This window comes from Struthio camelus, chromosome Z (genome assembly GCF_040807025.1).
Source record: "Struthio camelus isolate bStrCam1 chromosome Z, bStrCam1.hap1, whole genome shotgun sequence".
Classification (NCBI taxonomy): domain Eukaryota; kingdom Metazoa; phylum Chordata; class Aves; order Struthioniformes; family Struthionidae; genus Struthio; species Struthio camelus.
In genome coordinates this window covers 47,318,671-47,388,467 of record NC_090982.1, presented here as the reverse complement: position 1 = coordinate 47,388,467, position 69,797 = coordinate 47,318,671, and positions in this window count along the sequence as shown.

The window sequence follows — 69,797 nt, the reverse complement described above, 5'->3', positions numbered from 1 at the left end:
CTCGACCACCCGGGGGCCCGTACTCCCACCATCGGGCCCCGGAAAATCCTCTAGGGTTAGGGTTAGGGTTAGGGTTAGGCTGGAGAAATAGGGACAGCCTGGAGGCGCCATTGCAGGGGCTCTGCAAAGGGGCTGCCAAGGCAAGGGCGGCCCTGCCAACACACCTGCCCTCGCACCACTTTCTCGTCTCGACCACCCGGGGGCGCTTACTCCCACCATCGGGCCCCGGAAATCCTCTAGGGTTAGGGTTAGGCTTAGGGTTAGGCTGGAGAAATAGGGACAGCCTGGAGGCGCCATTGCAGGGGCTCTGGAAAGGGGCTGCCAAGGCAAGGGCGGCCCTGCCAACACACCTGCCCTCGCACCACTTTCTCGTCTCGACCACCCGGGGGCGCTTACTCCCACCATCGGGCCCCGGAAAATCCTCTAGGGTTAGGGTTAGGGTTAGGGTTAGGGTTAGGCTGGAGAAATCGGGACAGCCTGGAGGCGCCATTGCAGGGGCTCTGCAAAGGGGCTGCCAAGGCAAGGGCGGCCCTGCCAACACACCTGCCCTCGCACCACTTTCTCGTCTCGACCACCCGGGGGAACTTACTCCCACCATCGGGCCCCAGAAAATCCTCTAGGGTTAGGGTTAGGCTTAGGGTTAGGCTGGAGAAATAGGGACAGCCTGGAGGCGCCATTGCAGGGGCTCTGCAAAGGGGCTGCCAAGGCAAGGGTGGCCCTGCCAACACACCTGCCCTCGCACCACTTTCTCGTCTCGACCACCCGGGGGCGCTTACTCCCACCATCGGGCCCCAGAAAATCCTCTAGGGTTAGGGTTAGGGTTAGGGTTAGGCTTGAGAAATCGGGACAGCCTGGAGGCACCATTGCAGGGGCTCTGCAAAGGGGCTGCCAAGGCAAGGGCGGCCCTGCCAACACACCTGCCCTCGCACCACTTTCTCGTCTCGACCACCCGGGGGAACTTACTCCCACCATCGGGCCCCGGAAAATCCTCTAGGGTTAGGGTTAGGGTTAGGGTTAGGCTGGAGAAATCGGGACAGCCTGGAGGCGCCATTGCAGGGGCTCTGCAAAGGGGCTGCCAAGGCAAGGGCGGCCCTGCCAACACACCTGCCCTCGCACCACTTTCTCGTCTCAACCACCCGGGGGCCCTTACTCCCACCATCGGGCCCCGGAAAATCCTCTAGGGTTAGGGTTAGGGTTAGGGTTAGGCTGGAGAAATCGGGACAGCCTGGAGGCGCCATTGCAGGGGCTCTGCAAAGGGGCTGCCAAGGCAAGGGCGGCCCTGCCAACACACCTGCCCTCGCACCACTTTCTCGTCTCGACCACCTGGGGGCACTTACTCCCACCATCGGGCCCCAGAAATCCTCTAGGGTTAGGGTTAGGGTTAGGGTTAGGCTGGAGAAATCGGGACAGCCTGGAGGCGCCATTGCAGGGGCTCTGCAAAGGGGCTGCCAAGGCAAGGGCGGCCCTGCCAACACACCTGCCCTCGCACCACTTTCTCGTCTCGACCACCCGGGGGCGCTTACTCCCACCATCGGGCCCCGGAAATCCTCTAGGGTTAGGGTTAGGGTTAGGGTTAGGCTGGAGAAATTGGGACAGCCTGGAGGCGCCATTGCAGGGGCTCTGGAAAGGGGCTGCCAAGGCAAGGGCGGCCCTGCCAACACACCTGCCCTCGCACCACTTTCTCGTCTCGACCACCCGGGGGCGCTTACTCCCACCATCGGGCCCCGGAAAATCCTCTAGGGTTAGGGTTAGGGTTAGGGTTAGGGTTAGGCTGGAGAAATCGGGACAGCCTGGAGGCGCCATTGCAGGGGCTCTGCAAAGGGGCTGCCAAGGCAAGGGCGGCCCTGCCAACACACCTGCCCTCGCACCACTTTCTCGTCTCGACCACCCGGGGGCGCTTACTCCCACCATCGGGCCCCAGAAAATCCTCTAGGGTTAGGGTTAGGCTTAGGGTTAGGCTGGAGAAATCGGGACAGCCTGGAGGCGCCATTGCAGGGGCTCTGCAAAGGGGCTGCCAAGGCAAGGGCGGCCCTGCCAACACACCTGCCCTCGCACCACTTTCTCGTCTCGACCACCCGGGGGCGCTTACTCCCACCATCGGGCCCCGGAAAACCTCTAGGGTTAGGGTTAGGGTTAGGGTTAGGCTGGAGAAATCGGGACAGCCTGGAGGCGCCATTGCAGGGGCTCTGCAAAGGGGCTGCCAAGGCAAGGGCGGCCCTGCCAACACACCTGCCCTCGCACCACTTCCTCGTCTCGACCACCCGGGGGCACTTACTCCCACCATCGGGTCCCGGAAAACCTCTAGGGTTAGGGTTAGGGTTAGGGTTAGGGTTAGGCTTGAGAAATAGGGACAGCCTGGAGGCGCCATTGCAGGGGCTCTGCAAAGGGGCTGCCAAGGCAAGGGCGGCCCTGCCAACACACCTGCCCTCGCACCACTTTCTCGTCTCGACCACCCAGGGGCACTTACTCCCACCATCGGGCCCCGGAAAATCCTCTAGGGTTAGGGTTAGGCTTAGGGTTAGGCTTGAGAAATCGGGACAGCCTGGAGGCGCCATTGCAGGGGCTCTGCAAAGGGGCTGCCAAGGCAAGGGCGGCCCTGCCAACACACCTGCCCTCGCACCACTTTCTCGTCTCGACCACCCAGGGGCGCTTACTCCCACCATCGGGCCCCGGAAATCCTCTAGGGTTAGGGTTAGGGTTAGGGTTAGGCTGGAGAAATCGGGACAGCCTGGAGGCGCCATTGCAGGGGCTCTGGAAAGGGGCTGCCAAGGCAAGGGCGGCCCTGCCAACACACCTGCCCTCGCACCACTTTCTCGTCTCGACCACCCGGGGGCGCTTACTCCCACCATCGCGCCCCGGAAAATCCTCTAGGGTTAGGGTTAGGCTTAGGGTTAGGCTGGAGAAATCGGGACAGCCTGGAGGCGCCATTGCAGGGGCTCTGCAAAGGGGCTGCCAAGGCAAGGGCGGCCCTGCCAACACACCTGCCCTCGCACCACTTTCTCGTCTCGACCACCCGGGGGCACTTACTCCCACCATCGGGTCCCGGAAAATCCTCTAGGGTTAGGGTTAGGGTTAGGGTTAGGGTTAGGCTGGAGAAATCGGGACAGCCTGGAGGCGCCATTGCAGGGGCTCTGCAAAGGGGCTGCCAAGGCAAGGGCGGCCCTGCCAACACACCTGCCCTCGCACCACTTCCTCGTCTCGACCACCCGGGGGCACTTACTCCCACCATCGGGTCCCGGAAAACCTCTAGGGTTAGGGTTAGGGTTAGGGTTAGGCTGGAGAAATCGGGACAGCCTGGAGGCGCCATTGCAGGGGCTCTGCAAAGGGGCTGCCAAGGCAAGGGCGGCCCTGCCAACACACCTGCCCTCGCACCACTTTCTCGTCTCGACCACCCGGGGGCGCTTACTCCCACCATCGGGCCCCGGAAAATCCTCTAGGGTTAGGGTTAGGGTTAGGGTTAGGCTGGAGAAATCGGGACAGCCTGGAGGCGCCATTGCAGGGGCTCTGCAAAGGGGCTGCCAAGGCAAGGGCGGCCCTGCCAACACACCTGCCCTCGCACCACTTTCTCGTCTCGACCACCCGGGGGCGCTTACTCCCACCATCGGGCCCCGGAAAACCTCTAGGGTTAGGGTTAGGGTTAGGGTTAGGGTTAGGCTTGAGAAATAGGGACAGCCTGGAGGCGCCATTGCAGGGGCTCTGCAAAGGGGCTGCCAAGGCAAGGGTGGCCCTGCCAACACACCTGCCCTCGCACCACTTTCTCGTCTCGACCACCCGGGGGCGCTTACTCCCACCATCGGGCCCCAGAAAATCCTCTAGGGTTAGGGTTAGGGTTAGGCTTGAGAAATTGGGACAGCCTGGAGGCGCCATTGCAGGGGCTCTGCAAAGGGGCTGCCAAGGCAAGGGCGGCCCTGCCAACACACCTGCCCTCGCACCACTTTCTCGTCTCGACCACCCAGGGGCGCTTACTCCCACCATCGGGCCCCGGAAAATCCTCTAGGGTTAGGGTTAGGCTTAGGGTTAGGCTGGAGAAATAGGGACAGCCTGGAGGCGCCATTGCAGGGGCTCTGCAAAGGGGCTGCCAAGGCAAGGGCGGCCCTGCCAACACACCTGCCCTCGCACCACTTTCTCGTCTCGACCACCCGGGGGCGCTTACTCCCACCATCGGGCCCCAGAAAATCCTCTAGGGTTAGGGTTAGGCTTAGGGTTAGGCTGGATAAATCGGGACAGCCTGGAGGCACCATTGCAGGGGCTCTGCAAAGGGGCTGCCAAGGCAAGGGTGGCCCTGCCAACACACCTGCCCTCGCACCACTTTCTCGTCTCGACCACCCGGGGGCACTTACTCCCACCATCGGGTCCCGGAAAACCTCTAGGGTTAGGGTTAGGGTTAGGGTTAGGCTGGAGAAATAGGGACAGCCTGGAGGCGCCATTGCAGGGGCTCTGCAAAGGGGCTGCCAAGGCAAGGGCGGCCCTGCCAACACACCTGCCCTCGCACCACTTTCTCGTCTCGACCACCCGGGGGCACTTACTCCCATCATTGGGCCCTGGAAATCCTCTAGGGTTAGGGTTAGGGTTAGGGTTAGGCTTGAGAAATAGGGACAGCCTGGAGGCGCCATTGCAGGGGCTCTGCAAAGGGGCTGCCAAGGCAAGGGCGGCCCTGCCAACACACCTGCCCTCGCACCACTTTCTCGTCTCGACCACCCAGGGGCACTTACTCCCACCATCGGGCCCCGGAAAATCCTCTAGGGTTAGGGTTAGGGTTAGGGTTAGGCTTGAGAAATCGGGACAGCCTGGAGGCGCCATTGCAGGGGCTCTGCAAAGGGGCTGCCAAGGCAAGGGCGGCCCTGCCAACACACCTGCCCTCGCACCACTTTCTCGTCTCGACCACCCAGGGGCACTTACTCCCACCATCGGGCCCCGGAAAATCCTCTAGGGTTAGGGTTAGGGTTAGGGTTAGGCTGGAGAAATAGGGACAGCCTGGAGGCGCCATTGCAGGGGCTCTGCAAAGGGGCTGCCAAGGCAAGGGCGGCCCTGCCAACACACCTGCCCTCGCACCACTTTCTCGTCTCGACCACCCGGGGGCACTTACTCCCACCTTCGGGTCCCAGAAAATCCTCTAGGGTTAGGGTTAGGGTTAGGGTTAGGCTGGAGAAATCGGGACAGCCTGGAGGCACCATTGCAGGGGCTCTGCAAAGGGGCTGCCAAGGCAAGGGCGGCCCTGCCAACACACCTGCCCTCGCACCACTTTCTCGTCTCGACCACCCGGGGGCGCTTACTCCCACCATCGCGCCCCGGAAAATCCTCTAGGGTTAGGGTTAGGGTTAGGGTTAGGCTGGAGAAATAGGGACAGCCTGGAGGCACCATTGCAGGGGCTCTGCAAAGGGGCTGCCAAGGCAAGGGCGGCCCTGCCAACACACCTGCCCTCGCACCACTTTCTCGTCTCGACCACCCAGGGGCGCTTACTCCCACCATCGGGCCCCGGAAATCCTCTAGGGTTAGGGTTAGGGTTAGGGTTAGGCTGGAGAAATCGGGACAGCCTGGAGGCGCCATTGCAGGGGCTCTGGAAAGGGGCTGCCAAGGCAAGGGCGGCCCTGCCAACACACCTGCCCTCGCACCACTTTCTCGTCTCGACCACCCGGGGGCGCTTACTCCCACCATCGGGCCCCGGAAAATCCTCTAGGGTTAGGGTTAGGGTTAGGGTTAGGCTGGAGAAATCGGGACAGCCTGGAGGCGCCATTGCAGGGGCTCTGCAAAGGGGCTGCCAAGGCAAGGGCGGCCCTGCCAACACACCTGCCCTCGCACCACTTTCTCGTCTCGACCACCCGGGGGCACTTACTCCCACCATCGGGTCCCGGAAAATCCTCTAGGGTTAGGGTTAGGGTTAGGGTTAGGGTTAGGCTGGAGAAATCGGGACAGCCTGGAGGCGCCATTGCAGGGGCTCTGCAAAGGGGCTGCCAAGGCAAGGGCGGCCCTGCCAACACACCTGCCCTCGCACCACTTCCTCGTCTCGACCACCCGGGGGCACTTACTCCCACCATCGGGCCCCAGAAAATCCTCTAGGGTTAGGGTTAGGCTTAGGGTTAGGCTGGAGAAATCGGGACAGCCTGGAGGCGCCATTGCAGGGGCTCTGCAAAGGGGCTGCCAAGGCAAGGGCGGCCCTGCCAACACACCTGCCCTCGCACCACTTTCTCGTCTCGACCACCCGGGGGCGCTTACTCCCACCATCGGGCCCCGGAAAACCTCTAGGGTTAGGGTTAGGGTTAGGGTTAGGCTGGAGAAATCGGGACAGCCTGGAGGCGCCATTGCAGGGGCTCTGCAAAGGGGCTGCCAAGGCAAGGGCGGCCCTGCCAACACACCTGCCCTCGCACCACTTCCTCGTCTCGAACACCCGGGGGCACTTACTCCCACCATCGGGTCCCGGAAAACCTCTAGGGTTAGGGTTAGGGTTAGGGTTAGGGTTAGGCTTGAGAAATAGGGACAGCCTGGAGGCGCCATTGCAGGGGCTCTGCAAAGGGGCTGCCAAGGCAAGGGCGGCCCTGCCAACACACCTGCCCTCGCACCACTTTCTCGTCTCGACCACCCAGGGGCACTTACTCCCACCATCGGGCCCCAGAAAATCCTCTAGGGTTAGGGTTAGGCTTAGGGTTAGGCTTGAGAAATCGGGACAGCCTGGAGGCGCCATTGCAGGGGCTCTGCAAAGGGGCTGCCAAGGCAAGGGCGGCCCTGCCAACACACCTGCCCTCGCACCACTTTCTCGTCTCGACCACCCAGGGGCACTTACTCCCACCATCGGGCCCCGGAAAATCCTCTAGGGTTAGGGTTAGGGTTAGGGTTAGGCTGGAGAAATCGGGACAGCCTGGAGGCGCCATTGCAGGGGCTCTGCAAAGGGGCTGCCAAGGCAAGGGCGGCCCTGCCAACACACCTGCCCTCGCACCACTTTCTCGTCTCGACCACCCGGGGGCACTTACTCCCACCTTCGGGTCCCAGAAAATCCTCTAGGGTTAGGGTTAGGGTTAGGGTTAGGCTGGAGAAATCGGGACAGCCTGGAGGCACCATTGCAGGGGCTCTGCAAAGGGGCTGCCAAGGCAAGGGCGGCCCTGCCAACACACCTGCCCTCGCACCACTTTCTCGTCTCGACCACCCGGGGGCGCTTACTCCCACCATCGCGCCCCGGAAAATCCTCTAGGGTTAGGGTTAGGGTTAGGGTTAGGCTGGAGAAATAGGGACAGCCTGGAGGCACCATTGCAGGGGCTCTGCAAAGGGGCTGCCAAGGCAAGGGCGGCCCTGCCAACACACCTGCCCTCGCACCACTTTCTCGTCTCGACCACCCAGGGGCGCTTACTCCCACCATCGGGCCCCGGAAATCCTCTAGGGTTAGGGTTAGGGTTAGGGTTAGGCTGGAGAAATCGGGACAGCCTGGAGGCGCCATTGCAGGGGCTCTGCAAAGGGGCTGCCAAGGCAAGGGCGGCCCTGCCAACACACCTGCCCTCGCACCACTTTCTCGTCTCGACCACCCGGGGGCGCTTACTCCCACCATCGGGCCCCGGAAAATCCTCTAGGGTTAGGGTTAGGCTTAGGGTTAGGCTGGAGAAATCGGGACAGCCTGGAGGCGCCATTGCAGGGGCTCTGCAAAGGGGCTGCCAAGGCAAGGGTGGCCCTGCCAACACACCTGCCCTCGCACCACTTTCTCGTCTCGACCACCCGGGGGCACTTACTCCCACCATCGGGTCCCGGAAAATCCTCTAGGGTTAGGGTTAGGGTTAGGGTTAGGGTTAGGCTGGAGAAATCGGGACAGCCTGGAGGCGCCATTGCAGGGGCTCTGCAAAGGGGCTGCCAAGGCAAGGGCGGCCCTGCCAACACACCTGCCCTCGCACCACTTCCTCGTCTCGACCACCCGGGGGCACTTACTCCCACCATCGGGTCCCGGAAAACCTCTAGGGTTAGGGTTAGGGTTAGGGTTAGGCTGGAGAAATCGGGACAGCCTGGAGGCGCCATTGCAGGGGCTCTGCAAAGGGGCTGCCAAGGCAAGGGCGGCCCTGCCAACACACCTGCCCTCGCACCACTTTCTCGTCTCGACCACCCGGGGGCCCTTACTCCCACCATCGGGCCCCGGAAAATCCTCTAGGGTTAGGGTTAGGGTTAGGGTTAGGGTGGAGAAATCGGGACAGCCTGGAGGCGCCATTGCAGGGGCTCTGCAAAGGGGCTGCCAAGGCAAGGGCGGCCCTGCCAACACACCTGCCCTCGCACCACTTTCTCGTCTCGACCACCCGGGGGCGCTTACTCCCACCATTGGGTCCCGGAAAACCTCTAGGGTTAGGGTTAGGGTTAGGGTTAGGGTTAGGCTTGAGAAATAGGGACAGCCTGGAGGCGCCATTGCAGGGGCTCTGCAAAGGGGCTGCCAAGGCAAGGGTGGCCCTGCCAACACACCTGCCCTCGCACCACTTTCTCGTCTCGACCACCCGGGGGCGCTTACTCCCACCATCGGGCCCCAGAAAATCCTCTAGGGTTAGGGTTAGGGTTAGGCTTGAGAAATTGGGACAGCCTGGAGGCGCCATTGCAGGGGCTCTGCAAAGGGGCTGCCAAGGCAAGGGCGGCCCTGCCAACACACCTGCCCTCGCACCACTTTCTCGTCTCGACCACCCAGGGGCGCTTACTCCCACCATCGGGTCCCGGAAAATCCTCTAGGGTTAGGGTTAGGCTTAGGGTTAGGCTGGAGAAATAGGGACAGCCTGGAGGCGCCATTGCAGGGGCTCTGCAAAGGGGCTGCCAAGGCAAGGGCGGCCCTGCCAACACACCTGCCCTCGCACCACTTTCTCGTCTCGACCACCCGGGGGCGCTTACTCCCACCATCGGGCCCCAGAAAATCCTCTAGGGTTAGGGTTAGGCTTAGGGTTAGGCTGGATAAATCGGGACAGCCTGGAGGCACCATTGCAGGGGCTCTGCAAAGGGGCTGCCAAGGCAAGGGCGGCCCTGCCAACACACCTGCCCTCGCACCACTTTCTCGTCTCGACCACCCGGGGGAACTTACACCCACCATCGGGCCCCGGAAAATCCTCTAGGGTTAGGGTTAGGGTTAGGGTTAGGCTGGAGAAATCGGGACAGCCTGGAGGCGCCATTGCAGGGGCTCTGCAAAGGGGCTGCCAAGGCAAGGGCGGCCCTGCCAACACACCTGCCCTCGCACCACTTTCTCGTCTCGACCACCCGGGGGCGCTTACTCCCACCATCGGGCCCCGGAAAATCCTCTAGGGTTAGGGTTAGGGTTAGGGTTAGGCTGGAGAAATCGGGACAGCCTGGAGGCGCCATTGCAGGGGCTCTGCAAAGGGGCTGCCAAGGCAAGGGCGGCCCTGCCAACACACCTGCCCTCGCACCACTTTCTCGTCTCGACCACCCGGGGGCGCTTACTCCCACCATCGGGCCCCGGAAAATCCTCTAGGGTTAGGGTTAGGGTTAGGGTTAGGCTGGAGAAATCGGGACAGCCTGGAGGCGCCATTGCAGGGGCTCTGCAAAGGGGCTGCCAAGGCAAGGGCGGCCCTGCCAACACACCTGCCCTCGCACCACTTTCTCGTCTCGAACACCCGGGGGCGCTTACTCCCACCATCGGGCCCCGGAAAATCCTCTAGGGTTAGGGTTAGGGTTAGGGTTAGGCTGGAGAAATCGGGACAGCCTGGAGGCGCCATTGCAGGGGCTCTGCAAAGGGGCTGCCAAGGCAAGGGCGGCCCTGCCAACACACCTGCCCTCGCACCACTTTCTCGTCTCGACCACCCGGGGGCACTTACTCCCACCATCGGGCCCCGGAAATCCTCTAGGGTTAGGGTTAGGGTTAGGGTTAGGGTTAGGGTTAGGCTTGAGAAATAGGGACAGCCTGGAGGCACCATTGCAGGGGCTCTGCAATGGGGCTGCCAAGGCAAGGGCGGCCCTGCCAACACACCTGCCCTCGCACACTTTCTCATCTCGACCACCCGGGGGCGCTTACTCCCACCATTGGGTCCCGGAAAACCTCTAGGGTTAGGGTTAGGGTTAGGGTTAGGGTTAGGCTGGAGAAATCGGGACAGCCTGGAGGCGCCATTGCAGGGGCTCTGCAAAGGGGCTGCCAAGGCAAGGGCGGCCCTGCCAACACACCTGCCCTCGCACCACTTTCTCGTCTCGACCACCCGGGGGCGCTTACTCCCACCATCGGGCCCCAGAAAATCCTCTAGGGTTAGGGTTAGGGTTAGGGTTAGGCTGGAGAAATCGGGACAGCCTGGAGGCGCCATTGCAGGGGCTCTGCAAAGGGGCTGCCAAGGCAAGGGCGGCCCTGCCAACACACCTGCCCTCGCACCACTTTCTCGTCTCGACCACCGGGGGCGCTTACTCCCACCATCGGGCCCCAGAAAATCCTCTAGGGTTAGGGTTAGGGTTAGGGTTAGGCTTGAGAAATCGGGACAGCCTGGAGGCGCCATTGCAGGGGCTCTGCAAAGGGGCTGCCAAGGCAAGGGCGGCCCTGCCAACACACCTGCCCTCGCACCACTTTCTCGTCTCGACCACCCGGGGGCGCTTACTCCCACCATCGGGCCCCGGAAAACCTCTAGGGTTAGGGTTAGGGTTAGGGTTAGGCTTGAGAAATAGGGACAGCCTGGAGGCGCCATTGCAGGGGCTCTGCAAAGGGGCTGCCAAGGCAAGGGCGGCCCTGCCAACACACCTGCCCTCGCACCACTTTCTCGTCTCGACCACCCGGGGGCACTTACTCCCACCATCGGGTCCCGGAAAACCTCTAGGGTTAGGGTTAGGGTTAGGGTTAGGGTTAGGCTTGAGAAATAGGGACAGCCTGGAGGCGCCATTGCAGGGGCTCTGCAAAGGGGCTGCCAAGGCAAGGGCGGTCCTGCCAACACACCTGCCCTCGCACCATTTTCTCGTCTCGACCACCCAGGGGCACTTACTCCCACCATCGGGCCCCGGAAAATCCTCTAGGGTTAGGGTTAGGGTTAGGGTTAGGCTGGAGAAATCGGGACAGCCTGGAGGCGCCATTGCAGGGGCTCTGCAAAGGGGCTGCCAAGGCAAGGGCAGCCCTGCCAACACACCTGCCCTCGCACCACTTTCTCGTCTCGACCACCCGGGGGAACTTACTCCCACCATCGGGCCCCGGAAAATCCTCTAGGGTTAGGGTTAGGGTTAGGGTTAGGCTTGAGAAATCGGGACAGCCTGGAGGCGCCATTGCAGGGGCTCTGCAAAGGGGCTGCCAAGGCAAGGGCGGCCCTGCCAACACACCTGCCCTCGCACCACTTTCTCGTCTCGACCATCCGGGGGCGCTTACTCCCACCATCGGGCCCCAGAAAATCCTCTAGGGTTAGGGTTAGGGTTAGGGTTAGGCTGGAGAAATCGGGACAGCCTGGAGGCACCATTGCAGGGGCTCTGCAAAGGGGCTGCCAAGGCAAGGGCGGCCCTGCCAACACACCTGCCCTCGCACCACTTTCTCGTCTCGACCACCCGGGGGCACTTACTCCCACCATCGGGTCCCGGAAAATCCTCTAGGGTTAGGGTTAGGGTTAGGGTTAGGCTGGAGAAATCGGGACAGCCTGGAGGCGCCATTGCAGGGGCTCTGCAAAGGGGCTGCCAAGGCAAGGGCGGCCCTGCCAACACACCTGCCCTCGCACCACTTTCTCGTCTCGACCACCCAGGGGCGCTTACTCCCACCATCGCGCCCCGGAAAATCCTCTAGGGTTAGGGTTAGGCTTAGGGTTAGGCTGGAGAAATAGGGACAGCCTGGAGGCGCCATTGCAGGGGCTCTGCAAAGGGGCTGCCAAGGCAAGGGCGGCCCTGCCAACACACCTGCCCTCGCACCACTTTCTCGTCTCGACCACCCGGGGGCGCTTACTCCCACCATCGGGCCCCGGAAATCCTCTAGGGTTAGGGTTAGGGTTAGGGTTAGGCTGGAGAAATAGGGACAGCCTGGAGGCGCCATTGCAGGGGCTCTGCAAAGGGGCTGCCAAGGCAAGGGCGGCCCTGCCAACACACCTGCCCTCGCACCACTTTCTCGTCTCGAACACCCGGGGGCGCTTACTCCCACCATCGGGCCCCAGAAAATCCTCTAGGGTTAGGGTTAGGGTTAGGGTTAGGCTGGAGAAATCGGGACAGCCTGGAGGCGCCATTGCAGGGGCTCTGCAAAGGGGCTGCCAAGGCAAGGGCGGCCCTGCCAACACACCTGCCCTCGCACCACTTTCTCGTCTCGACCACCCGGGGGCACTTACTCCCACCATCGGGCCCCAGAAAATCCTCTAGGGTTAGGGTTAGGCTTAGGGTTAGGCTGGAGAAATCGGGACAGCCTGGAGGCGCCATTGCAGGGGCTCTGCAAAGGGGCTGCCAAGGCAAGGGCGGCCCTGCCAACACACCTGCCCTCGCACCACTTTCTCGTCTCGACCACCCGGGGGCACTTACTCCCACCATCGGGTCCCGGAAAATCCTCTAGGGTTAGGGTTAGGGTTAGGGTTAGGCTTGAGAAATAGGGACAGCCTGGAGGCGCCATTGCAGGGGCTCTGCAAAGGGGCTGCCAAGGCAAGGGCGGCCCTGCCAACACACCTGCCCTCGCACCACTTTCTCGTCTCGACCACCCGGGGGCGCTTACTCCCACCATCGGGTCCCGGAAAATCCTCTAGGGTTAGGGTTAGGGTTAGGGTTAGGGTTAGGCTGGAGAAATCGGGACAGCCTGGAGGCGCCATTGCAGGGGCTCTGCAAAGGGGCTGCCAAGGCAAGGGCGGCCCTGCCAACACACCTGCCCTCGCACCACTTTCTCGTCTCGACCACCCGGGGGCGCTTACTCCCACCATCGGGCCCCGGAAATCCTCTAGGGTTAGGGTTAGGCTTAGGGTTAGGCTGGAGAAATAGGGACAGCCTGGAGGCGCCATTGCAGGGGCTCTGCAAAGGGGCTGCCAAGGCAAGGGCGGCCCTGCCAACACACCTGCCCTCGCACCACTTTCTCGTCTCGACCACCCGGGGGCGCTTACTCCCACCATCGGGCCCCGGAAAATCCTCTAGGGTTAGGGTTAGGGTTAGGGTTAGGGTTAGGCTGGAGAAATCGGGACAGCCTGGAGGCGCCATTGCAGGGGCTCTGCAAAGGGGCTGCCAAGGCAAGGGCGGCCCTGCCAACACACCTGCCCTCGCACCACTTTCTCGTCTCGACCACCCGGGGGCGCTTACTCCCACCATCGGGCCCCAGAAAATCCTCTAGGGTTAGGGTTAGGCTTAGGGTTAGGCTGGAGAAATCGGGACAGCCTGGAGGCGCCATTGCAGGGGCTCTGCAAAGGGGCTGCCAAGGCAAGGGCGGCCCTGCCAACACACCTGCCCTCGCACCACTTTCTCGTCTCGACCACCCGGGGGCGCTTACTCCCACCATCGCGCCCCGGAAAACCTCTAGGGTTAGGGTTAGGGTTAGGGTTAGGCTGGAGAAATCGGGACAGCCTGGAGGCGCCATTGCAGGGGCTCTGCAAAGGGGCTGCCAAGGCAAGGGCGGCCCTGCCAACACACCTGCCCTCGCACCACTTCCTCGTCTCGACCACCCGGGGGCACTTACTCCCACCATCGGGTCCCGGAAAACCTCTAGGGTTAGGGTTAGGGTTAGGGTTAGGGTTAGGCTTGAGAAATAGGGACAGCCTGGAGGCGCCATTGCAGGGGCTCTGCAAAGGGGCTGCCAAGGCAAGGGCGGCCCTGCCAACACACCTGCCCTCGCACCACTTTCTCGTCTCGACCACCCAGGGGCACTTACTCCCACCATCGGGCCCCGGAAAATCCTCTAGGGTTAGGGTTAGGCTTAGGGTTAGGCTTGAGAAATCGGGACAGCCTGGAGGCGCCATTGCAGGGGCTCTGCAAAGGGGCTGCCAAGGCAAGGGCGGCCCTGCCAACACACCTGCCCTCGCACCACTTTCTCGTCTCGACCACCCAGGGGCACTTACTCCCACCATCGGGCCCCGGAAAATCCTCTAGGGTTAGGGTTAGGGTTAGGGTTAGGCTGGAGAAATAGGGACAGCCTGGAGGCGCCATTGCAGGGGCTCTGCAAAGGGGCTGCCAAGGCAAGGGCGGCCCTGCCAACACACCTGCCCTCGCACCACTTTCTCGTCTCGACCACCCGGGGGCGCTTACTCCCACCATCGCGCCCCGGAAAACCTCTAGGGTTAGGGTTAGGGTTAGGGTTAGGCTTGAGAAATCGGGACAGCCTGGAGGCGCCATTGCAGGGGCTCTGCAAAGGGGCTGCCAAGGCAAGGGCGGCCCTGCCAACACACCTGCCCTCGCACCACTTCCTCGTCTCGACCACCCGGGGGCACTTACTCCCACCATCGGGTCCCGGAAAACCTCTAGGGTTAGGGTTAGGGTTAGGGTTAGGGTTAGGCTTGAGAAATAGGGACAGCCTGGAGGCGCCATTGCAGGGGCTCTGCAAAGGGGCTGCCAAGGCAAGGGCGGCCCTGCCAACACACCTGCCCTCGCACCACTTTCTCGTCTCGACCACCCAGGGGCACTTACTCCCACCATCGGGCCCCGGAAAATCCTCTAGGGTTAGGGTTAGGCTTAGGGTTAGGCTTGAGAAATCGGGACAGCCTGGAGGCGCCATTGCAGGGGCTCTGCAAAGGGGCTGCCAAGGCAAGGGCGGCCCTGCCAACACACCTGCCCTCGCACCACTTTCTCGTCTCGACCACCCAGGGGCACTTACTCCCACCATCGGGCCCCGGAAAATCCTCTAGGGTTAGGGTTAGGGTTAGGGTTAGGCTGGAGAAATAGGGACAGCCTGGAGGCGCCATTGCAGGGGCTCTGCAAAGGGGCTGCCAAGGCAAGGGCGGCCCTGCCAACACACCTGCCCTCGCACCACTTTCTCGTCTCGACCACCCGGGGGCGCTTACTCCCACCTTCGGGTCCCAGAAAATCCTCTAGGGTTAGGGTTAGGGTTAGGGTTAGGCTGGAGAAATCGGGACAGCCTGGAGGCACCATTGCAGGGGCTCTGCAAAGGGGCTGCCAAGGCAAGGGCGGCCCTGCCAACACACCTGCCCTCGCACCACTTTCTCGTCTCGACCACCCGGGGGCGCTTACTCCCACCATCGCGCCCCGGAAAATCCTCTAGGGTTAGGGTTAGGGTTAGGGTTAGGCTGGAGAAATAGGGACAGCCTGGAGGCACCATTGCAGGGGCTCTGCAAAGGGGCTGCCAAGGCAAGGGCGGCCCTGCCAACACACCTGCCCTCGCACCACTTTCTCGTCTCGACCACCCAGGGGCGCTTACTCCCACCATCGGGCCCCGGAAATCCTCTAGGGTTAGGGTTAGGGTTAGGGTTAGGCTGGAGAAATCGGGACAGCCTGGAGGCGCCATTGCAGGGGCTCTGGAAAGGGGCTGCCAAGGCAAGGGCGGCCCTGCCAACACACCTGCCCTCGCACCACTTTCTCGTCTCGACCACCCGGGGGCGCTTACTCCCACCATCGGGCCCCGGAAAATCCTCTAGGGTTAGGGTTAGGCTTAGGGTTAGGCTGGAGAAATCGGGACAGCCTGGAGGCGCCATTGCAGGGGCTCTGCAAAGGGGCTGCCAAGGCAAGGGCGGCCCTGCCAACACACCTGCCCTCGCACCACTTTCTCGTCTCGACCACCCGGGGGCGCTTACTCCCACCATCGGGTCCCGGAAAATCCTCTAGGGTTAGGGTTAGGCTTAGGCTTAGGGTTAGGCTGGAGAAATCGGGACAGCCTGGAGGCGCCATTGCAGGGGCTCTGCAAAGGGGCTGCCAAGGCAAGGGCGGCCCTGCCAACACACCTGCCCTCGCACCACTTCCTCGTCTCGACCACCCGGGGGCACTTACTCCCACCATCGGGTCCCGGAAAACCTCTAGGGTTAGGGTTAGGGTTAGGGTTAGGCTGGAGAAATCGGGACAGCCTGGAGGCGCCATTGCAGGGGCTCTGCAAAGGGGCTGCCAAGGCAAGGGCGGCCCTGCCAACACACCTGCCCTCGCACCACTTTCTCGTCTCGACCACCCGGGGGCCCTTACTCCCACCATCGGGCCCCGGAAAATCCTCTAGGGTTAGGGTTAGGGTTAGGGTTAGGCTGGAGAAATCGGGACAGCCTGGAGGCGCCATTGCAGGGGCTCTGCAAAGGGGCTGCCAAGGCAAGGGCGGCCCTGCCAACACACCTGCCCTCGCACCACTTTCTCGTCTCGACCACCCGGGGGCGCTTACTCCCACCATCGGGCCCCGGAAAACCTCTAGGGTTAGGGTTAGGGTTAGGGTTAGGGTTAGGCTTGAGAAATAGGGACAGCCTGGAGGCGCCATTGCAGGGGCTCTGCAAAGGGGCTGCCAAGGCAAGGGTGGCCCTGCCAACACACCTGCCCTCGCACCACTTTCTCGTCTCGACCACCCGGGGGCGCTTACTCCCACCATCGGGCCCCAGAAAATCCTCTAGGGTTAGGGTTAGGGTTAGGCTTGAGAAATTGGGACAGCCTGGAGGCGCCATTGCAGGGGCTCTGCAAAGGGGCTGCCAAGGCAAGGGCGGCCCTGCCAACACACCTGCCCTCGCACCACTTTCTCGTCTCGACCACCCAGGGGCGCTTACTCCCACCATCGGGCCCCGGAAAATCCTCTAGGGTTAGGGTTAGGGTTAGGGTTAGGCTGGAGAAATAGGGACAGCCTGGAGGCGCCATTGCAGGGGCTCTGCAAAGGGGCTGCCAAGGCAAGGGCGGCCCTGCCAACACACCTGCCCTCGCACCACTTTCTCGTCTCGACCACCCGGGGGCGCTTACTCCCACCATCGGGCCCCAGAAAATCCTCTAGGGTTAGGGTTAGGCTTAGGGTTAGGCTGGATAAATCGGGACAGCCTGGAGGCACCATTGCAGGGGCTCTGCAAAGGGGCTGCCAAGGCAAGGGCGGCCCTGCCAACACACCTGCCCTCGCACCACTTTCTCGTCTCGACCACCCGGGGGAACTTACACCCACCATCGGGCCCCGGAAAATCCTCTAGGGTTAGGGTTAGGGTTAGGGTTAGGCTGGAGAAATCGGGACAGCCTGGAGGCGCCATTGCAGGGGCTCTGCAAAGGGGCTGCCAAGGCAAGGGCGGCCCTGCCAACACACCTGCCCTCGCACCACTTTCTCGTCTCGACCACCCGGGGGCGCTTACTCCCACCATCGGGCCCCGGAAAATCCTCTAGGGTTAGGGTTAGGGTTAGGGTTAGGCTGGAGAAATCGGGACAGCCTGGAGGCGCCATTGCAGGGGCTCTGCAAAGGGGCTGCCAAGGCAAGGGCGGCCCTGCCAACACACCTGCCCTCGCACCACTTTCTCGTCTCGACCACCCGGGGGCGCTTACTCCCACCATCGGGCCCCGGAAAATCCTCTAGGGTTAGGGTTAGGGTTAGGGTTAGGCTGGAGAAATCGGGACAGCCTGGAGGCGCCATTGCAGGGGCTCTGCAAAGGGGCTGCCAAGGCAAGGGCGGCCCTGCCAACACACCTGCCCTCGCACCACTTTCTCGTCTCGAACACCCGGGGGCGCTTACTCCCACCATCGGGCCCCAGAAAATCCTCTAGGGTTAGGGTTAGGGTTAGGCTGGAGAAATAGGGACAGCCTGGAGGCGCCATTGCAGGGGCTCTGCAAAGGGGCTGCCAAGGCAAGGGCGGCCCTGCCAACACACCTGCCCTCGCACCACTTTCTCGTCTCGACCACCCGGGGGCGCTTACTCCCACCATCGGGCCCCAGAAAATCCTCTAGGGTTAGGGTTAGGGTTAGGGTTAGGGTTAGGGTTAGGCTTGAGAAATAGGGACAGCCTGGAGGCGCCATTGCAGGGGCTCTGCAATGGGGCTGCCAAGGCAAGGGCGGCCCTGCCAACACACCTGCCCTCGCACCACTTTCTCATCTCGACCACCCGGGGGCGCTTACTCCCACCATTGGGTCCCGGAAAACCTCTAGGGTTAGGGTTAGGGTTAGGGTTAGGGTTAGGCTGGAGAAATCGGGACAGCCTGGAGGCGCCATTGCAGGGGCTCTGCAAAGGGGCTGCCAAGGCAAGGGCGGCCCTGCCAACACACCTGCCCTCGCACCACTTTCTCGTCTCGACCACCCGGGGGCGCTTACTCCCACCATCGGGCCCCAGAAAATCCTCTAGGGTTAGGGTTAGGGTTAGGGTTAGGCTGGAGAAATCGGGACAGCCTGGAGGTGCCATTGCAGGGGCTCTGCAAAGGGGCTGCCAAGGCAAGGGCGGCCCTGCCAACACACCTGCCCTCGCACCACTTTCTCGTCTCGACCACCGGGGGCGCTTACTCCCACCATCGGGCCCCAGAAAATCCTCTAGGGTTAGGGTTAGGGTTAGGGTTAGGCTTGAGAAATCGGGACAGCCTGGAGGCGCCATTGCAGGGGCTCTGCAAAGGGGCTGCCAAGGCAAGGGCGGCCCTGCCAACACACCTGCCCTCGCACCACTTTCTCGTCTCGACCACCCGGGGGCGCTTACTCCCACCATCGGGCCCCGGAAAACCTCTAGGGTTAGGGTTAGGCTTAGGGTTAGGCTTGAGAAATAGGGACAGCCTGGAGGCGCCATTGCAGGGGCTCTGCAAAGGGGCTGCCAAGGCAAGGGCGGCCCTGCCAACACACCTGCCCTCGCACCACTTTCTCGTCTCGACCACCCGGGGGCACTTACTCCCACCATCGGGTCCCGGAAAACCTCTAGGGTTAGGGTTAGGGTTAGGGTTAGGGTTAGGCTTGAGAAATAGGGACAGCCTGGAGGCGCCATTGCAGGGGCTCTGCAAAGGGGCTGCCAAGGCAAGGGCGGTCCTGCCAACACACCTGCCCTCGCACCATTTTCTCGTCTCGACCACCCAGGGGCACTTACTCCCACCATCGGGCCCCGGAAAATCCTCTAGGGTTAGGGTTAGGGTTAGGGTTAGGCTGGAGAAATCGGGACAGCCTGGAGGCGCCATTGCAGGGGCTCTGCAAAGGGGCTGCCAAGGCAAGGGCAGCCCTGCCAACACACCTGCCCTCGCACCACTTTCTCGTCTCGACCACCCGGGGGAACTTACTCCCACCATCGGGCCCCGGAAAATCCTCTAGGGTTAGGGTTAGGGTTAGGGTTAGGCTGGAGAAATCGGGACAGCCTGGAGGCGCCATTGCAGGGGCTCTGCAAAGGGGCTGCCAAGGCAAGGGTGGCCCTGCCAACACACCTGCCCTCGCACCACTTTCTCGTCTCGACCACCCAGGGGCGCTTACTCCCACCATCGCGCCCCGGAAAATCCTCTAGGGTTAGGGTTAGGGTTAGGGTTAGGCTTGAGAAATAGGGACAGCCTGGAGGCGCCATTGCAGGGGCTCTGCAAAGGGGCTGCCAAGGCAAGGGCGGCCCTGCCAACACACCTGCCCTCGCACCACTTTCTCGTCTCGACCACCCGGGGGCGCTTACTCCCACCATCGGGCCCCGGAAATCCTCTAGGGTTAGGGTTAGGGTTAGGGTTAGGCTGGAGAAATAGGGACAGCCTGGAGGCGCCATTGCAGGGGCTCTGCAAAGGGGCTGCCAAGGCAAGGGCGGCCCTGCCAACACACCTGCCCTCGCACCACTTTCTCGTCTCGACCACCCGGGGGCGCTTACTCCCACCATCGGGCCCCGGAAAATCCTCTAGGGTTAGGGTTAGGGTTAGGGTTAGGCTGGAGAAATCGGGACAGCCTGGAGGCGCCATTGCAGGGGCTCTGCAAAGGGGCTGCCAAGGCAAGGGCGGCCCTGCCAACACACCTGCCCTCGCACCACTTTCTCGTCTCGACCACCCGGGGGTGCTTACTCCCACCATCGGGTCCCGGAAAATCCTCTAGGGTTAGGGTTAGGGTTAGGGTTAGGGTTAGGCTGGAGAAATCGGGACAGCCTGGAGGCGCCATTGCAGGGGCTCTGCAAAGGGGCTGCCAAGGCAAGGGCGGCCCTGCCAACACACCTGCCCTCGCACCACTTTCTCGTCTCGACCACCCGGGGGTGCTTACTCCCACCATCGGGCCCCGGAAATCCTCTAGGGTTAGGGTTAGGGTTAGGGTTAGGCTGGAGAAATAGGGACAGCCTGGAGGCGCCATTGCAGGGGCTCTGCAAAGGGGCTGCCAAGGCAAGGGCGGCCCTGCCAACACACCTGCCCTCGCACCACTTTCTCGTCTCGACCACCCGGGGGCGCTTACTCCCACCATCGGGCCCCAGAAAATCCTCTAGGTTTAGGGTTAGGCTTAGGGTTAGGCTGGAGAAATCGGGACAGCCTGGAGGCGCCATTGCAGGGGCTCTGCAAAGGGGCTGCCAAGGCAAGGGCGGCCCTGCCAACACACCTGCCCTCGCACCACTTTCTCGTCTCGACCACCCGGGGGCGCTTACTCCCACCATTGGGTCCCGGAAAACCTCTAGGGTTAGGGTTAGGGTTAGGGTTAGGGTTAGGCTTGAGAAATAGGGACAGCCTGGAGGCGCCATTGCAGGGGCTCTGCAAAGGGGCTGCCAAGGCAAGGGTGGCCCTGCCAACACACCTGCCCTCGCACCACTTTCTCGTCTCGACCACCCGGGGGCGCTTACTCCCACCATCGGGCCCCAGAAAATCCTCTAGGGTTAGGGTTAGGGTTAGGCTTGAGAAATCGGGACAGCCTGGAGGCGCCATTGCAGGGGCTCTGCAAAGGGGCTGCCAAGGCAAGGGCGGCCCTGCCAACACACCTGCCCTCGCACCACTTTCTCGTCTCGACCACCCGGGGGAACTTACTCCCACCATCGGGCCCCGGAAAATCCTCTAGGGTTAGGGTTAGGGTTAGGGTTAGGCTGGAGAAATAGGGACAGCCTGGAGGCACCATTGCAGGGGCTCTGCAAAGGGGCTGCCAAGGCAAGGGCGGCCCTGCCAACACACCTGCCCTCGCACCACTTTCTCGTCTCGACCACCCGGGGGAACTTACTCCCACCATCGGGCCCCGGAAAATCCTCTAGGGTTAGGGTTAGGGTTAGGCTTGAGAAATCGGGACAGCCTGGAGGCGCCATTGCAGGGGCTCTGCAAAGGGGCTGCCAAGGCAAGGGCGGCCCTGCCAACACACCTGCCCTCGCACCACTTTCTCGTCTCGACCACCCGGGGGCGCTTACTCCCACCATCAGGCCCCGGAAAATCCTCTAGGGTTAGGGTTAGGGTTAGGGTTAGGCTGGAGAAATCGGGACAGCCTGGAGGCGCCATTGCAGGGGCTCTGCAAAGGGGCTGCCAAGGCAAGGGCGGCCCTGCCAACACACCTGCCCTCGCACCACTTTCTCGTCTCGACCACCCGGGGGCCCGTACTCCCACCATCGGGCCCCGGAAAATCCTCTAGGGTTAGGGTTAGGGTTAGGGTTAGGCTGGAGAAATAGGGACAGCCTGGAGGCGCCATTGCAGGGGCTCTGCAAAGGGGCTGCCAAGGCAAGGGCGGCCCTGCCAACACACCTGCCCTCGCACCACTTTCTCGTCTCGACCACCCGGGGGCGCTTACTCCCACCATCGGGCCCCGGAAATCCTCTAGGGTTAGGGTTAGGCTTAGGGTTAGGCTGGAGAAATAGGGACAGCCTGGAGGCGCCATTGCAGGGGCTCTGGAAAGGGGCTGCCAAGGCAAGGGCGGCCCTGCCAACACACCTGCCCTCGCACCACTTTCTCGTCTCGACCACCCGGGGGCGCTTACTCCCACCATCGGGCCCCGGAAAATCCTCTAGGGTTAGGGTTAGGGTTAGGGTTAGGGTTAGGCTGGAGAAATCGGGACAGCCTGGAGGCGCCATTGCAGGGGCTCTGCAAAGGGGCTGCCAAGGCAAGGGCGGCCCTGCCAACACACCTGCCCTCGCACCACTTTCTCGTCTCGACCACCCGGGGGCGCTTACTCCCACCATCGGGCCCCAGAAAATCCTCTAGGGTTAGGGTTAGGGTTAGGGTTAGGCTGGAGAAATCGGGACAGCCTGGAGGCGCCATTGCAGGGGCTCTGCAAAGGGGCTGCCAAGGCAAGGGCGGCCCTGCCAACACACCTGCCCTCGCACCACTTTCTCGTCTCGACCACCCGGGGGCGCTTACTCCCACCATCGGGCCCCGGAAAACCTCTAGGGTTAGGGTTAGGGTTAGGGTTAGGCTGGAGAAATCGGGACAGCCTGGAGGCGCCATTGCAGGGGCTCTGCAAAGGGGCTGCCAAGGCAAGGGCGGCCCTGCCAACACACCTGCCCTCGCACCACTTTCTCGTCTCGACCACCCGGGGGCACTTACTCCCACCATCGGGTCCCGGAAAACCTCTAGGGTTAGGGTTAGGGTTAGGGTTAGGGTTAGGCTTGAGAAATAGGGACAGCCTGGAGGCGCCATTGCAGGGGCTCTGCAAAGGGGCTGCCAAGGCAAGGGCGGCCCTGCCAACACACCTGCCCTCGCACCACTTTCTCGTCTCGACCACCCAGGGGCACTTACTCCCACCATCGGGCCCCGGAAAATCCTCTAGGGTTAGGGTTAGGGTTAGGGTTAGGCTTGAGAAATAGGGACAGCCTGGAGGCGCCATTGCAGGGGCTCTGCAAAGGGGCTGCCAAGGCAAGGGCGGCCCTGCCAACACACCTGCCCTCGCACCACTTTCTCGTCTCGACCACCCAGGGGCACTTACTCCCACCATCGGGCCCCGGAAAATCCTCTAGGGTTAGGGTTAGGGTTAGGGTTAGGCTGGAGAAATCGGGACAGCCTGGAGGCGCCATTGCAGGGGCTCTGCAAAGGGGCTGCCAAGGCAAGGGCGGCCCTGCCAACACACCTGCCCTCGCACCACTTTCTCGTCTCGACCACCCGGGGGCACTTACTCCCACCTTCGGGTCCCAGAAAATCCTCTAGGGTTAGGGTTAGGGTTAGGGTTAGGCTGGAGAAATCGGGACAGCCTGGAGGCACCATTGCAGGGGCTCTGCAAAGGGGCTGCCAAGGCAAGGGCGGCCCTGCCAACACACCTGCCCTCGCACCACTTTCTCGTCTCGACCACCCGGGGGCGCTTACTCCCACCATCGCGCCCCGGAAAATCCTCTAGGGTTAGGGTTAGGGTTAGGGTTAGGCTGGAGAAATAGGGACAGCCTGGAGGCACCATTGCAGGGGCTCTGCAAAGGGGCTGCCAAGGCAAGGGCGGCCCTGCCAACACACCTGCCCTCGCACCACTTTCTCGTCTCGACCACCCAGGGGCGCTTACTCCCACCATCGGGCCCCGGAAATCCTCTAGGGTTAGGGTTAGGGTTAGGGTTAGGCTGGAGAAATCGGGACAGCCTGGAGGCGCCATTGCAGGGGCTCTGCAAAGGGGCTGCCAAGGCAAGGGCGGCCCTGCCAACACACCTGCCCTCGCACCACTTTCTCGTCTCGACCACCCGGGGGCGCTTACTCCCACCATCGGGCCCCGGAAAATCCTCTAGGGTTAGGGTTAGGCTTAGGGTTAGGCTGGAGAAATCGGGACAGCCTGGAGGCGCCATTGCAGGGGCTCTGCAAAGGGGCTGCCAAGGCAAGGGCGGCCCTGCCAACACACCTGCCCTCGCACCACTTTCTCGTCTCGACCACCCGGGGGCACTTACTCCCACCATCGGGTCCCGGAAAATCCTCTAGGGTTAGGGTTAGGGTTAGGGTTAGGGTTAGGCTGGAGAAATCGGGACAGCCTGGAGGCGCCATTGCAGGGGCTCTGCAAAGGGGCTGCCAAGGCAAGGGCGGCCCTGCCAACACACCTGCCCTCGCACCACTTCCTCGTCTCGACCACCCGGGGGCACTTACTCCCACCATCGGGTCCCGGAAAACCTCTAGGGTTAGGGTTAGGGTTAGGGTTAGGCTGGAGAAATCGGGACAGCCTGGAGGCGCCATTGCAGGGGCTCTGCAAAGGGGCTGCCAAGGCAAGGGCGGCCCTGCCAACACACCTGCCCTCGCACCACTTTCTCGTCTCGACCACCCGGGGGCGCTTACTCCCACCATCGGGCCCCAGAAAATCCTCTAGGGTTAGGGTTAGGCTTAGGGTTAGGCTGGATAAATCGGGACAGCCTGGAGGCACCATTGCAGGGGCTCTGCAAAGGGGCTGCCAAGGCAAGGGCGGCCCTGCCAACACACCTGCCCTCGCACCACTTTCTCGTCTCGACCACCCGGGGGAACTTACACCCACCATCGGGCCCCGGAAAATCCTCTAGGGTTAGGGTTAGGGTTAGGGTTAGGCTGGAGAAATCGGGACAGCCTGGAGGCGCCATTGCAGGGGCTCTGCAAAGGGGCTGCCAAGGCAAGGGCGGCCCTGCCAACACACCTGCCCTCGCACCACTTTCTCGTCTCGACCACCCGGGGGCGCTTACTCCCACCATCGGGCCCCGGAAAATCCTCTAGGGTTAGGGTTAGGGTTAGGGTTAGGCTGGAGAAATCGGGACAGCCTGGAGGCGCCATTGCAGGGGCTCTGCAAAGGGGCTGCCAAGGCAAGGGCGGCCCTGCCAACACACCTGCCCTCGCACCACTTTCTCGTCTCGACCACCCGGGGGCGCTTACTCCCACCATCGGGCCCCGGAAAATCCTCTAGGGTTAGGGTTAGGGTTAGGGTTAGGCTGGAGAAATCGGGACAGCCTGGAGGCGCCATTGCAGGGGCTCTGCAAAGGGGCTGCCAAGGCAAGGGCGGCCCTGCCAACACACCTGCCCTCGCACCACTTTCTCGTCTCGAACACCCGGGGGCGCTTACTCCCACCATCGGGCCCCGGAAAATCCTCTAGGGTTAGGGTTAGGGTTAGGGTTAGGCTGGAGAAATCGGGACAGCCTGGAGGCGCCATTGCAGGGGCTCTGCAAAGGGGCTGCCAAGGCAAGGGCGGCCCTGCCAACACACCTGCCCTCGCACCACTTTCTCGTCTCGACCACCCGGGGGCACTTACTCCCACCATCGGGCCCCAGAAAATCCTCTAGGGTTAGGGTTAGGCTTAGGGTTAGGCTGGATAAATCGGGACAGCCTGGAGGCACCATTGCAGGGGCTCTGCAAAGGGGCTGCCAAGGCAAGGGCGGCCCTGCCAACACACCTGCCCTCGCACCACTTTCTCGTCTCGACCACCCGGGGGAACTTACACCCACCATCGGGCCCCGGAAAATCCTCTAGGGTTAGGGTTAGGGTTAGGGTTAGGCTGGAGAAATCGGGACAGCCTGGAGGCGCCATTGCAGGGGCTCTGCAAAGGGGCTGCCAAGGCAAGGGCGGCCCTGCCAACACACCTGCCCTCGCACCACTTTCTCGTCTCGACCACCCGGGGGCGCTTACTCCCACCATCGGGCCCCGGAAAATCCTCTAGGGTTAGGGTTAGGGTTAGGGTTAGGCTGGAGAAATCGGGACAGCCTGGAGGCGCCATTGCAGGGGCTCTGCAAAGGGGCTGCCAAGGCAAGGGCGGCCCTGCCAACACACCTGCCCTCGCACCACTTTCTCGTCTCGACCACCCGGGGGCGCTTACTCCCACCATCGGGCCCCGGAAAATCCTCTAGGGTTAGGGTTAGGGTTAGGGTTAGGCTGGAGAAATCGGGACAGCCTGGAGGCGCCATTGCAGGGGCTCTGCAAAGGGGCTGCCAAGGCAAGGGCGGCCCTGCCAACACACCTGCCCTCGCACCACTTTCTCGTCTCGAACACCCGGGGGCGCTTACTCCCACCATCGGGCCCCGGAAAATCCTCTAGGGTTAGGGTTAGGGTTAGGGTTAGGCTGGAGAAATCGGGACAGCCTGGAGGCGCCATTGCAGGGGCTCTGCAAAGGGGCTGCCAAGGCAAGGGCGGCCCTGCCAACACACCTGCCCTCGCACCACTTTCTCGTCTCGACCACCCGGGGGCACTTACTCCCACCATCGGGCCCCGGAAATCCTCTAGGGTTAGGGTTAGGGTTAGGGTTAGGGTTAGGGTTAGGCTTGAGAAATAGGGACAGCCTGGAGGCGCCATTGCAGGGGCTCTGCAATGGGGCTGCCAAGGCAAGGGCGGCCCTGCCAACACACCTGCCCTCGCACACTTTCTCATCTCGACCACCCGGGGGCGCTTACTCCCACCATTGGGTCCCGGAAAACCTCTAGGGTTAGGGTTAGGGTTAGGGTTAGGGTTAGGCTGGAGAAATCGGGACAGCCTGGAGGCGCCATTGCAGGGGCTCTGCAAAGGGGCTGCCAAGGCAAGGGCGGCCCTGCCAACACACCTGCCCTCGCACCACTTTCTCGTCTCGACCACCCGGGGGCGCTTACTCCCACCATCGGGCCCCAGAAAATCCTCTAGGGTTAGGGTTAGGGTTAGGGTTAGGCTGGAGAAATCGGGACAGCCTGGAGGCGCCATTGCAGGGGCTCTGCAAAGGGGCTGCCAAGGCAAGGGCGGCCCTGCCAACACACCTGCCCTCGCACCACTTTCTCGTCTCGACCACCGGGGGCGCTTACTCCCACCATCGGGCCCCAGAAAATCCTCTAGGGTTAGGGTTAGGGTTAGGGTTAGGCTTGAGAAATCGGGACAGCCTGGAGGCGCCATTGCAGGGGCTCTGCAAAGGGGCTGCCAAGGCAAGGGCGGCCCTGCCAACACACCTGCCCTCGCACCACTTTCTCGTCTCGACCACCCGGGGGCGCTTACTCCCACCATCGGGCCCCGGAAAACCTCTAGGGTTAGGGTTAGGCTTAGGGTTAGGCTTGAGAAATAGGGACAGCCTGGAGGCGCCATTGCAGGGGCTCTGCAAAGGGGCTGCCAAGGCAAGGGCGGTCCTGCCAACACACCTGCCCTCGCACCATTTTCTCGTCTCGACCACCCAGGGGCACTTACTCCCACCATCGGGCCCCGGAAAATCCTCTAGGGTTAGGGTTAGGGTTAGGGTTAGGCTGGAGAAATCGGGACAGCCTGGAGGCGCCATTGCAGGGGCTCTGCAAAGGGGCTGCCAAGGCAAGGGCAGCCCTGCCAACACACCTGCCCTCGCACCACTTTCTCGTCTCGACCACCCGGGGGAACTTACTCCCACCATCGGGCCCCGGAAAATCCTCTAGGGTTAGGGTTAGGGTTAGGGTTAGGCTGGAGAAATAGGGACAGCCTGGAGGCGCCATTGCAGGGGCTCTGCAAAGGGGCTGCCAAGGCAAGGGCGGCCCTGCCAACACACCTGCCCTCGCACCACTTTCTCGTCTCGACCACCCGGGGGCGCTTACTCCCACCATCGGGCCCCAGAAAATCCTCTAGGGTTAGGGTTAGGGTTAGGGTTAGGCTGGAGAAATCGGGACAGCCTGGAGGCACCATTGCAGGGGCTCTGCAAAGGGGCTGCCAAGGCAAGGGCGGCCCTGCCAACACACCTGCCCTCGCACCACTTTCTCGTCTCGACCACCCGGGGGCACTTACTCCCACCATCGGGTCCCGGAAAATCCTCTAGGGTTAGGGTTAGGGTTAGGGTTAGGCTGGAGAAATCGGGACAGCCTGGAGGCGCCATTGCAGGGGCTCTGCAAAGGGGCTGCCAAGGCAAGGGCGGCCCTGCCAACACACCTGCCCTCGCACCACTTTCTCGTCTCGACCACCCAGGGGCGCTTACTCCCACCATCGCGCCCCGGAAAATCCTCTAGGGTTAGGGTTAGGCTTAGGGTTAGGCTGGAGAAATAGGGACAGCCTGGAGGCGCCATTGCAGGGGCTCTGCAAAGGGGCTGCCAAGGCAAGGGCGGCCCTGCCAACACACCTGCCCTCGCACCACTTTCTCGTCTCGACCACCCGGGGGCGCTTACTCCCACCATCGGGCCCCGGAAATCCTCTAGGGTTAGGGTTAGGGTTAGGGTTAGGCTGGAGAAATAGGGACAGCCTGGAGGCGCCATTGCAGGGGCTCTGCAAAGGGGCTGCCAAGGCAAGGGCGGCCCTGCCAACACACCTGCCCTCGCACCACTTTCTCGTCTCGACCACCCGGGGGCGCTTACTCCCACCATCGGGCCCCAGAAAATCCTCTAGGGTTAGGGTTAGGGTTAGGGTTAGGCTGGAGAAATCGGGACAGCCTGGAGGCGCCATTGCAGGGGCTCTGCAAAGGGGCTGCCAAGGCAAGGGCGGCCCTGCCAACACACCTGCCCTCGCACCACTTTCTCGTCTCGACCACCCGGGGGCACTTACTCCCACCATCGGGCCCCAGAAAATCCTCTAGGGTTAGGGTTAGGCTTAGGGTTAGGCTGGAGAAATCGGGACAGCCTGGAGGCGCCATTGCAGGGGCTCTGCAAAGGGGCTGCCAAGGCAAGGGCGGCCCTGCCAACACACCTGCCCTCGCACCACTTTCTCGTCTCGACCACCCGGGGGCACTTACTCCCACCATCGGGTCCCGGAAAATCCTCTAGGGTTAGGGTTAGGGTTAGGCTTGAGAAATAGGGACAGCCTGGAGGCGCCATTGCAGGGGCTCTGCAAAGGGGCTGCCAAGGCAAGGGCGGCCCTGCCAACACACCTGCCCTCGCACCACTTTCTCGTCTCGACCACCCGGGGGCGCTTACTCCCACCATCGGGTCCCGGAAAATCCTCTAGGGTTAGGGTTAGGGTTAGGGTTAGGGTTAGGCTGGAGAAATCGGGACAGCCTGGAGGCGCCATTGCAGGGGCTCTGCAAAGGGGCTGCCAAGGCAAGGGCGGCCCTGCCAACACACCTGCCCTCGCACCACTTTCTCGTCTCGACCACCCGGGGGCGCTTACTCCCACCATCGGGCCCCAGAAAATCCTCTAGGGTTAGGGTTAGGGTTAGGGTTAGGCTGGAGAAATCGGGACAGCCTGGAGGCGCCATTGCAGGGGCTCTGCAAAGGGGCTGCCAAGGCAAGGGCGGCCCTGCCAACACACCTGCCCTCGCACCACTTTCTCGTCTCGACCACCCGGGGGTGCTTACTCCCACCATCGGGCCCCGGAAATCCTCTAGGGTTAGGGTTAGGGTTAGGGTTAGGGTTAGGCTTGAGAAATAGGGACAGCCTGGAGGCGCCATTGCAGGGGCTCTGCAAAGGGGCTGCCAAGGCAAGGGCGGCCCTGCCAACACACCTGCCCTCGCACCACTTTCTCGTCTCGACCACCCGGGGGCGCTTACTCCCACCATCGGGCCCCAGAAAATCCTCTAGGGTTAGGGTTAGGGTTAGGGTTAGGCTGGAGAAATAGGGACAGCCTGGAGGCGCCATTGCAGGGGCTCTGCAAAGGGGCTGCCAAGGCAAGGGCGGCCCTGCCAACACACCTGCCCTCGCACCACTTTCTCGTCTCGACCACCCGGGGGCACTTACTCCCACCATCGGGTCCCGGAAAATCCTCTAGGGTTAGGGTTAGGGTTAGGGTTAGGCTGGAGAAATAGGGACAGCCTGGAGGCGCCATTGCAGGGGCTCTGCAAAGGGGCTGCCAAGGCAAGGGCGGCCCTGCCAACACACCTGCCCTCGCACCACTTTCTCGTCTCGACCACCCGGGGGAACTTACTCCCACCATCGGGCCCCGGAAAATCCTCTAGGGTTAGGGTTAGGGTTAGGGTTAGGCTGGAGAAATAGGGACAGCCTGGAGGCGCCATTGCAGGGGCTCTGCAAAGGGGCTGCCAAGGCAAGGGCGGCCCTGCCAACACACCTGCCCTCGCACCACTTTCTCGTCTCGACCACCCGGGGGCGCTTACTCCCACCATCGGGCCCCAGAAAATCCTCTAGGGTTAGGGTTAGGGTTAGGGTTAGGCTGGAGAAATCGGGACAGCCTGGAGGCACCATTGCAGGGGCTCTGCAAAGGGGCTGCCAAGGCAAGGGCGGCCCTGCCAACACACCTGCCCTCGCACCACTTTCTCGTCTCGACCACCCGGGGGCACTTACTCCCACCATCGGGTCCCGGAAAATCCTCTAGGGTTAGGGTTAGGGTTAGGGTTAGGCTGGAGAAATCGGGACAGCCTGGAGGCGCCATTGCAGGGGCTCTGCAAAGGGGCTGCCAAGGCAAGGGCGGCCCTGCCAACACACCTGCCCTCGCACCACTTTCTCGTCTCGACCACCCAGGGGCGCTTACTCCCACCATCGCGCCCCGGAAAATCCTCTAGGGTTAGGGTTAGGCTTAGGGTTAGGCTGGAGAAATCGGGACAGCCTGGAGGCGCCATTGCAGGGGCTCTGCAAAGGGGCTGCCAAGGCAAGGGCGGCCCTGCCAACACACCTGCCCTCGCACCACTTTCTCGTCTCGACCACCCAGGGGCGCTTACTCCCACCATCGCGCCCCGGAAAATCCTCTAGGGTTAGGGTTAGGCTTAGGGTTAGGCTGGAGAAATAGGGACAGCCTGGAGGCGCCATTGCAGGGGCTCTGCAAAGGGGCTGCCAAGGCAAGGGCGGCCCTGCCAACACACCTGCCCTCGCACCACTTTCTCGTCTCGACCACCCGGGGGCGCTTACTCCCACCATCGGGCCCCGGAAATCCTCTAGGGTTAGGGTTAGGGTTAGGGTTAGGCTGGAGAAATAGGGACAGCCTGGAGGCGCCATTGCAGGGGCTCTGCAAAGGGGCTGCCAAGGCAAGGGCGGCCCTGCCAACACACCTGCCCTCGCACCACTTTCTCGTCTCGACCACCCGGGGGCGCTTACTCCCACCATCGGGCCCCGGAAAATCCTCTAGGGTTAGGGTTAGGGTTAGGGTTAGGCTGGAGAAATCGGGACAGCCTGGAGGCGCCATTGCAGGGGCTCTGCAAAGGGGCTGCCAAGGCAAGGGCGGCCCTGCCAACACACCTGCCCTCGCACCACTTTCTCGTCTCGACCACCCGGGGGCGCTTACTCCCACCATCGGGCCCCGGAAAATCCTCTAGGGTTAGGGTTAGGGTTAGGGTTAGGCTGGAGAAATCGGGACAGCCTGGAGGCGCCATTGCAGGGGCTCTGCAAAGGGGCTGCCAAGGCAAGGGCGGCCCTGCCAACACACCTGCCCTCGCACCACTTTCTCGTCTCGAACACCCGGGGGCGCTTACTCCCACCATCGGGCCCCGGAAAATCCTCTAGGGTTAGGGTTAGGGTTAGGGTTAGGCTGGAGAAATCGGGACAGCCTGGAGGCGCCATTGCAGGGGCTCTGCAAAGGGGCTGCCAAGGCAAGGGCGGCCCTGCCAACACACCTGCCCTCGCACCACTTTCTCGTCTCGACCACCCGGGGGCACTTACTCCCACCATCGGGCCCCGGAAATCCTCTAGGGTTAGGGTTAGGGTTAGGGTTAGGGTTAGGGTTAGGCTTGAGAAATCGGGACAGCCTGGAGGCGCCATTGCAGGGGCTCTGCAAAGGGGCTGCCAAGGCAAGGGCGGCCCTGCCAACACACCTGCCCTCGCACACTTTCTCATCTCGACCACCCGGGGGCGCTTACTCCCACCATTGGGTCCCGGAAAACCTCTAGGGTTAGGGTTAGGGTTAGGGTTAGGCTTAGGCTGGAGAAATCGGGACAGCCTGGAGGCGCCATTGCAGGGGCTCTGCAAAGGGGCTGCCAAGGCAAGGGCGGCCCTGCCAACACACCTGCCCTCGCACCACTTTCTCGTCTCGACCACCCGGGGGCGCTTACTCCCACCATCGGGCCCCAGAAAATCCTCTAGGGTTAGGGTTAGGGTTAGGGTTAGGCTGGAGAAATCGGGACAGCCTGGAGGCGCCATTGCAGGGGCTCTGCAAAGGGGCTGCCAAGGCAAGGGCGGCCCTGCCAACACACCTGCCCTCGCACCACTTTCTCGTCTCGACCACCGGGGGCGCTTACTCCCACCATCGGGCCCCAGAAAATCCTCTAGGGTTAGGGTTAGGGTTAGGGTTAGGCTTGAGAAATAGGGACAGCCTGGAGGCGCCATTGCAGGGGCTCTGCAAAGGGGCTGCCAAGGCAAGGGCGGCCCTGCCAACACACCTGCCCTCGCACCACTTTCTCGTCTCGACCACCCGGGGGCGCTTACTCCCACCATCGGGCCCCGGAAAACCTCTAGGGTTAGGGTTAGGCTTAGGGTTAGGCTTGAGAAATAGGGACAGCCTGGAGGCGCCATTGCAGGGGCTCTGCAAAGGGGCTGCCAAGGCAAGGGCGGCCCTGCCAACACACCTGCCCTCGCACCACTTTCTCGTCTCGACCACCCGGGGGCACTTACTCCCACCATCGAGTCCCGGAAAACCTCTAGGGTTAGGGTTAGGGTTAGGGTTAGGGTTAGGCTTGAGAAATAGGGACAGCCTGGAGGCGCCATTGCAGGGGCTCTGCAAAGGGGCTGCCAAGGCAAGGGCGGTCCTGCCAACACACCTGCCCTCGCACCATTTTCTCGTCTCGACCACCCAGGGGCACTTACTCCCACCATCGGGCCCCGGAAAATCCTCTAGGGTTAGGGTTAGGGTTAGGGTTAGGCTGGAGAAATCGGGACAGCCTGGAGGCGCCATTGCAGGGGCTCTGCAAAGGGGCTGCCAAGGCAAGGGCAGCCCTGCCAACACACCTGCCCTCGCACCACTTTCTCGTCTCGACCACCCGGGGGAACTTACTCCCACCATCGGGCCCCGGAAAATCCTCTAGGGTTAGGGTTAGGGTTAGGGTTAGGCTGGAGAAATAGGGACAGCCTGGAGGCGCCATTGCAGGGGCTCTGCAAAGGGGCTGCCAAGGCAAGGGCGGCCCTGCCAACACACCTGCCCTCGCACCACTTTCTCGTCTCGACCACCCGGGGGCGCTTACTCCCACCATCGGGCCCCAGAAAATCCTCTAGGGTTAGGGTTAGGGTTAGGGTTAGGCTGGAGAAATCGGGACAGCCTGGAGGCACCATTGCAGGGGCTCTGCAAAGGGGCTGCCAAGGCAAGGGCGGCCCTGCCAACACACCTGCCCTCGCACCACTTTCTCGTCTCGACCACCCGGGGGCACTTACTCCCACCATCGGGTCCCGGAAAATCCTCTAGGGTTAGGGTTAGGGTTAGGGTTAGGCTGGAGAAATCGGGACAGCCTGGAGGCGCCATTGCAGGGGCTCTGCAAAGGGGCTGCCAAGGCAAGGGCGGCCCTGCCAACACACCTGCCCTCGCACCACTTTCTCGTCTCGACCACCCAGGGGCGCTTACTCCCACCATCGCGCCCCGGAAAATCCTCTAGGGTTAGGGTTAGGCTTAGGGTTAGGCTGGAGAAATAGGGACAGCCTGGAGGCGCCATTGCAGGGGCTCTGCAAAGGGGCTGCCAAGGCAAGGGCGGCCCTGCCAACACACCTGCCCTCGCACCACTTTCTCGTCTCGACCACCCGGGGGCGCTTACTCCCACCATCGGGCCCCGGAAATCCTCTAGGGTTAGGGTTAGGGTTAGGGTTAGGCTGGAGAAATAGGGACAGCCTGGAGGCGCCATTGCAGGGGCTCTGCAAAGGGGCTGCCAAGGCAAGGGCGGCCCTGCCAACACACCTGCCCTCGCACCACTTTCTCGTCTCGAACACCCGGGGGCGCTTACTCCCACCATCGGGCCCCAGAAAATCCTCTAGGGTTAGGGTTAGGGTTAGGGTTAGGCTGGAGAAATCGGGACAGCCTGGAGGCGCCATTGCAGGGGCTCTGCAAAGGGGCTGCCAAGGCAAGGGCGGCCCTGCCAACACACCTGCCCTCGCACCACTTTCTCGTCTCGACCACCCGGGGGCACTTACTCCCACCATCGGGCCCCAGAAAATCCTCTAGGGTTAGGGTTAGGCTTAGGGTTAGGCTGGAGAAATCGGGACAGCCTGGAGGCGCCATTGCAGGGGCTCTGCAAAGGGGCTGCCAAGGCAAGGGCGGCCCTGCCAACACACCTGCCCTCGCACCACTTTCTCGTCTCGACCACCCGGGGGCACTTACTCCCACCATCGGGTCCCGGAAAATCCTCTAGGGTTAGGGTTAGGGTTAGGGTTAGGCTTGAGAAATAGGGACAGCCTGGAGGCGCCATTGCAGGGGCTCTGCAAAGGGGCTGCCAAGGCAAGGGCGGCCCTGCCAACACACCTGCCCTCGCACCACTTTCTCGTCTCGACCACCCGGGGGCGCTTACTCCCACCATCGGGTCCCGGAAAATCCTCTAGGGTTAGGGTTAGGGTTAGGGTTAGGGTTAGGCTTGAGAAATCGGGACAGCCTGGAGGCGCCATTGCAGGGGCTCTGCAAAGGGGCTGCCAAGGCAAGGGCGGCCCTGCCAACACACCTGCCCTCGCACCACTTTCTCGTCTCGACCACCCGGGGGCGCTTACTCCCACCATCGGGCCCCAGAAAATCCTCTAGGGTTAGGGTTAGGGTTAGGGTTAGGCTGGAGAAATCGGGACAGCCTGGAGGCGCCATTGCAGGGGCTCTGCAAAGGGGCTGCCAAGGCAAGGGCGGCCCTGCCAACACACCTGCCCTCGCACCACTTTCTCGTCTCGACCACCCGGGGGTGCTTACTCCCACCATCGGGCCCCGGAAATCCTCTAGGGTTAGGGTTAGGGTTAGGGTTAGGGTTAGGCTTGAGAAATAGGGACAGCCTGGAGGCGCCATTGCAGGGGCTCTGCAAAGGGGCTGCCAAGGCAAGGGCGGCCCTGCCAACACACCTGCCCTCGCACCACTTTCTCGTCTCGACCACCCGGGGGCGCTTACTCCCACCATCGGGCCCCAGAAAATCCTCTAGGGTTAGGGTTAGGGTTAGGGTTAGGCTGGAGAAATAGGGACAGCCTGGAGGCGCCATTGCAGGGGCTCTGCAAAGGGGCTGCCAAGGCAAGGGCGGCCCTGCCAACACACCTGCCCTCGCACCACTTTCTCGTCTCGACCACCCGGGGGCACTTACTCCCACCATCGGGTCCCGGAAAATCCTCTAGGGTTAGGGTTAGGCTTAGGGTTAGGCTGGAGAAATAGGGACAGCCTGGAGGCGCCATTGCAGGGGCTCTGCAAAGGGGCTGCCAAGGCAAGGGCGGCCCTGCCAACACACCTGCCCTCGCACCACTTTCTCGTCTCGACCACCCGGGGGCGCTTACTCCCACCATCGGGTCCCGGAAAATCCTCTAGGGTTAGGGTTAGGGTTAGGGTTAGGGTTAGGCTGGAGAAATCGGGACAGCCTGGAGGCGCCATTGCAGGGGCTCTGCAAAGGGGTTGCCAAGGCAAGGGCGGCCCTGCCAACACACCTGCCCTCGCACCACTTTCTCGTCTCGACCACCCGGGGGCGCTTACTCCCACCATCGGGCCCCAGAAAATCCTCTAGGGTTAGGGTTAGGGTTAGGGTTAGGCTGGAGAAATCGGGACAGCCTGGAGGCGCCATTGCAGGGGCTCTGCAAAGGGGCTGCCAAGGCAAGGGCGGCCCTGCCAACACACCTGCCCTCGCACCACTTTCTCGTCTCGACCACCCGGGGGTGCTTACTCCCACCATCGGGCCCCGGAAATCCTCTAGGGTTAGGGTTAGGGTTAGGGTTAGGGTTAGGCTTGAGAAATAGGGACAGCCTGGAGGCGCCATTGCAGGGGCTCTGCAAAGGGGCTGCCAAGGCAAGGGCGGCCCTGCCAACACACCTGCCCTCGCACCACTTTCTCGTCTCGACCACCCGGGGGAACTTACTCCCACCATCGGGCCCCGGAAAATCCTCTAGGGTTAGGGTTAGGGTTAGGGTTAGGCTGGAGAAATAGGGACAGCCTGGAGGCGCCATTGCAGGGGCTCTGCAAAGGGGCTGCCAAGGCAAGGGCGGCCCTGCCAACACACCTGCCCTCGCACCACTTTCTCGTCTCGACCACCCGGGGGCGCTTACTCCCACCATCGGGCCCCAGAAAATCCTCTAGGGTTAGGGTTAGGGTTAGGGTTAGGCTGGAGAAATCGGGACAGCCTGGAGGCACCATTGCAGGGGCTCTGCAAAGGGGCTGCCAAGGCAAGGGCGGCCCTGCCAACACACCTGCCCTCGCACCACTTTCTCGTCTCGACCACCCGGGGGCACTTACTCCCACCATCGGGTCCCGGAAAATCCTCTAGGGTTAGGGTTAGGGTTAGGGTTAGGCTGGAGAAATCGGGACAGCCTGGAGGCGCCATTGCAGGGGCTCTGCAAAGGGGCTGCCAAGGCAAGGGCGGCCCTGCCAACACACCTGCCCTCGCACCACTTTCTCGTCTCGACCACCCAGGGGCGCTTACTCCCACCATCGCGCCCCGGAAAATCCTCTAGGGTTAGGGTTAGGCTTAGGGTTAGGCTGGAGAAATAGGGACAGCCTGGAGGCGCCATTGCAGGGGCTCTGCAAAGGGGCTGCCAAGGCAAGGGCGGCCCTGCCAACACACCTGCCCTCGCACCACTTTCTCGTCTCGACCACCCGGGGGCGCTTACTCCCACCATCGGGCCCCGGAAATCCTCTAGGGTTAGGGTTAGGGTTAGGGTTAGGCTGGAGAAATAGGGACAGCCTGGAGGCGCCATTGCAGGGGCTCTGCAAAGGGGCTGCCAAGGCAAGGGCGGCCCTGCCAACACACCTGCCCTCGCACCACTTTCTCGTCTCGAACACCCGGGGGCGCTTACTCCCACCATCGGGCCCCAGAAAATCCTCTAGGGTTAGGGTTAGGGTTAGGGTTATGCTTGAGAAATCGGGACAGCCTGGAGGCACCATTGCAGGGGCTCTGCAAAGGGGCTGCCAAGGCAAGGGCGGCCCTGCCAACACACCTGCCCTCGCACCACTTTCTCGTCTCGACCACCCGGGGGCACTTACTCCCACCATCGGGCCCCGGAAAATCCTCTAGGGTTAGGGTTAGGGTTAGGGTTAGGCTGGAGAAATCGGGACAGCCTGGAGGCGCCATTGCAGGGGCTCTGCAAAGGGGCTGCCAAGGCAAGGGCGGCCCTGCCAACACACCTGCCCTCGCACCACTTTCTCGTCTCGACCACCCGGGGGCACTTACTCCCACCATCGGGTCCCGGAAAATCCTCTAGGGTTAGGGTTAGGGTTAGGGTTAGGCTGGAGAAATCGGGACAGCCTGGAGGCGCCATTGCAGGGGCTCTGCAAAGGGGCTGCCAAGGCAAGGGCGGCCCTGCCAACACACCTGCCCTCGCACCACTTTCTCGTCTCGACCACCCAGGGGCGCTTACTCCCACCATCGCGCCCCGGAAAATCCTCTAGGGTTAGGGTTAGGCTTAGGGTTAGGCTTGAGAAATAGGGACAGCCTGGAGGCGCCATTGCAGGGGCTCTGCAAAGGGGCTGCCAAGGCAAGGGCGGCCCTGCCAACACACCTGCCCTCGCACCACTTTCTCGTCTCGACCACCCGGGGGCGCTTACTCCCACCATCGGGCCCCGGAAATCCTCTAGGGTTAGGGTTAGGCTTAGGGTTAGGCTGGAGAAATAGGGACAGCCTGGAGGCGCCATTGCAGGGGCTCTGCAAAGGGGCTGCCAAGGCAAGGGCGGCCCTGCCAACACACCTGCCCTCGCACCACTTTCTCGTCTCGAACACCCGGGGGCGCTTACTCCCACCATCGGGCCCCAGAAAATCCTCTAGGGTTAGGGTTAGGGTTAGGGTTATGCTTGAGAAATCGGGACAGCCTGGAGGCACCATTGCAGGGGCTCTGCAAAGGGGCTGCCAAGGCAAGGGCGGCCCTGCCAACACACCTGCCCTCGCACCACTTTCTCGTCTCGACCACCCGGGGGCACTTACTCCCACCATCGGGCCCCGGAAAATCCTCTAGGGTTAGGGTTAGGGTTAGGGTTAGGCTGGAGAAATCGGGACAGCCTGGAGGCGCCATTGCAGGGGCTCTGCAAAGGGGCTGCCAAGGCAAGGGCGGCCCTGCCAACACACCTGCCCTCGCACCACTTTCTCGTCTCGACCACCCGGGGGCACTTACTCCCACCATCGGGTCCCGGAAAATCCTCTAGGGTTAGGGTTAGGGTTAGGGTTAGGCTGGAGAAATCGGGACAGCCTGGAGGCGCCATTGCAGGGGCTCTGCAAAGGGGCTGCCAAGGCAAGGGCGGCCCTGCCAACACACCTGCCCTCGCACCACTTTCTCGTCTCGACCACCCGGGGGCGCTTACTCCCACCATCGGGTCCCGGAAAATCCTCTAGGGTTAGGGTTAGGGTTAGGGTTAGGGTTAGGCTGGAGAAATCGGGACAGCCTGGAGGCGCCATTGCAGGGGCTCTGCAAAGGGGCTGCCAAGGCAAGGGCGGCCCTGCCAACACACCTGCCCTCGCACCACTTTCTCGTCTCGACCACCCGGGGGCGCTTACTCCCACCATCGCGCCCCAGAAAATCCTCTAGGGTTAGGGTTAGGGTTAGGGTTAGGCTGGAGAAATCGGGACAGCCTGGAGGCGCCATTGCAGGGGCTCTGCAAAGGGGCTGCCAAGGCAAGGGCGGCCCTGCCAACACACCTGCCCTCGCACCACTTTCTCGTCTCGACCACCCGGGGGTGCTTACTCCCACCATCGGGCCCCGGAAATCCTCTAGGGTTAGGGTTAGGGTTAGGGTTAGGGTTAGGCTGGAGAAATCGGGACAGCCTGGAGGCGCCATTGCAGGGGCTCTGCAAAGGGGCTGCCAAGGCAAGGGCGGCCCTGCCAACACACCTGCCCTCGCACCACTTTCTCGTCTCGACCACCCGGGGGCGCTTACTCCCACCATCGGGCCCCAGAAAATCCTCTAGGGTTAGGGTTAGGGTTAGGGTTAGGCTGGAGAAATCGGGACAGCCTGGAGGCGCCATTGCAGGGGCTCTGCAAAGGGGCTGCCAAGGCAAGGGCGGCCCTGCCAACACACCTGCCCTCGCACCACTTTCTCGTCTCGACCACCCGGGGGCACTTACTCCCACCATCGGGTCCCGGAAAATCCTCTAGGGTTAGGGTTAGGCTTAGGGTTAGGCTTGAGAAATCGGGACAGCCTGGAGGCGCCATTGCAGGGGCTCTGCAAAGGGGCTGCCAAGGCAAGGGCGGCCCTGCCAACACACCTGCCCTCGCACCACTTTCTCGTCTCGACCACCCGGGGGCGCTTACTCCCACCATCGGGTCCCGGAAAATCCTCTAGGGTTAGGGTTAGGGTTAGGGTTAGGGTTAGGCTGGAGAAATCGGGACAGCCTGGAGGCGCCATTGCAGGGGCTCTGCAAAGGGGTTGCCAAGGCAAGGGCGGCCCTGCCAACACACCTGCCCTCGCACCACTTTCTCGTCTCGACCACCCGGGGGCGCTTACTCCCACCATCGGGCCCCAGAAAATCCTCTAGGGTTAGGGTTAGGGTTAGGGTTAGGCTGGAGAAATCGGGACAGCCTGGAGGCGCCATTGCAGGGGCTCTGCAAAGGGGCTGCCAAGGCAAGGGCGGCCCTGCCAACACACCTGCCCTCGCACCACTTTCTCGTCTCGACCACCCAGGGGCACTTACTCCCACCATCGGGACCCGGAAAACCTCTAGGGTTAGGGTTAGGGTTAGGGTTAGGCTTGAGAAATCGGGACAGCCTGGAGGCGCCATTGCAGGGGCTCTGCAAAGGGGCTGCCAAGGCAAGGGCGGCCCTGCCAACACACCTGCCCTCGCACCACTTTCTCGTCTCGACCACCCGGGGGCGCTTACTCCCACCATCGGGCCCCAGAAAATCCTCTAGGGTTAGGGTTAGGGTTAGGGTTAGGCTGGAGAAATCGGGACAGCCTGGAGGCGCCATTGCAGGGGCTCTGCAAAGGGGCTGCCAAGGCAAGGGCGGCCCTGCCAACACACCTGCCCTCGCACCACTTTCTCGTCTCGACCACCCGGGGGTGCTTACTCCCACCATCGGGCCCCGGAAATCCTCTAGGGTTAGGGTTAGGGTTAGGGTTAGGCTGGAGAAATCGGGACAGCCTGGAGGCGCCATTGCAGGGGCTCTGCAAAGGGGCTGCCAAGGCAAGGGCGGCCCTGCCAACACACCTGCCCTCGCACCACTTTCTCGTCTCGACCACCCAGGGGCACTTACTCCCACCATCGGGCCCCGGAAAATCCTCTAGGGTTAGGGTTAGGGTTAGGGTTAGGCTGGAGAAATCGGGACAGCCTGGAGGCGCCATTGCAGGGGCTCTGCAAAGGGGCTGCCAAGGCAAGGGCGGCCCTGCCAACACACCTGCCCTCGCACCACTTTCTCGTCTCGACCACCCGGGGGCGCTTACTCCCACCATTGGGTCCCGGAAAACCTCTAGGGTTAGGGTTAGGGTTAGGGTTAGGGTTAGGCTTGAGAAATAGGGACAGCCTGGAGGCGCCATTGCAGGGGCTCTGCAAAGGGGCTGCCAAGGCAAGGGCGGCCCTGCCAACACACCTGCCCTCGCACCACTTTCTCGTCTCGACCACCCGGGGGCGCTTACTCCCACCATTGGGCCCCGGAAAATCCTCTAGGGTTAGGGTTAGGGTTAGGGTTAGGCTGGAGAAATCGGGACAGCCTGGAGGCGCCATTGCAGGGGCTCTGCAAAGGGGCTGCCAAGGCAAGGGCGGCCCTGCCAACACACCTGCCCTCGCACCACTTTCTCGTCTCGACCATCCGGGGGCGCTTACTCCCACCATCGGGCCCCGGAAATCCTCTAGGGTTAGGGTTAGGCTTAGGGTTAGGCTGGAGAAATCGGGACAGCCTGGAGGCGCCATTGCAGGGGCTCTGCAAAGGGGCTGCCAAGGCAAGGGCGGCCCTGCCAACACACCTGCCCTTGCACCACTTTCTCGTCTCGACCACCCGGGGGCACTTACTCCCACCATCGGGTCCCGGAAAATCCTCTAGGGTTAGGGTTAGGGTTAGGGTTAGGCTGGAGAAATAGGGACAGCCTGGAGGCACCATTGCAGGGGCTCTGCAAAGGGGCTGCCAAGGCAAGGGCGGCCCTGCCAACACACCTGCCCTCGCACCACTTTCTCGTCTCGACCACCCGGGGGCACTTACTCCCACCATCGGGCCCCGGAAAATCCTCTAGGGTTAGGGTTAGGGTTAGGGTTAGGCTGGAGAAATAGGGACAGCCTGGAGGCACCATTGCAGGGGCTCTGCAAAGGGGCTGCCAAGGCAAGGGCGGCCCTGCCAACACACCTGCCCTCGCACCACTTTCTCGTCTCGACCACCCGGGGGCGCTTACTCCCACCATCGGGCCCCGGAAAATCCTCTAGGGTTAGGGTTAGGCTTAGGGTTAGGCTGGAGAAATCGGGACAGCCTGGAGGCGCCATTGCAGGGGCTCTGCAAAGGGGCTGCCAAGGCAAGGGCGGCCCTGCCAACACACCTGCCCTCGCACCACTTTCTCGTCTCGACCACCCGGGGGCGCTTACTCCCACCATCGGGCCCCGGAAAATCCTCTAGGGTTAGGGTTAGGGTTAGGGTTAGGCTGGAGAAATCGGGACAGCCTGGAGGCGCCATTGCAGGGGCTCTGCAAAGGGGCTGCCAAGGCAAGGGCGGCCCTGCCAACACACCTGCCCTCGCACCACTTTCTCGTCTCGACCACCCGGGGGCACTTACTCCCACCATCGGGCCCCGGAAAATCCTCTAGGGTTAGGGTTAGGGTTAGGGTTAGGCTTGAGAAATAGGGACAGCCTGGAGGCGCCATTGCAGGGGCTCTGCAAAGGGGCTGCCAAGGCAAGGGCGGCCCTGCCAACACACCTGCCCTCGCACCACTTTCTCGTCTCGACCACCCGGGGGCGCTTACTCCCACCATCGGGCCCCAGAAAATCCTCTAGGGTTAGGGTTAGGGTTAGGGTTAGGCTGGAGAAATCGGGACAGCCTGGAGGCGCCATTGCAGGGGCTCTGCAAAGGGGCTGCCAAGGCAAGGGCGGCCCTGCCAACACACCTGCCCTCGCACCACTTTCTCGTCTCGACCACCCGGGGGCCCTTACTCCCACCATTGGGCCCCGGAAATCCTCTAGGGTAAGGGTTAGGGTTAGGGTTAGGGTTAGGCTTGAGAAATCGGGACAGCCTGGAGGCGCCATTGCAGGGGCTCTGCAAAGGGGCTGCCAAGGCAAGGGTGGCCCTGCCAACACACCTGCCCTCGCACCACTTTCTCGTCTCGACCACCCGGGGGCGCTTACTCCCACCATCGGGCCCCAGAAAATCCTCTAGGGTTAGGGTTAGGGTTAGGCTTGAGAAATTGGGACAGCCTGGAGGCGCCATTGCAGGGGCTCTGCAAAGGGGCTGCCAAGGCAAGGGCGGCCCTGCCAACACACCTGCCCTCGCACCACTTTCTCGTCTCGACCACCCAGGGGCGCTTACTCCCACCATCGGGCCCCGGAAAATCCTCTAGGGTTAGGGTTAGGCTTAGGGTTAGGCTGGAGAAATAGGGACAGCCTGGAGGCGCCATTGCAGGGGCTCTGCAAAGGGGCTGCCAAGGCAAGGGCGGCCCTGCCAACACACCTGCCCTCGCACCACTTTCTCGTCTCGACCACCCGGGGGCGCTTACTCCCACCATCGGGCCCCGGAAAACCTCTAGGGTTAGGGTTAGGGTTAGGGTTAGGCTGGAGAAATCGGGACAGCCTGGAGGCACCATTGCAGGGGCTCTGCAAAGGGGCTGCCAAGGCAAGGGCGGCCCTGCCAACACACCTGCCCTCGCACCACTTTCTCGTCTCGACCACCCGGGGGAACTTACACCCACCATCGGGCCCCGGAAAATCCTCTAGGGTTAGGGTTAGGGTTAGGGTTAGGCTGGAGAAATCGGGACAGCCTGGAGGCGCCATTGCAGGGGCTCTGCAAAGGGGCTGCCAAGGCAAGGGCGGCCCTGCCAACACACCTGCCCTCGCACCACTTTCTCGTCTCGACCACCCGGGGGCGCTTACTCCCACCATCGGGCCCCGGAAAATCCTCTAGGGTTAGGGTTAGGGTTAGGGTTAGGCTGGAGAAATCGGGACAGCCTGGAGGCGCCATTGCAGGGGCTCTGCAAAGGGGCTGCCAAGGCAAGGGCGGCCCTGCCAACACACCTGCCCTCGCACCACTTTCTCGTCTCGACCACCCGGGGGCGCTTACTCCCACCATCGGGCCCCGGAAAATCCTCTAGGGTTAGGGTTAGGGTTAGGGTTAGGCTGGAGAAATCGGGACAGCCTGGAGGCGCCATTGCAGGGGCTCTGCAAAGGGGCTGCCAAGGCAAGGGCGGCCCTGCCAACACACCTGCCCTCGCACCACTTTCTCGTCTCGAACACCCGGGGGCGCTTACTCCCACCATCGGGCCCCAGAAAATCCTCTAGGGTTAGGGTTAGGGTTAGGGTTAGGCTGGAGAAATAGGGACAGCCTGGAGGCGCCATTGCAGGGGCTCTGCAAAGGGGCTGCCAAGGCAAGGGCGGCCCTGCCAACACACCTGCCCTCGCACCACTTTCTCGTCTCGACCACCCGGGGGCACTTACTCCCACCATCGGGCCCCAGAAATCCTCTAGGGTTAGGGTTAGGGTTAGGGTTAGGGTTAGGGTTAGGCTTGAGAAATAGGGACAGCCTGGAGGCGCCATTGCAGGGGCTCTGCAATGGGGCTGCCAAGGCAAGGGCGGCCCTGCCAACACACCTGCCCTCGCACCACTTTCTCGTCTCGACCACCCGGGGGCGCTTACTCCCACCATTGGGTCCCGGAAAACCTCTAGGGTTAGGGTTAGGGTTAGGGTTAGGGTTAGGCTGGAGAAATCGGGACAGCCTGGAGGCGCCATTGCAGGGGCTCTGCAAAGGGGCTGCCAAGGCAAGGGCGGCCCTGCCAACACACCTGCCCTCGCACCACTTTCTCGTCTCGACCACCCGGGGGCGCTTACTCCCACCATCGGGCCCCAGAAAATCCTCTAGGGTTAGGGTTAGGGTTAGGGTTAGGCTGGAGAAATCGGGACAGCCTGGAGGCGCCATTGCAGGGGCTCTGCAAAGGGGCTGCCAAGGCAAGGGCGGCCCTGCCAACACACCTGCCCTCGCACCACTTTCTCGTCTCGACCACCGGGGGCGCTTACTCCCACCATCGGGCCCCAGAAAATCCTCTAGGGTTAGGGTTAGGGTTAGGGTTAGGCTTGAGAAATCGGGACAGCCTGGAGGCGCCATTGCAGGGGCTCTGCAAAGGGGCTGCCAAGGCAAGGGCGGCCCTGCCAACACACCTGCCCTCGCACCACTTTCTCGTCTCGACCACCCGGGGGCGCTTACTCCCACCATCGGGCCCCGGAAAACCTCTAGGGTTAGGGTTAGGGTTAGGGTTAGGCTTGAGAAATAGGGACAGCCTGGAGGCGCCATTGCAGGGGCTCTGCAAAGGGGCTGCCAAGGCAAGGGCGGCCCTGCCAACACACCTGCCCTCGCACCACTTTCTCGTCTCGACCACCCGGGGGCACTTACTCCCACCATCGGGTCCCGGAAAACCTCTAGGGTTAGGGTTAGGGTTAGGGTTAGGGTTAGGCTTGAGAAATAGGGACAGCCTGGAGGCGCCATTGCAGGGGCTCTGCAAAGGGGCTGCCAAGGCAAGGGCGGTCATGCCAACACACCTGCCCTCGCACCATTTTCTCGTCTCGACCACCCAGGGGCACTTACTCCCACCATCGGGCCCCGGAAAATCCTCTAGGGTTAGGGTTAGGGTTAGGGTTAGGCTGGAGAAATCGGGACAGCCTGGAGGCGCCATTGCAGGGGCTCTGCAAAGGGGCTGCCAAGGCAAGGGCAGCCCTGCCAACACACCTGCCCTCGCACCACTTTCTCGTCTCGACCACCCGGGGGAACTTACTCCCACCATCGGGCCCCGGAAAATCCTCTAGGGTTAGGGTTAGGGTTAGGGTTAGGCTGGAGAAATAGGGACAGCCTGGAGGCGCCATTGCAGGGGCTCTGCAAAGGGGCTGCCAAGGCAAGGGCGGCCCTGCCAACACACCTGCCCTCGCACCACTTTCTCGTCTCGACCACCCGGGGGCGCTTACTCCCACCATCGGGCCCCAGAAAATCCTCTAGGGTTAGGGTTAGGGTTAGGGTTAGGCTGGAGAAATCGGGACAGCCTGGAGGCACCATTGCAGGGGCTCTGCAAAGGGGCTGCCAAGGCAAGGGCGGCCCTGCCAACACACCTGCCCTCGCACCACTTTCTCGTCTCGACCACCCGGGGGCACTTACTCCCACCATCGGGTCCCGGAAAATCCTCTAGGGTTAGGGTTAGGGTTAGGGTTAGGCTGGAGAAATCGGGACAGCCTGGAGGCGCCATTGCAGGGGCTCTGCAAAGGGGCTGCCAAGGCAAGGGCGGCCCTGCCAACACACCTGCCCTCGCACCACTTTCTCGTCTCGACCACCCAGGGGCGCTTACTCCCACCATCGCGCCCCGGAAAATCCTCTAGGGTTAGGGTTAGGCTTAGGGTTAGGCTGGAGAAATCGGGACAGCCTGGAGGCGCCATTGCAGGGGCTCTGCAAAGGGGCTGCCAAGGCAAGGGCGGCCCTGCCAACACACCTGCCCTCGCACCACTTTCTCGTCTCGACCACCCGGGGGCGCTTACTCCCACCATCGGGCCCCAGAAAATCCTCTAGGGTTAGGGTTAGGGTTAGGGTTAGGCTGGAGAAATCGGGACAGCCTGGAGGCGCCATTGCAGGGGCTCTGCAAAGGGGCTGCCAAGGCAAGGGCGGCCCTGCCAACACACCTGCCCTCGCACCACTTTCTCGTCTCGACCACCCGGGGGTGCTTACTCCCACCATCGGGCCCCGGAAATCCTCTAGGGTTAGGGTTAGGGTTAGGGTTAGGGTTAGGCTTGAGAAATAGGGACAGCCTGGAGGCGCCATTGCAGGGGCTCTGCAAAGGGGCTGCCAAGGCAAGGGCGGCCCTGCCAACACACCTGCCCTCGCACCACTTTCTCGTCTCGACCACCCGGGGGCGCTTACTCCCACCATCGGGCCCCGGAAAATCCTCTAGGGTTAGGGTTAGGGTTAGGGTTAGGCTGGAGAAATCGGGACAGCCTGGAGGCGCCATTGCAGGGGCTCTGCAAAGGGGCTGCCAAGGCAAGGGCGGCCCTGCCAACACACCTGCCCTCGCACCACTTTCTCGTCTCGACCACCCGGGGGCACTTACTCCCACCATCGGGTCCCGGAAAATCCTCTAGGGTTAGGGTTAGGCTTAGGGTTAGGCTGGAGAAATAGGGACAGCCTGGAGGCGCCATTGCAGGGGCTCTGCAAAGGGGCTGCCAAGGCAAGGGCGGCCCTGCCAACACACCTGCCCTCGCACCACTTTCTCGTCTCGACCACCCGGGGGCGCTTACTCCCACCATCGGGTCCCGGAAAATCCTCTAGGGTTAGGGTTAGGGTTAGGGTTAGGGTTAGGCTGGAGAAATCGGGACAGCCTGGAGGCGCCATTGCAGGGGCTCTGCAAAGGGGCTGCCAAGGCAAGGGCGGCCCTGCCAACACACCTGCCCTCGCACCACTTTCTCGTCTCGACCACCCGGGGGCGCTTACTCCCACCATCGGGCCCCAGAAAATCCTCTAGGGTTAGGGTTAGGGTTAGGGTTAGGCTGGAGAAATAGGGACAGCCTGGAGGCGCCATTGCAGGGGCTCTGCAAAGGGGCTGCCAAGGCAAGGGCGGCCCTGCCAACACACCTGCCCTCGCACCACTTTCTCGTCTCGACCACCCGGGGGTGCTTACTCCCACCATCGGGCCCCGGAAATCCTCTAGGGTTAGGGTTAGGGTTAGGGTTAGGGTTAGGCTTGAGAAATAGGGACAGCCTGGAGGCGCCATTGCAGGGGCTCTGCAAAGGGGCTGCCAAGGCAAGGGCGGCCCTGCCAACACACCTGCCCTCGCACCACTTTCTCGTCTCGACCACCCGGGGGCGCTTACTCCCACCATCGGGCTCCAGAAAATCCTCTAGGGTTAGGGTTAGGGTTAGGGTTAGGCTGGAGAAATCGGGACAGCCTGGAGGCGCCATTGCAGGGGCTCTGCAAAGGGGCTGCCAAGGCAAGGGCGGCCCTGCCAACACACCTGCCCTCGCACCACTTTCTCGTCTCGACCACCCGGGGGCGCTTACTCCCACCATCGGGTCCCGGAAAATCCTCTAGGGTTAGGGTTAGGGTTAGGGTTAGGGTTAGGCTGGAGAAATCGGGACAGCCTGGAGGCGCCATTGCAGGGGCTCTGCAAAGGGGTTGCCAAGGCAAGGGCGGCCCTGCCAACACACCTGCCCTCGCACCACTTTCTCGTCTCGAACACCCGGGGGCGCTTACTCCCACCATCGGGCCCCAGAAAATCCTCTAGGGTTAGGGTTAGGGTTAGGGTTAGGCTGGAGAAATCGGGACAGCCTGGAGGCGCCATTGCAGGGGCTCTGCAAAGGGGCTGCCAAGGCAAGGGCGGCCCTGCCAACACACCTGCCCTCGCACCACTTTCTCGTCTCGACCACCCGGGGGCACTTACTCCCACCATCGGGCCCCGGAAATCCTCTAGGGTTAGGGTTAGGGTTAGGGTTAGGGTTAGGGTTAGGCTTGAGAAATAGGGACAGCCTGGAGGCGCCATTGCAGGGGCTCTGCAAAGGGGCTGCCAAGGCAAGGGCGGCCCTGCCAACACACCTGCCCTCGCACCACTTTCTCATCTCGACCACCCGGGGGCGCTTACTCCCACCATTGGGTCCCGGAAAACCTCTAGGGTTAGGGTTAGGGTTAGGGTTAGGGTTAGGCTGGAGAAATCGGGACAGCCTGGAGGCGCCATTGCAGGGGCTCTGCAAAGGGGCTGCCAAGGCAAGGGCGGCCCTGCCAACACACCTGCCCTCGCACCACTTTCTCGTCTCGACCACCCGGGGGCGCTTACTCCCACCATCGGGCCCCAGAAAATCCTCTAGGGTTAGGGTTAGGGTTAGGGTTAGGCTGGAGAAATCGGGACAGCCTGGAGGCGCCATTGCAGGGGCTCTGCAAAGGGGCTGCCAAGGCAAGGGCGGCCCTGCCAACACACCTGCCCTCGCACCACTTTCTCGTCTCGACCACCGGGGGCGCTTACTCCCACCATCGGGCCCCAGAAAATCCTCTAGGGTTAGGGTTAGGGTTAGGGTTAGGCTTGAGAAATCGGGACAGCCTGGAGGCGCCATTGCAGGGGCTCTGCAAAGGGGCTGCCAAGGCAAGGGCGGCCCTGCCAACACACCTGCCCTCGCACCACTTTCTCGTCTCGACCACCCGGGGGCGCTTACTCCCACCATCGGGCCCCGGAAAACCTCTAGGGTTAGGGTTAGGCTTAGGGTTAGGCTTGAGAAATAGGGACAGCCTGGAGGCGCCATTGCAGGGGCTCTGCAAAGGGGCTGCCAAGGCAAGGGCGGCCCTGCCAACACACCTGCCCTCGCACCACTTTCTCGTCTCGACCACCCGGGGGCACTTACTCCCACCATCGGGTCCCGGAAAACCTCTAGGGTTAGGGTTAGGGTTAGGGTTAGGGTTAGGCTTGAGAAATAGGGACAGCCTGGAGGCGCCATTGCAGGGGCTCTGCAAAGGGGCTGCCAAGGCAAGGGCGGTCCTGCCAACACACCTGCCCTCGCACCATTTTCTCGTCTCGACCACCCAGGGGCACTTACTCCCACCATCGGGCCCCGGAAAATCCTCTAGGGTTAGGGTTAGGGTTAGGGTTAGGCTGGAGAAATCGGGACAGCCTGGAGGCGCCATTGCAGGGGCTCTGCAAAGGGGCTGCCAAGGCAAGGGCAGCCCTGCCAACACACCTGCCCTCGCACCACTTTCTCGTCTCGACCACCCGGGGGAACTTACTCCCACCATCGGGCCCCGGAAAATCCTCTAGGGTTAGGGTTAGGGTTAGGGTTAGGCTGGAGAAATAGGGACAGCCTGGAGGCGCCATTGCAGGGGCTCTGCAAAGGGGCTGCCAAGGCAAGGGCGGCCCTGCCAACACACCTGCCCTCGCACCACTTTCTCGTCTCGACCACCCGGGGGCGCTTACTCCCACCATCGGGCCCCAGAAAATCCTCTAGGGTTAGGGTTAGGGTTAGGGTTAGGCTGGAGAAATCGGGACAGCCTGGAGGCACCATTGCAGGGGCTCTGCAAAGGGGCTGCCAAGGCAAGGGCGGCCCTGCCAACACACCTGCCCTCGCACCACTTTCTCGTCTCGACCACCCGGGGGCACTTACTCCCACCATCGGGTCCCGGAAAATCCTCTAGGGTTAGGGTTAGGGTTAGGGTTAGGCTGGAGAAATCGGGACAGCCTGGAGGCGCCATTGCAGGGGCTCTGCAAAGGGGCTGCCAAGGCAAGGGCGGCCCTGCCAACACACCTGCCCTCGCACCACTTTCTCGTCTCGACCACCCAGGGGCGCTTACTCCCACCATCGCGCCCCGGAAAATCCTCTAGGGTTAGGGTTAGGCTTAGGGTTAGGGTTAGGCTTGAGAAATCGGGACAGCCTGGAGGCGCCATTGCAGGGGCTCTGCAAAGGGGCTGCCAAGGCAAGGGCGGCCCTGCCAACACACCTGCCCTCGCACCACTTTCTCGTCTCGACCACCCGGGGGCGCTTACTCCCACCATCGGGCCCCGGAAATCCTCTAGGGTTAGGGTTAGGGTTAGGGTTAGGCTGGAGAAATAGGGACAGCCTGGAGGCGCCATTGCAGGGGCTCTGCAAAGGGGCTGCCAAGGCAAGGGCGGCCCTGCCAACACACCTGCCCTCGCACCACTTTCTCGTCTCGAACACCCGGGGGCGCTTACTCCCACCATCGGGCCCCAGAAAATCCTCTAGGGTTAGGGTTAGGGTTAGGGTTAGGCTGGAGAAATCGGGACAGCCTGGAGGCGCCATTGCAGGGGCTCTGCAAAGGGGCTGCCAAGGCAAGGGCGGCCCTGCCAACACACCTGCCCTCGCACCACTTTCTCGTCTCGACCACCCGGGGGCACTTACTCCCACCATCGGGCCCCAGAAAATCCTCTAGGGTTAGGGTTAGGCTTAGGGTTAGGCTGGAGAAATCGGGACAGCCTGGAGGCGCCATTGCAGGGGCTCTGCAAAGGGGCTGCCAAGGCAAGGGCGGCCCTGCCAACACACCTGCCCTCGCACCACTTTCTCGTCTCGACCACCCGGGGGCGCTTACTCCCACCATCGGGTCCCGGAAAATCCTCTAGGGTTAGGGTTAGGGTTAGGGTTAGGGTTAGGCTGGAGAAATCGGGACAGCCTGGAGGCGCCATTGCAGGGGCTCTGCAAAGGGGCTGCCAAGGCAAGGGCGGCCCTGCCAACACACCTGCCCTCGCACCACTTTCTCGTCTCGACCACCCGGGGGCGCTTACTCCCACCATCGGGCCCCAGAAAATCCTCTAGGGTTAGGGTTAGGGTTAGGGTTAGGCTGGAGAAATCGGGACAGCCTGGAGGCGCCATTGCAGGGGCTCTGCAAAGGGGCTGCCAAGGCAAGGGCGGCCCTGCCAACACACCTGCCCTCGCACCACTTTCTCGTCTCGACCACCCGGGGGTGCTTACTCCCACCATCGGGCCCCGGAAATCCTCTAGGGTTAGGGTTAGGGTTAGGGTTAGGGTTAGGCTTGAGAAATAGGGACAGCCTGGAGGCGCCATTGCAGGGGCTCTGCAAAGGGGCTGCCAAGGCAAGGGCGGCCCTGCCAACACACCTGCCCTCGCACCACTTCCTCGTCTCGACCACCCGGGGGCGCTTACTCCCACCATCGGGCCCCAGAAAATCCTCTAGGGTTAGGGTTAGGGTTAGGGTTAGGCTGGAGAAATCGGGACAGCCTGGAGGCGCCATTGCAGGGGCTCTGCAAAGGGGCTGCCAAGGCAAGGGCGGCCCTGCCAACACACCTGCCCTCGCACCACTTTCTCGTCTCGACCACCCGGGGGCACTTACTCCCACCATCGGGTCCCGGAAAATCCTCTAGGGTTAGGGTTAGGCTTAGGGTTAGGCTGGAGAAATAGGGACAGCCTGGAGGCGCCATTGCAGGGGCTCTGCAAAGGGGCTGCCAAGGCAAGGGCGGCCCTGCCAACACACCTGCCCTCGCACCACTTTCTCGTCTCGACCACCCGGGGGCACTTACTCCCACCATCGGGTCCCGGAAAATCCTCTAGGGTTAGGGTTAGGGTTAGGGTTAGGGTTAGGCTGGAGAAATCAGGACAGCCTGGAGGCGCCATTGCAGGGGCTCTGCAAAGGGGCTGCCAAGGCAAGGGCGGCCCTGCCAACACACCTGCCCTCGCACCACTTTCTCGTCTCGACCACCCGGGGGCGCTTACTCCCACCATCGGGCCCCAGAAAATCCTCTAGGGTTAGGGTTAGGGTTAGGGTTAGGCTGGAGAAATCGGGACAGCCTGGAGGCACCATTGCAGGGGCTCTGCAAAGGGGCTGCCAAGGCAAGGGCGGCCCTGCCAACACACCTGCCCTCGCACCACTTTCTCGTCTCGACCACCCGGGGGTGCTTACTCCCACCATCGGGCCCCGGAAATCCTCTAGGGTTAGGGTTAGGGTTAGGGTTAGGGTTAGGCTGGAGAAATAGGGACAGCCTGGAGGCGCCATTGCAGGGGCTCTGCAAAGGGGCTGCCAAGGCAAGGGCGGCCCTGCCAACACACCTGCCCTCGCACCACTTTCTCGTCTCGACCACCCGGGGGCACTTACTCCCACCATCGGGCCCCGGAAAATCCTCTAGGGTTAGGGTTAGGGTTAGGGTTAGGCTGGAGAAATAGGGACAGCCTGGAGGCGCCATTGCAGGGGCTCTGCAAAGGGGCTGCCAAGGCAAGGGCGGCCCTGCCAACACACCTGCCCTCGCACCACTTTCTCGTCTCGACCACCCGGGGGCGCTTACTCCCACCATCGGGCCCCAGAAAATCCTCTAGGGTTAGGGTTAGGGTTAGGGTTAGGCTGGAGAAATCGGGACAGCCTGGAGGCACCATTGCAGGGGCTCTGCAAAGGGGCTGCCAAGGCAAGGGCGGCCCTGCCAACACACCTGCCCTCGCACCACTTTCTCGTCTCGACCACCCAGGGGCGCTTACTCCCACCATCGCGCCCCGGAAAATCCTCTAGGGTTAGGGTTAGGCTTAGGGTTAGGCTGGAGAAATAGGGACAGCCTGGAGGCGCCATTGCAGGGGCTCTGCAAAGGGGCTGCCAAGGCAAGGGCGGCCCTGCCAACACACCTGCCCTCGCACCACTTTCTCGTCTCGACCACCCGGGGGCGCTTACTCCCACCATCGGGCCCCGGAAATCCTCTAGGGTTAGGGTTAGGGTTAGGGTTAGGCTGGAGAAATAGGGACAGCCTGGAGGCGCCATTGCAGGGGCTCTGCAAAGGGGCTGCCAAGGCAAGGGCGGCCCTGCCAACACACCTGCCCTCACACCACTTTCTCGTCTCGAACACCCGGGGGCGCTTACTCCCACCATCGGGCCCCAGAAAATCCTCTAGGGTTAGGGTTAGGGTTAGGGTTATGCTTGAGAAATCGGGACAGCCTGGAGGCACCATTGCAGGGGCTCTGCAAAGGGGCTGCCAAGGCAAGGGCGGCCCTGCCAACACACCTGCCCTCGCACCACTTTCTCGTCTCGACCACCCGGGGGTGCTTACTCCCACCATCGGGCCCCGGAAATCCTCTAGGGTTAGGGTTAGGGTTAGGGTTAGGGTTAGGCTTGAGAAATAGGGACAGCCTGGAGGCGCCATTGCAGGGGCTCTGCAAAGGGGCTGCCAAGGCAAGGGCGGCCCTGCCAACACACCTGCCCTCGCACCACTTTCTCGTCTCGACCACCCGGGGGAACTTACTCCCACCATCGGGCCCCGGAAAATCCTCTAGGGTTAGGGTTAGGGTTAGGGTTAGGCTGGAGAAATAGGGACAGCCTGGAGGCGCCATTGCAGGGGCTCTGCAAAGGGGCTGCCAAGGCAAGGGCGGCCCTGCCAACACACCTGCCCTCGCACCACTTTCTCGTCTCGACCACCCGGGGGTGCTTACTCCCACCATCGGGCCCCAGAAAATCCTCTAGGGTTAGGGTTAGGGTTAGGGTTAGGCTGGAGAAATCGGGACAGCCTGGAGGCGCCATTGCAGGGGCTCTGCAAAGGGGCTGCCAAGGCAAGGGCGGCCCTGCCAACACACCTGCCCTCGCACCACTTTCTCGTCTCGACCACCCAGGGGCGCTTACTCCCACCATCGCGCCCCGGAAAATCCTCTAGGGTTAGGGTTAGGCTTAGGGTTAGGCTGGAGAAATAGGGACAGCCTGGAGGCGCCATTGCAGGGGCTCTGCAAAGGGGCTGCCAAGGCAAGGGCGGCCCTGCCAACACACCTGCCCTCGCACCACTTTCTCGTCTCGACCACCCGGGGGCGCTTACTCCCACCATCGGGCCCCGGAAATCCTCTAGGGTTAGGGTTAGGGTTAGGGTTAGGCTGGAGAAATAGGGACAGCCTGGAGGCGCCATTGCAGGGGCTCTGCAAAGGGGCTGCCAAGGCAAGGGCGGCCCTGCCAACACACCTGCCCTCACACCACTTTCTCGTCTCGAACACCCGGGGGCGCTTACTCCCACCATCGGGCCCCAGAAAATCCTCTAGGGTTAGGGTTAGGGTTAGGGTTATGCTTGAGAAATCGGGACAGCCTGGAGGCACCATTGCAGGGGCTCTGCAAAGGGGCTGCCAAGGCAAGGGCGGCCCTGCCAACACACCTGCCCTCGCACCACTTTCTCGTCTCGACCACCCGGGGGCACTTACTCCCACCATCGGGCCCCAGAAAATCCTCTAGGGTTAGGGTTAGGCTTAGGGTTAGGCTGGAGAAATCGGGACAGCCTGGAGGCGCCATTGCAGGGGCTCTGCAAAGGGGCTGCCAAGGCAAGGGCGGCCCTGCCAACACACCTGCCCTCGCACCACTTTCTCGTCTCGACCACCCGGGGGCACTTACTCCCACCATCGGGTCCCGGAAAATCCTCTAGGGTTAGGGTTAGGGTTAGGGTTAGGCTGGAGAAATAGGGACAGCCTGGAGGCGCCATTGCAGGGGCTCTGCAAAGGGGCTGCCAAGGCAAGGGCGGCCCTGCCAACACACCTGCCCTCGCACCACTTTCTCGTCTCGACCACCCGGGGGCGCTTACTCCCACCATCGGGTCCCGGAAAATCCTCTAGGGTTAGGGTTAGGGTTAGGGTTAGGGTTAGGCTGGAGAAATCGGGACAGCCTGGAGGCGCCATTGCAGGGGCTCTGCAAAGGGGCTGCCAAGGCAAGGGCGGCCCTGCCAACACACCTGCCCTCGCACCACTTTCTCGTCTCGACCACCCGGGGGCGCTTACTCCCACCATCGCGCCCCAGAAAATCCTCTAGGGTTAGGGTTAGGGTTAGGGTTAGGCTGGAGAAATCGGGACAGCCTGGAGGCGCCATTGCAGGGGCTCTGCAAAGGGGCTGCCAAGGCAAGGGCGGCCCTGCCAACACACCTGCCCTCGCACCACTTTCTCGTCTCGACCACCCGGGGGTGCTTACTCCCACCATCGGGCCCCGGAAATCCTCTAGGGTTAGGGTTAGGGTTAGGGTTAGGGTTAGGCTGGAGAAATCGGGACAGCCTGGAGGCGCCATTGCAGGGGCTCTGCAAAGGGGCTGCCAAGGCAAGGGCGGCCCTGCCAACACACCTGCCCTCGCACCACTTTCTCGTCTCGACCACCCGGGGGCGCTTACTCCCACCATCGGGCCCCAGAAAATCCTCTAGGGTTAGGGTTAGGGTTAGGGTTAGGCTGGAGAAATCGGGACAGCCTGGAGGCGCCATTGCAGGGGCTCTGCAAAGGGGCTGCCAAGGCAAGGGCGGCCCTGCCAACACACCTGCCCTCGCACCACTTTCTCGTCTCGACCACCCGGGGGCACTTACTCCCACCATCGGGTCCCGGAAAATCCTCTAGGGTTAGGGTTAGGCTTAGGGTTAGGCTGGAGAAATAGGGACAGCCTGGAGGCGCCATTGCAGGGGCTCTGCAAAGGGGCTGCCAAGGCAAGGGCGGCCCTGCCAACACACCTGCCCTCGCACCACTTTCTCGTCTCGACCACCCGGGGGCGCTTACTCCCACCATCGGGCCCCAGAAAATCCTCTAGGGTTAGGGTTAGGGTTAGGGTTAGGCTGGAGAAATCGGGACAGCCTGGAGGCGCCATTGCAGGGGCTCTGCAAAGGGGCTGCCAAGGCAAGGGCGGCCCTGCCAACACACCTGCCCTCGCACCACTTTCTCGTCTCGACCACCCAGGGGCACTTACTCCCACCATCGGGCCCCGGAAAACCTCTAGGGTTAGGGTTAGGGTTAGGGTTAGGCTTGAGAAATCGGGACAGCCTGGAGGCGCCATTGCAGGGGCTCTGCAAAGGGGCTGCCAAGGCAAGGGCGGCCCTGCCAACACACCTGCCCTCGCACCACTTTCTCGTCTCGACCACCCGGGGGCGCTTACTCCCACCATCGGGCCCCGGAAAATCCTCTAGGGTTAGGGTTAGGGTTAGGGTTAGGCTGGAGAAATCGGGACAGCCTGGAGGCGCCATTGCAGGGGCTCTGCAAAGGGGCTGCCAAGGCAAGGGCGGCCCTGCCAACACACCTGCCCTCGCACCACTTTCTCGTCTCGACCACCCGGGGGTGCTTACTCCCACCATCGGGCCCCGGAAATCCTCTAGGGTTAGGGTTAGGGTTAGGGTTAGGCTGGAGAAATCGGGACAGCCTGGAGGCGCCATTGCAGGGGCTCTGCAAAGGGGCTGCCAAGGCAAGGGCGGCCCTGCCAACACACCTGCCCTCGCACCACTTTCTCGTCGCGACCACCCGGGGGCGCTTACTCCCACCATCGGGCCCCAGAAAATCCTCTAGGGTTAGGGTTAGGGTTAGGGTTAGGGTTAGGCTGGAGAAATCGGGACAGCCTGGAGGCGCCATTGCAGGGGCTCTGCAAAGGGGCTGCCAAGGCAAGGGCGGCCCTGCCAACACACCTGCCCTCGCACCACTTTCTCGTCTCGACCACCCGGGGGCGCTTACTCCCACCATTGGGTCCCGGAAAACCTCTAGGGTTAGGGTTAGGGTTAGGGTTAGGGTTAGGCTTGAGAAATAGGGACAGCCTGGAGGCGCCATTGCAGGGGCTCTGCAAAGGGGCTGCCAAGGCAAGGGCGGCCCTGCCAACACACCTGCCCTCGCACCACTTTCTCGTCTCGACCACCCGGGGGCGCTTACTCCCACCATTGGGCCCCGGAAAATCCTCTAGGGTTAGGGTTAGGGTTAGGGTTAGGCTGGAGAAATCGGGACAGCCTGGAGGCGCCATTGCAGGGGCTCTGCAAAGGGGCTGCCAAGGCAAGGGCGGCCCTGCCAACACACCTGCCCTCGCACCACTTTCTCGTCTCGACCATCCGGGGGCGCTTACTCCCACCATCGGGCCCCGGAAATCCTCTAGGGTTAGGGTTAGGGTTAGGGTTAGGCTGGAGAAATCGGGACAGCCTGGAGGCGCCATTGCAGGGGCTCTGCAAAGGGGCTGCCAAGGCAAGGGCGGCCCTGCCAACACACCTGCCCTTGCACCACTTTCTCGTCTCGACCACCCGGGGGCACTTACTCCCACCATCGGGTCCCGGAAAATCCTCTAGGGTTAGGGTTAGGGTTAGGGTTAGGCTGGAGAAATAGGGACAGCCTGGAGGCACCATTGCAGGGGCTCTGCAAAGGGGCTGCCAAGGCAAGGGCGGCCCTGCCAACACACCTGCCCTCGCACCACTTCCTCGTCTCGACCACCCGGGGGCACTTACTCCCACCATCGGGCCCCGGAAAATCCTCTAGGGTTAGGGTTAGGGTTAGGGTTAGGGTTAGGCTTGAGAAATAGGGACAGCCTGGAGGCGCCATTGCAGGGGCTCTGCAAAGGGGCTGCCAAGGCAAGGGCGGCCCTGCCAACACACCTGCCCTCGCACCACTTCCTCGTCTCGACCACCCGGGGGCGCTTACTCCCACCATCGGGCCCCAGAAAATCCTCTAGGGTTAGGGTTAGGGTTAGGGTTAGGCTGGAGAAATCGGGACAGCCTGGAGGCGCCATTGCAGGGGCTCTGCAAAGGGGCTGCCAAGGCAAGGGCGGCCCTGCCAACACACCTGCCCTCGCACCACTTTCTCGTCTCGACCACCCGGGGGCACTTACTCCCACCATCGGGTCCCGGAAAATCCTCTAGGGTTAGGGTTAGGCTTAGGGTTAGGCTGGAGAAATAGGGACAGCCTGGAGGCGCCATTGCAGGGGCTCTGCAAAGGGGCTGCCAAGGCAAGGGCGGCCCTGCCAACACACCTGCCCTCGCACCACTTTCTCGTCTCGACCACCCGGGGGCGCTTACTCCCACCATCGGGTCCCGGAAAATCCTCTAGGGTTAGGGTTAGGGTTAGGGTTAGGGTTAGGCTGGAGAAATCGGGACAGCCTGGAGGCGCCATTGCAGGGGCTCTGCAAAGGGGCTGCCAAGGCAAGGGCGGCCCTGCCAACACACCTGCCCTCGCACCACTTTCTCGTCTCGACCACCCGGGGGCGCTTACTCCCACCATCGGGCCCCAGAAAATCCTCTAGGGTTAGGGTTAGGGTTAGGGTTAGGCTGGAGAAATCGGGACAGCCTGGAGGCACCATTGCAGGGGCTCTGCAAAGGGGCTGCCAAGGCAAGGGCGGCCCTGCCAACACACCTGCCCTCGCACCACTTTCTCGTCTCGACCACCCGGGGGTGCTTACTCCCACCATCGGGCCCCGGAAATCCTCTAGGGTTAGGGTTAGGGTTAGGGTTAGGGTTAGGCTTGAGAAATAGGGACAGCCTGGAGGCGCCATTGCAGGGGCTCTGCAAAGGGGCTGCCAAGGCAAGGGCGGCCCTGCCAACACACCTGCCCTCGCACCACTTTCTCGTCTCGACCACCCGGGGGCACTTACTCCCACCATCGGGCCCCGGAAAATCCTCTAGGGTTAGGGTTAGGGTTAGGGTTAGGCTGGAGAAATAGGGACAGCCTGGAGGCGCCATTGCAGGGGCTCTGCAAAGGGGCTGCCAAGGCAAGGGCGGCCCTGCCAACACACCTGCCCTCACACCACTTTCTCGTCTCGACCACCCGGGGGCGCTTACTCCCACCATCGGGCCCCAGAAAATCCTCTAGGGTTAGGGTTAGGGTTAGGGTTAGGCTGGAGAAATCGGGACAGCCTGGAGGCACCATTGCAGGGGCTCTGCAAAGGGGCTGCCAAGGCAAGGGCGGCCCTGCCAACACACCTGCCCTCGCACCACTTTCTCGTCTCGACCACCCAGGGGCGCTTACTCCCACCATCGCGCCCCGGAAAATCCTCTAGGGTTAGGGTTAGGCTTAGGGTTAGGCTGGAGAAATAGGGACAGCCTGGAGGCGCCATTGCAGGGGCTCTGCAAAGGGGCTGCCAAGGCAAGGGCGGCCCTGCCAACACACCTGCCCTCGCACCACTTTCTCGTCTCGACCACCCGGGGGCGCTTACTCCCACCATCGGGCCCCGGAAATCCTCTAGGGTTAGGGTTAGGGTTAGGGTTAGGCTGGAGAAATAGGGACAGCCTGGAGGCGCCATTGCAGGGGCTCTGCAAAGGGGCTGCCAAGGCAAGGGCGGCCCTGCCAACACACCTGCCCTCACACCACTTTCTCGTCTCGAACACCCGGGGGCGCTTACTCCCACCATCGGGCCCCAGAAAATCCTCTAGGGTTAGGGTTAGGGTTAGGGTTATGCTTGAGAAATCGGGACAGCCTGGAGGCGCCATTGCAGGGGCTCTGCAAAGGGGCTGCCAAGGCAAGGGCGGCCCTGCCAACACACCTGCCCTCGCACCACTTTCTCGTCTCGACCACCCGGGGGTGCTTACTCCCACCATCGGGCCCCGGAAATCCTCTAGGGTTAGGGTTAGGGTTAGGGTTAGGGTTAGGCTTGAGAAATAGGGACAGCCTGGAGGCGCCATTGCAGGGGCTCTGCAAAGGGGCTGCCAAGGCAAGGGCGGCCCTGCCAACACACCTGCCCTCGCACCACTTTCTCGTCTCGACCACCCGGGGGAACTTACTCCCACCATCGGGCCCCGGAAAATCCTCTAGGGTTAGGGTTAGGGTTAGGGTTAGGCTGGAGAAATAGGGACAGCCTGGAGGCGCCATTGCAGGGGCTCTGCAAAGGGGCTGCCAAGGCAAGGGCGGCCCTGCCAACACACCTGCCCTCGCACCACTTTCTCGTCTCGACCACCCGGGGGTGCTTACTCCCACCATCGGGCCCCGGAAAATCCTCTAGGGTTAGGGTTAGGGTTAGGGTTAGGCTGGAGAAATCGGGACAGCCTGGAGGCGCCATTGCAGGGGCTCTGCAAAGGGGCTGCCAAGGCAAGGGCGGCCCTGCCAACACACCTGCCCTCGCACCACTTTCTCGTCTCGACCACCCAGGGGCGCTTACTCCCACCATCGCGCCCCGGAAAATCCTCTAGGGTTAGGGTTAGGCTTAGGGTTAGGCTGGAGAAATAGGGACAGCCTGGAGGCGCCATTGCAGGGGCTCTGCAAAGGGGCTGCCAAGGCAAGGGCGGCCCTGCCAACACACCTGCCCTCGCACCACTTTCTCGTCTCGACCACCCGGGGGCGCTTACTCCCACCATCGGGCCCCGGAAATCCTCTAGGGTTAGGGTTAGGCTTAGGGTTAGGCTGGAGAAATAGGGACAGCCTGGAGGCGCCATTGCAGGGGCTCTGCAAAGGGGCTGCCAAGGCAAGGGCGGCCCTGCCAACACACCTGCCCTCACACCACTTTCTCGTCTCGAACACCCGGGGGCGCTTACTCCCACCATCGGGCCCCAGAAAATCCTCTAGGGTTAGGGTTAGGGTTAGGGTTATGCTTGAGAAATCGGGACAGCCTGGAGGCACCATTGCAGGGGCTCTGCAAAGGGGCTGCCAAGGCAAGGGCGGCCCTGCCAACACACCTGCCCTCGCACCACTTTCTCGTCTCGACCACCCGGGGGCACTTACTCCCACCATCGGGCCCCAGAAAATCCTCTAGGGTTAGGGTTAGGCTTAGGGTTAGGCTGGAGAAATCGGGACAGCCTGGAGGCGCCATTGCAGGGGCTCTGCAAAGGGGCTGCCAAGGCAAGGGCGGCCCTGCCAACACACCTGCCCTCGCACCACTTTCTCGTCTCGACCACCCGGGGGCACTTACTCCCACCATCGGGTCCCGGAAAATCCTCTAGGGTTAGGGTTAGGGTTAGGGTTAGGCTGGAGAAATAGGGACAGCCTGGAGGCGCCATTGCAGGGGCTCTGCAAAGGGGCTGCCAAGGCAAGGGCGGCCCTGCCAACACACCTGCCCTCGCACCACTTTCTCGTCTCGACCACCCGGGGGCACTTACTCCCACCATCGGGTCCCGGAAAATCCTCTAGGGTTAGGGTTAGGGTTAGGGTTAGGGTTAGGCTGGAGAAATCGGGACAGCCTGGAGGCGCCATTGCAGGGGCTCTGCAAAGGGGCTGCCAAGGCAAGGGCGGCCCTGCCAACACACCTGCCCTCGCACCACTTTCTCGTCTCGACCACCCGGGGGCGCTTACTCCCACCATCGCGCCCCAGAAAATCCTCTAGGGTTAGGGTTAGGGTTAGGGTTAGGCTGGAGAAATCGGGACAGCCTGGAGGCGCCATTGCAGGGGCTCTGCAAAGGGGCTGCCAAGGCAAGGGCGGCCCTGCCAACACACCTGCCCTCGCACCACTTTCTCGTCTCGACCACCCGGGGGTGCTTACTCCCACCATCGGGCCCCGGAAATCCTCTAGGGTTAGGGTTAGGGTTAGGGTTAGGGTTAGGCTGGAGAAATCGGGACAGCCTGGAGGCGCCATTGCAGGGGCTCTGCAAAGGGGCTGCCAAGGCAAGGGCGGCCCTGCCAACACACCTGCCCTCGCACCACTTTCTCGTCTCGACCACCCGGGGGCGCTTACTCCCACCATCGGGCCCCAGAAAATCCTCTAGGGTTAGGGTTAGGGTTAGGGTTAGGCTGGAGAAATCGGGACAGCCTGGAGGCGCCATTGCAGGGGCTCTGCAAAGGGGCTGCCAAGGCAAGGGCGGCCCTGCCAACACACCTGCCCTCGCACCACTTTCTCGTCTCGACCACCCGGGGGCACTTACTCCCACCATCGGGTCCCGGAAAATCCTCTAGGGTTAGGGTTAGGCTTAGGGTTAGGCTGGAGAAATAGGGACAGCCTGGAGGCGCCATTGCAGGGGCTCTGCAAAGGGGCTGCCAAGGCAAGGGCGGCCCTGCCAACACACCTGCCCTCGCACCACTTTCTCGTCTCGACCACCCGGGGGCGCTTACTCCCACCATCGGGCCCCAGAAAATCCTCTAGGGTTAGGGTTAGGGTTAGGGTTAGGCTGGAGAAATCGGGACAGCCTGGAGGCGCCATTGCAGGGGCTCTGCAAAGGGGCTGCCAAGGCAAGGGCGGCCCTGCCAACACACCTGCCCTCGCACCACTTTCTCGTCTCGACCACCCAGGGGCACTTACTCCCACCATCGGGCCCCGGAAAACCTCTAGGGTTAGGGTTAGGGTTAGGGTTAGGCTTGAGAAATCGGGACAGCCTGGAGGCGCCATTGCAGGGGCTCTGCAAAGGGGCTGCCAAGGCAAGGGCGGCCCTGCCAACACACCTGCCCTCGCACCACTTTCTCGTCTCGACCACCTGGGGGCGCTTACTCCCACCATCGGGCCCCAGAAAATCCTCTAGGGTTAGGGTTAGGGTTAGGGTTAGGCTGGAGAAATCGGGACAGCCTGGAGGCGCCATTGCAGGGGCTCTGCAAAGGGGCTGCCAAGGCAAGGGCGGCCCTGCCAACACACCTGCCCTCGCACCACTTTCTCGTCTCGACCACCCGGGGGTGCTTACTCCCACCATCGGGCCCCGGAAATCCTCTAGGGTTAGGGTTAGGGTTAGGGTTAGGCTGGAGAAATCGGGACAGCCTGGAGGCGCCATTGCAGGGGCTCTGCAAAGGGGCTGCCAAGGCAAGGGCGGCCCTGCCAACACACCTGCCCTCGCACCACTTTCTCGTCGCGACCACCCGGGGGCGCTTACTCCCACCATCGGGCCCCAGAAAATCCTCTAGGGTTAGGGTTAGGGTTAGGGTTAGGGTTAGGCTGGAGAAATCGGGACAGCCTGGAGGCGCCATTGCAGGGGCTCTGCAAAGGGGCTGCCAAGGCAAGGGCGGCCCTGCCAACACACCTGCCCTCGCACCACTTTCTCGTCTCGACCACCCGGGGGCGCTTACTCCCACCATTGGGTCCCGGAAAACCTCTAGGGTTAGGGTTAGGGTTAGGGTTAGGGTTAGGCTTGAGAAATAGGGACAGCCTGGAGGCGCCATTGCAGGGGCTCTGCAAAGGGGCTGCCAAGGCAAGGGCGGCCCTGCCAACACACCTGCCCTCGCACCACTTTCTCGTCTCGACCACCCGGGGGCGCTTACTCCCACCATTGGGCCCCGGAAAATCCTCTAGGGTTAGGGTTAGGGTTAGGGTTAGGCTGGAGAAATCGGGACAGCCTGGAGGCGCCATTGCAGGGGCTCTGCAAAGGGGCTGCCAAGGCAAGGGCGGCCCTGCCAACACACCTGCCCTCGCACCACTTTCTCGTCTCGACCATCCGGGGGCGCTTACTCCCACCATCGGGCCCCGGAAATCCTCTAGGGTTAGGGTTAGGGTTAGGGTTAGGCTGGAGAAATCGGGACAGCCTGGAGGCGCCATTGCAGGGGCTCTGCAAAGGGGCTGCCAAGGCAAGGGCGGCCCTGCCAACACACCTGCCCTTGCACCACTTTCTCGTCTCGACCACCCGGGGGCACTTACTCCCACCATCGGGTCCCGGAAAATCCTCTAGGGTTAGGGTTAGGGTTAGGGTTAGGCTGGAGAAATAGGGACAGCCTGGAGGCACCATTGCAGGGGCTCTGCAAAGGGGCTGCCAAGGCAAGGGCGGCCCTGCCAACACACCTGCCCTCGCACCACTTCCTCGTCTCGACCACCCGGGGGCACTTACTCCCACCATCGGGCCCCGGAAAATCCTCTAGGGTTAGGGTTAGGGTTAGGGTTAGGCTGGAGAAATAGGGACAGCCTGGAGGCACCATTGCAGGGGCTCTGCAAAGGGGCTGCCAAGGCAAGGGCGGCCCTGCCAACACACCTGCCCTCGCACCACTTTCTCGTCTCGACCACCCGGGGGCGCTTACTCCCACCATCGGGCCCCGGAAAATCCTCTAGGGTTAGGGTTAGGCTTAGGGTTAGGCTGGAGAAATCGGGACAGCCTGGAGGCGCCATTGCAGGGGCTCTGCAAAGGGGCTGCCAAGGCAAGGGCGGCCCTGCCAACACACCTGCCCTCGCACCACTTTCTCGTCTCGACCACCCGGGGGCGCTTACTCCCACCATCGCGCCCCGGAAAATCCTCTAGGGTTAGGGTTAGGCTTAGGGTTAGGCTGGAGAAATCGGGACAGCCTGGAGGCGCCATTGCAGGGGCTCTGCAAAGGGGCTGCCAAGGCAAGGGCGGCCCTGCCAACACACCTGCCCTCGCACCACTTTCTCGTCTCGACCACCCGGGGGCACTTACTCCCACCATCGGGCCCCGGAAAATCCTCTAGGGTTAGGGTTAGGGTTAGGGTTAGGGTTAGGCTTGAGAAATAGGGACAGCCTGGAGGCGCCATTGCAGGGGCTCTGCAAAGGGGCTGCCAAGGCAAGGGCGGCCCTGCCAACACACCTGCCCTCGCACCACTTTCTCGTCTCGACCACCCGGGGGCGCTTACTCCCACCATCGGGCCCCAGAAAATCCTCTAGGGTTAGGGTTAGGGTTAGGGTTAGGCTGGAGAAATCGGGACAGCCTGGAGGCGCCATTGCAGGGGCTCTGCAAAGGGGCTGCCAAGGCAAGGGCGGCCCTGCCAACACACCTGCCCTCGCACCACTTTCTCGTCTCGACCACCCGGGGGCCCTTACTCCCACCATTGGGCCCCGGAAATCCTCTAGGGTTAGGGTTAGGGTTAGGGTTAGGGTTAGGCTGGAGAAATCGGGACAGCCTGGAGGCGCCATTGCAGGGGCTCTGCAAAGGGGCTGCCAAGGCAAGGGCGGCCCTGCCAACACACCTGCCCTCGCACCACTTTCTCGTCTCGACCACCCAGGGGCCCTTACTCCCACCATCGGGCCCCGGAAATCCTCTAGGGTTAGGGTTAGGGTTAGGGTTAGGCTTGAGAAATCGGGACAGCCTGGAGGCGCCATTGCAGGGGCTCTGCAAAGGGGCTGCCAAGGCAAGGGCGGCCCTGCCAACACACCTGCCCTCGCACCACTTTCTCGTCTCGACCACCCGGGGGCGCTTACTCCCACCATCGGGCCCCGGAAAATCCTCTAGGGTTAGGGTTAGGGTTAGGGTTAGGCTGGAGAAATCGGGACAGCCTGGAGGCGCCATTGCAGGGGCTCTGCAAAGGGGCTGCCAAGGCAAGGGCGGCCCTGCCAACACACCTGCCCTCGCACCACTTTCTCGTCTCGACCACCCGGGGGCGCTTACTCCCACCATTGGGTCCCGGAAAACCTCTAGGGTTAGGGTTAGGGTTAGGGTTAGGGTTAGGCTGGAGAAATCGGGACAGCCTGGAGGCGCCATTGCAGGGGCTCTGCAAAGGGGCTGCCAAGGCAAGGGTGGCCCTGCCAACACACCTGCCCTCGCACCACTTTCTCGTCTCGACCACCCGGGGGCGCTTACTCCCACCATCGGGCCCCAGAAAATCCTCTAGGGTTAGGGTTAGGGTTAGGCTGGAGAAATCGGGACAGCCTGGAGGCGCCATTGCAGGGGCTCTGCAAAGGGGCTGCCAAGGCAAGGGCGGCCCTGCCAACACACCTGCCCTCGCACCACTTTCTCGTCTCGACCACCCGGGGGCGCTTACTCCCACCATTGGGTCCCGGAAAACCTCTAGGGTTAGGGTTAGGGTTAGGGTTAGGGTTAGGCTGGAGAAATAGGGACAGCCTGGAGGCGCCATTGCAGGGGCTCTGCAAAGGGGCTGCCAAGGCAAGGGCGGCCCTGCCAACACACCTGCCCTCGCACCACTTTCTCGTCTCGACCACCCGGGGGCACTTACTCCCACCATCGGGTCCCAGAAAATCCTCTAGGGTTAGGGTTAGGGTTAGGGTTAGGCTGGAGAAATAGGGACAGCCTGGAGGCACCATTGCAGGGGCTCTGCAAAGGGGCTGCCAAGGCAAGGGCGGCCCTGCCAACACACCTGCCCTCGCACCACTTTCTCGTCTCGACCACCCGGGGGCGCTTACTCCCACCATCGGGCCCCGGAAAATCCTCTAGGGTTAGGGTTAGGGTTAGGGTTAGGCTGGAGAAATAGGGACAGCCTGGAGGCACCATTGCAGGGGCTCTGCAAAGGGGCTGCCAAGGCAAGGGCGGCCCTGCCAACACACCTGCCCTCGCACCACTTTCTCGTCTCGACCACCCGGGGGCGCTTACTCCCACCATCGGGCCCCGGAAAATCCTCTAGGGTTAGGGTTAGGCTTAGGGTTAGGCTGGAGAAATAGGGACAGCCTGGAGGCGCCATTGCAGGGGCTCTGCAAAGGGGCTGCCAAGGCAAGGGCGGCCCTGCCAACACACCTGCCCTCGCACCACTTTCTCGTCTCGACCACCCGGGGGCACTTACTCCCACCATTGGGTCCCGGAAAACCTCTAGGGTTAGGGTTAGGGTTAGGGTTAGGGTTAGGCTTGAGAAATAGGGACAGCCTGGAGGCGCCATTGCAGGGGCTCTGCAAAGGGGCTGCCAAGGCAAGGGCGGCCCTGCCAACACACCTGCCCTCGCACCACTTTCTCGTCTCGACCACCCGGGGGTGCTTACTCCCACCATCGGGCCCCGGAAATCCTCTAGGGTTAGGGTTAGGGTTAGGGTTAGGCTGGAGAAATCGGGACAGCCTGGAGGCGCCATTGCAGGGGCTCTGCAAAGGGGCTGCCAAGGCAAGGGCGGCCCTGCCAACACACCTGCCCTCGCACCACTTTCTCGTCTCGACCACCCGGGGGCACTTACCCCCACCATCGGGTCCCGGAAAATCCTCTAGGGTTAGGGTTAGGGTTAGGGTTAGGCTGGAGAAATAGGGACAGCCTGGAGGCACCATTGCAGGGGCTCTGGAAAGGGGCTGCCAAGGCAAGGGCGGCCCTGCCAACACACCTGCCCTCGCACCACTTTCTCGTCTCGACCACCCGGGGGCGCTTACTCCCACCATCGGGCCCCGGAAAATCCTCTAGGGTTAGGGTTAGGGTTAGGGTTAGGCTGGCGAAATAGGGACAGCCTGGAGGCACCATTGCAGGGGCTCTGCAAAGGGGCTGCCAAGGCAAGGGCGGCCCTGCCAACACACCTGCCCTCGCACCACTTTCTCGTCTCGACCACCCGGGGGCGCTTACTCCCTCCATCGGGCCCCGGAAAATCCTCTAGGGTTAGGGTTAGGGTTAGGGTTAGGCTTGAGAAATAGGGACAGCCTGGAGGCGCCATTGCAGGGGCTCTGCAAAGGGGCTGCCAAGGCAAGGGCGGCCCTGCCAACACACCTGCCCTCGCACCACTTTCTCGTCTCGACCACCCGGGGGCGCTTACTCCCACCATCGGGCCCCAGAAAATCCTCTAGGGTTAGGGTTAGGCTTAGGGTTAGGCTGGAGAAATCGGGACAGCCTGGAGGCGCCATTGCAGGGGCTCTGCAAAGGGGCTGCCAAGGCAAGGGCGGCCCTGCCAACACACCTGCCCTCGCACCACTTTCTCGTCTCGACCACCCGGGGGCACTTACTCCCACCATTGGGTCCCGGAAAACCTCTAGGGTTAGGGTTAGGGTTAGGGTTAGGGATAGGCTTGAGAAATAGGGACAGCCTGGAGGCGCCATTGCAGGGGCTCTGCAAAGGGGCTGCCAAGGCAAGGGCGGCCCTGCCAACACACCTGCCCTCGCACCACTTTCTCGTCTCGACCACCCGGGGGCACTTACTCCCACCATCGGGTCCCGGAAAATCCTCTAGGGTTAGGGTTAGGGTTAGGGTTAGGGTTAGGCTGGAGAAATCGGGACAGCCTGGAGGCGCCATTGCAGGGGCTCTGCAAAGGGGCTGCCAAGGCAAGGGCGGCCCTGCCAACACACCTGCCCTCGCACCACTTTCTCGTCTCGACCACCCGGGGGCGCTTACTCCCACCATCGGGCCCCGGAAAATCCTCTAGGGTTAGGGTTAGGGTTAGGGTTAGGCTGGAGAAATCGGGACAGCCTGGAGGCGCCATTGCAGGGGCTCTGCAAAGGGGCTGCCAAGGCAAGGGCGGCCCTGCCAACACACCTGCCCTCGCACCACTTTCTCGTCTCGACCACCCGGGGGTGCTTACTCCCACCATCGGGCCCCGGAAATCCTCTAGGGTTAGGGTTAGGGTTAGGGTTAGGCTGGAGAAATCGGGACAGCCTGGAGGCGCCATTGCAGGGGCTCTGCAAAGGGGCTGCCAAGGCAAGGGCGGCCCTGCCAACACACCTGCCCTCGCACCACTTTCTCGTCTCGACCACCCGGGGGCACTTACTCCCACCATCGGGTCCCGGAAAATCCTCTAGGGTTAGGGTTAGGGTTAGGGTTAGGGTTAGGCTGGAGAAATCGGGACAGCCTGGAGGCGCCATTGCAGGGGCTCTGCAAAGGGGCTGCCAAGGCAAGGGCGGCCCTGCCAACACACCTGCCCTCGCACCACTTTCTCGTCTCGACCACCCGGGGGCGCTTACTCCCACCATCGGGCCCCGGAAAATCCTCTAGGGTTAGGGTTAGGGTTAGGGTTAGGCTGGAGAAATCGGGACAGCCTGGAGGCGCCATTGCAGGGGCTCTGCAAAGGGGCTGCCAAGGCAAGGGCGGCCCTGCCAACACACCTGCCCTCGCACCACTTTCTCGTCTCGACCACCCGGGGGTGCTTACTCCCACCATCGGGCCCCGGAAATCCTCTAGGGTTAGGGTTAGGGTTAGGGTTAGGCTGGAGAAATCGGGACAGCCTGGAGGCGCCATTGCAGGGGCTCTGCAAAGGGGCTGCCAAGGCAAGGGCGGCCCTGCCAACACACCTGCCCTCGCACCACTTTCTCGTCTCGACCACCCGGGGGCACTTACTCCCACCATCGGGCCCCAGAAAATCCTCTAGGGTTAGGGTTAGGGTTAGGGTTAGGCTGGAGAAATCGGGACAGCCTGGAGGCGCCATTGCAGGGGCTCTGCAAAGGGGCTGCCAAGGCAAGGGCGGCCCTGCCAACACACCTGCCCTCGCACCACTTTCTCGTCTCGACCACCCGGGGGCGCTTACTCCCACCATCGGGCCCCAGAAAATCCTCTAGGGTTAGGGTTAGGGTTAGGGTTAGGCTGGAGAAATCGGGACAGCCTGGAGGCACCATTGCAGGGGCTCTGCAAAGGGGCTGCCAAGGCAAGGGCGGCCCTGCCAACACACCTGCCCTCGCACCACTTTCTCGTCTCGAACACCCGGGGGCGCTTACTCCCACCATCGGGCCCCGGAAAACCTCTAGGGTTAGGGTTAGGGTTAGGGTTAGGCTTGAGAAATCGGGACAGCCTGGAGGCGCCATTGCAGGGGCTCTGCAAAGGGGCTGCCAAGGCAAGGGCGGCCCTGCCAACACACCTGCCCTCGCACCACTTCCTCGTCTCGACCACCCGGGGGCACTTACTCCCACCCTCGGGTCCCGTAAAACCTCTAGGGTTAGGGTTAGGGTTAGGGTTAGGGTTAGGCTTGAGAAATAGGGACAGCCTGGAGGCGCCATTGCAGGGGCTCTGCAAAGGGGCTGCCAAGGCAAGGGCGGCCCTGCCAACACACCTGCCCTCGCACCACTTTCTCGTCTCGACCACCCGGGGGCACTTACTCCCACCATCGGGCCCCAGAAAATCCTCTAGGGTTAGGGTTAGGGTTAGGGTTAGGCTGGAGAAATCGGGACAGCCTGGAGGCGCCATTGCAGGGGCTCTGCAAAGGGGCTGCCAAGGCAAGGGCGGCCCTGCCAACACACCTGCCCTCGCACCACTTTCTCGTCTCGACCACCCGGGGGCGCTTACTCCCACCATCGGGCCCCGGAAAATCCTCTAGGGTTAGGGTTAGGGTTAGGGTTAGGCTTGAGAAATCGGGACAGCCTGGAGGCGCCATTGCAGGGGCTCTGGAAAGGGGCTGCCAAGGCAAGGGCGGCCCTGCCAACACACCTGCCCTCGCACCACTTTCTCGTCTCGACCACCCGGGGGCGCTTACTCCCACCATCGGGCCCCAGAAAATCCTCTAGGGTTAGGGTTAGGCTTAGGGTTAGGCTGGAGAAATAGGGACAGCCTGGAGGCACCATTGCAGGGGCTCTGCAAAGGGGCTGCCAAGGCAAGGGCGGCCCTGCCAACACACCTGCCCTCACACCACTTTCTCGTCTCGACCACCCGGGGGCGCTTACTCCCACCATCGGGCCCCAGAAAATCCTCTAGGGTTAGGGTTAGGGTTAGGGTTAGGCTGGAGAAATCGGGACAGCCTGGAGGCGCCATTGCAGGGGCTCTGCAAAGGGGCTGCCAAGGCAAGGGCGGCCCTGCCAACACACCTGCCCTCGCACCACTTTCTCGTCTCGACCACCCGGGGGCACTTACTCCCACCATTGGGTCCCGGAAAACCTCTAGGGTTAGGGTTAGGGTTAGGGTTAGGGATAGGCTTGAGAAATAGGGACAGCCTGGAGGCGCCATTGCAGGGGCTCTGCAAAGGGGCTGCCAAGGCAAGGGCGGCCCTGCCAACACACCTGCCCTCGCACCACTTTCTCGTCTCGACCACCCGGGGGCGCTTACTCCCACCATCGGGCCCCGGAAAATCCTCTAGGGTTAGGGTTAGGGTTAGGGTTAGGCTGGAGAAATCGGGACAGCCTGGAGGCGCCATTGCAGGGGCTCTGCAAAGGGGCTGCCAAGGCAAGGGCGGCCCTGCCAACACACCTGCCCTCGCACCACTTTCTCGTCTCGACCACCCGGGGGTGCTTACTCCCACCATCGGGCCCCGGAAATCCTCTAGGGTTAGGGTTAGGGTTAGGGTTAGGCTGGAGAAATCGGGACAGCCTGGAGGCGCCATTGCAGGGGCTCTGCAAAGGGGCTGCCAAGGCAAGGGCGGCCCTGCCAACACACCTGCCCTCGCACCACTTTCTCGTCTCGACCACCCGGGGGCACTTACTCCCACCATCGGGCCCCAGAAAATCCTCTAGGGTTAGGGTTAGGGTTAGGGTTAGGCTGGAGAAATCGGGACAGCCTGGAGGCGCCATTGCAGGGGCTCTGCAAAGGGGCTGCCAAGGCAAGGGCGGCCCTGCCAACACACCTGCCCTCGCACCACTTTCTCGTCTCGACCACCCGGGGGCGCTTACTCCCACCATCGGGCCCCAGAAAATCCTCTAGGGTTAGGGTTAGGGTTAG